At 40.4% G+C, this 71,871-nt stretch overlaps 4 protein-coding genes and 1 non-coding gene across 13 annotated transcripts; 3 read left to right on the top strand and 2 right to left on the bottom strand.

Moving 5' to 3' along the window:
* The first annotated feature begins 23,196 nt into the window (after positions 1–23,196).
* Positions 23,197–29,498, top strand: CLPP6 (CLP protease proteolytic subunit 6). 2 transcript variants are annotated; one of them, XM_078574285.1, is made up of 9 exons: positions 23,197–23,392; positions 23,482–23,522; positions 23,686–23,755; positions 28,428–28,632; positions 28,695–28,760; positions 28,849–28,989; positions 29,065–29,118; positions 29,199–29,291; positions 29,363–29,498. In XM_078574285.1, exons 1-9 carry the CDS (start codon positions 23,334–23,336, stop codon positions 29,408–29,410), a joined length of 777 nt encoding a protein of 258 aa, XP_078430411.1. In that variant the 5' UTR covers positions 23,197–23,333; the 3' UTR covers positions 29,411–29,498. The 2 variants fall into 2 exon arrangements, with proteins under 2 accessions (XP_078430411.1, XP_078430410.1); XM_078574284.1 differs by having other exon boundaries at positions 23,662–23,755.
* A 551-nt stretch (positions 29,499–30,049) lies between these two features.
* On the bottom strand, positions 30,050–34,504 carry LEW1 (Undecaprenyl pyrophosphate synthetase family protein). 8 transcript variants are annotated; one of them, XM_078574294.1, is made up of 11 exons: positions 34,162–34,504; positions 33,991–34,083; positions 33,595–33,626; positions 33,317–33,477; positions 33,162–33,223; positions 32,914–33,073; positions 32,727–32,823; positions 32,478–32,560; positions 31,605–32,336; positions 30,801–31,160; positions 30,050–30,715 (listed from the first exon to the last, which is right to left on the bottom strand). In XM_078574294.1, the coding sequence occupies exons 2-9, from the start codon at positions 34,006–34,008 to the stop codon at positions 32,329–32,331; spliced, it is 621 nt and encodes a 206-aa protein (XP_078430420.1). In that variant the 5' UTR covers positions 34,009–34,083; positions 34,162–34,504; the 3' UTR covers positions 30,050–30,715; positions 30,801–31,160; positions 31,605–32,328. The 8 variants fall into 8 exon arrangements, with proteins under 8 accessions (XP_078430420.1, XP_078430418.1, XP_078430417.1 ...); XM_078574292.1 differs by having other exon boundaries at positions 30,050–30,496; positions 30,610–30,715; positions 33,317–33,626; positions 34,162–34,500; XM_078574291.1 differs by having other exon boundaries at positions 30,050–30,446; positions 30,610–30,715; positions 33,317–33,626; positions 34,162–34,500.
* On the top strand, positions 30,561–32,302 carry PBRP (plant-specific TFIIB-related protein). The gene is made up of 2 exons (XM_078574283.1): positions 30,561–31,166; positions 31,637–32,302. The coding sequence occupies exons 1-2, from the start codon at positions 30,561–30,563 to the stop codon at positions 32,189–32,191; spliced, it is 1,161 nt and encodes a 386-aa protein (XP_078430409.1). The 3' UTR covers positions 32,192–32,302.
* A 15,976-nt stretch (positions 34,505–50,480) lies between the features above and the next one.
* On the top strand, positions 50,481–51,718 carry LOC144702291 (polyol transporter, putative (DUF1195)). Its single transcript, XM_078574282.1, has 3 exons — positions 50,481–50,814; positions 50,891–51,106; positions 51,432–51,718. The coding sequence occupies exons 1-3, from the start codon at positions 50,593–50,595 to the stop codon at positions 51,495–51,497; spliced, it is 504 nt and encodes a 167-aa protein (XP_078430408.1). The 5' UTR covers positions 50,481–50,592; the 3' UTR covers positions 51,498–51,718.
* A 10,795-nt stretch (positions 51,719–62,513) lies between these two features.
* On the bottom strand, positions 62,514–62,616 carry LOC144702806 (U6 spliceosomal RNA). Its single transcript, XR_013581383.1, has one exon. It is a non-coding gene; the product is annotated as a U6 spliceosomal RNA (small nuclear RNA).
* Between the last annotated feature and the right edge of the window lie 9,255 nt (positions 62,617–71,871).

The following is a 71,871-nucleotide window of genomic DNA, read 5'->3' as shown; positions in this document are numbered from 1 at the left end:
CGGTGTAAGCCAATAGACGACCTGTAGCTGAATGCGGATAGGGGCAAGGGTCACCAAAATGCTCCAAGAGCGAAGGAAGCCACACGTGAGGGCTGAGATGTGGTCGCGAGGCGAGATGAGATGGTGGTGCGCTGTATCCAGAGCTTGACTCGACGCGTGATATCTGCGGCGCACAAGGGAGTCCTTGCATAATGAGAAGAATTTCGCCCTTTCTGTAGTAAGTAAGCTATGGTGATGTGTAGGATGGGGCTCCCTTTAGAGCATGTTGGTGAGAGAAACATCTTGCCAAAACACTCAAACAAGGTCAGTGGGATGAGAAGGAGTGGACGCCAAGGGTGTGTGATGTGACGCCGACAGTCTAGGGCTATCTCTCTATGGAAGAAAAGATGTTCCATACTCAGCCTGTGGTGATGCGGGGCAGCAATGACAATGCGAACTGAGGGAGTGACCTATACGGATCACTCGATCATCTATCGGAAGGCCACGATGTAAGAATCTCCGGAGGAAAAATGAGACACATGTGAGGATCGTCGGATGCCAGATGCGGCGACCCTAGTGCTGGTGGGAGGATTTCTCGCAGAAATGCTCCCAAGAAGATCTACAGGAGAAGGTTACATCGAGTGTGAGTGTCCAAATCACAAGACCGAGAGGGGTCCCTAAAGGGGTACTTTTGACTTGGGAGAGTGTCTCTGAAGGGAGGCCATGCTGCTCCCATAAGTGTCCTGTGTTGCCCATGAGCAATTGGGCCAGTGTGAGTCTCAGTCGATGAGGTACAAAGTGTGGATGGCGAGTTAAGGGTTCGTCAACATGCCAAGTGTCAAACCAGCGCTAATCGCACCTCGGCCAACCTGCCAACGTGTGACCTGCGCTATCTCAAGCCAGTGTTTTTGCCACGTCCGCCATCGCCCATGGCCTCGGATATCCATCTCTCGACGGGTCCACTCGCCATACTTGGCAGAAATAAAACTTCCCAATAGGGAGTTTGTGGTGTGCATACACCATACGAGTTTATTTGGAGCATGTCTTGGATGTACGGGAGGCGTCTGATCCCTAGACTCCCCTTGATCGTTGGCTGACAAGCTTTCACCCAAGAGACCCAATGATGGCGACACTCTTCCTAAAGGTGACCAGACACTAGGAAACGTGCGCATAGTCGTTCCACTGAGTGGAGGGCTGTGAGAGATACTGAGTGGACCGCAAGGGTATGCAGTGGGATACTCTTGAGGACATGTCGAATAAGTTGGATATGTCATCCAGGAGATAGAAAACGAAGTTTCCATCCCTCTAGTTTCTTTCTCAATTTAACCAGTAGTGCATCAAAGTAATGAAGCCTAGCGGGTCCTAGAAAGATAGGGCATCCAAGATAGTCGAAAGGAAGGCATCCTCGTGAGTAGCGGGTATAGTGCTAGAGTATCTGAGAGCACTTTATAGTGGTGGAAGGACCAATTATAAAGCTATTCTTCGAGGCATTGACGAGCTGGCCCAAAGCTTGCTCGTATGTTGTGAGGACACTCATAAATTCCTTAATGGATTTTTTAGATCCATTGAAAAAAGGATGGCATCATCTGCAAATAGAGAGTGCGAGAGGATCGGGCAGCCCCTTTTCATAAAATACAGTTAGATGAGGCCGTGGTCGATTGATAAGCCTAAAAATGCACGTAAAGATGTCGCTGATTTTGGATTTAAACTTATACAATAAAATTTATAATTTCCCTTAATCACTAAATATAGAATACAGAGCAAGTAGGTGGTCGAACCACAGGGAGGCAACAAATGAGAATTTTTATCCAATTTCAATGAATTAACTCAAAGATGATTTAATTTTGCAATTAATAAATCTTAATTATCCTTAATAATATTCTTTAATTAATCAAAATTATGTAAAATTTAATTTTGATTTTTAATGTTTCGCTCAGAAAATTCAAGATATGAATATTTTAATTTTAATCTCAGATTAATTCAGATTATTAATTTCCCAATTATTAAAAAACTTTTAAAACAATTTTTATGAATTAAAATTGGAAATTAAATAATCAAGAAAGGGATTTTTAATTTGGACTTCAAGATAGATGAATTTTTGATTCAAATTTTATTTTTAGGTTTTTTATATATTAAATTAAACCTAAATAATAAAAATTGAAATCTAGAGAGAGAAATTAAACAAATTAACCTTGAGAGAGAAAGTGAAGAATTTGGGGAGTAGATGAAATCTGACCCTAAATAAAAAATCTAATGATGCATAAATGTTCTAAATTGATTTAGAATTAAGTATAAAAAATCAGATCTTGAATCAGAATCAAAATGAAGTGCTAATTTCATTCAAAACAAACTTCTAGGGCATGTACATTTCGCCCATGCCTTGGCGTTTTAAAATCGTTCAAGAAGATGGTTGAAATACAAATCAGAGACTTACAAATTTGAGTTCAGAAGCAAGATCTGTCGACTTCAAGAATCCCTCCTGTGTCCTTCCTGGCCAATTGCTTGGGGAGAGCCTCCAAAAGTGATTTTCGCCCATTTCCAGATCTCCATTTAAAGATCCAACTGTCTGGATTGTAGAGGGAGAAAAGACGAACCTACCCTCAAAATTTCAGCCCAATCGGACGTCTAGATCTCAAGATATCAAGGTTTTAGTGAGGATTAATCTATGCTGTTAGATTTATATCTCTCTCCTCCAAGAAGTTTTGAAGTGGCATTTTTCTATTGGTCGTCATATTTTTTCTCATTTTCCGCCATCTCAGATCGCGCTCTGACACGTCGTTGTGCGCGTCCGCCGCGCGCAATGATTGGAGAATATTCTCCCATTTAAGTGGTTAAAAGGACGCCACGTCACCCTTTCTAAAAAAAAAGAATAAAGATATATATTTTTTTCGTCAGCCGCAATGTTTGACTTATTCTTCTCTCTCTCTCTTCTTTTTTTTTCACGTGTGTCGGTGGCCCCAATTTTTGACTTTCCCTATAATAAAAAAGGGGTGGTGAGCATACCATTTTAATTTTTTTATTGTTTACGGCGTCGATTTTTAAAAGGAATGTCGGTTAGCGCGTGCATGGCGCGCGCTAACGACTATAAAAATTTCGTCGCCTTGCGTGCCACATAGATTATTATGATCTATGATTGGTTCGTTATGGCATCGCGATTTGCGATGCCATAATGAACCAATAACGCTCATTCTCTCTCTCTCTCTCTATTCTTATTTAATTAAATACATCCATTTATCCGCCTGAATTTTGGGCGAATGACGTGGATGCCCCTTGGAAAATATTTAAATATATTATAATTGCCAAATAAATTAAATATGTGTTATTTAAATATGTAAAAATCATTTCTTGGCTATATAATGATTAAAAAATTATATAAAATATGGAAAAATTCTAGAAAAATTAGGAAAACCCTTACCAACCTTTGGCCAAGTATTTAAAGCCCTGCAAAAAATATTTCTTCACTGAATTGAGGTTAAATTCCATGTAAAAATGGTAAAAATCATAAATAATAGTAAAATCAAAATGTAAGTGTTTTATCTTCATTTTAATATGATAACATGCAAATATATTCATTAAAACACATAAATATAATGTAAAATTCATAAATTAATCATGTTAATTTGTAGGTTATCATCGATCGCACGTGTGAGAGATCGGCTGAAGACCTCCTCCATCAATATAAAAAGGGTGGGTGAGATAGGATCACCTTGCCGTAGACCTCTTGTGGCCGTGAAGAAGCCAATGGAATTTCCATCCATCAGGAGAGAGAAATGATTCTCTCTAATGCAGGCATCAACAAGATCGATGAATGCATCGGTGAAGCCAAAGTGACATAACACTTGGGTAAGGAAATTCCATTCGACTCGATCAAAGGCCTTCTCCATATCCAGTTTGATGATGACATTTGAGCCCGAAATATGAGCATTTAATGACTGTGCTAGCTTGTGAGCTAGCATGATATTATCATGGATCTGTCGACCCTTGTCAAAATCACAATGTTCAGTCAAGATAAGTCTATCAAGAAAGTTCCTTAGTCTATTTGTAATGATATTGGATGAAACTTTGTAGCATACATTATAAAGAATGATGGGGTGAAAGTCTCTGAAGGAAGTCGGAGTGTCCACTTTTGGAATGAGCGCTAGAGAAGTGGATTTCCAACTTCGAGGGAAGACTTTGCGCGTAAAAACCTCCTTGGTAGCAAGCACCAAGTCAGTGCCTACGATATCCCATCATGCAGTGTAGAATTATGTTGAAAATCCATCCGGTGCTAGGGCCTTGTTCCTACCCAAGGAAAAGACTACATCCTTGATCTTTGCTCGAGTAGGTAGGGTTGTGAGAAGTGCGCTTCCTTGGTCGGTCACCAAGTGAGGGATAGAGGTGAGAAGGTCCTCACTCACGATAGTTGGTTGTGAGTATAGGAGCGAGTGATAAAACTCTACTCCTGCGGTCGCTAGTTGGGTGGGGTCCGGACTATACGTCTCTAATAGGGTCGTATAATTAGGATGGGCTTTGTGATGGATCAAGGCGTGAAAGAAACGTGTGTTTCTATCACCTTCTTACAGCCATTGGACCCATAATTTGTGGAGGTAGAAAATCTCCTTACGCCGCATAACATCCTCAAGCTGCTCTCTAAGTCGACGCTGGCGCTCTCCCATGTCGTCCGTCCAACCATCTTACAGTTGTCGCTCGACACCAGCTAGTTCCTTCTTGAGTACTTTGACCGGTGCATGTACGTCTCCGAAGACATGTCGATTCCACCATTTCAGGTGGAACTTGAGGTTCCTTAGCCTAAAACTGAAGTTCTCCATAGGTGGCGTAGAGATCGTTCCATGACAATGGCTGTGTACAAAACGATGAAAGTCGTTATGCTCTAACCACATGGTTTGGAATCAAAATGGAGGACGGCGGACTTGATTACTCGAGTCAGGGAGAAGGAGGATCAGTGTGTGATCCGAGTAATATCTCGGTAGGATCTCAATCATGATGGTGCAATGCATCATCGCAGTGATATTAGTAAAACAACGGTTGAGTCGTTCATATATACGCGGATCTGCCTGGCACTCATTACACCAGGTCCATTTCTCACAGATGGTAAGAGGCTCCACGAGTGATGCATGATGGATAAAGTCATTAATGCTTCCATAGATCGTGGCCGAGGTGGGTGGCCTCCCTGGTGTTCTCTGACTACCTGTATGTAGTTGAAATCCCCAGCTATAAACCAAGGGAGGTCAACAAACCATGAATGTGCATGGATATGTAAGGTAAGCTCCTTCGAGAGGGCCTCTCGCACTAGGTGTCTATGTGATGCGTAGACTATTGTAAGCGTGTAGGGTTTCGGGGAGTGTGATACATCAAAAGTTGCGTAGTGGGTCCCTTTTGCCAGTAGTTCCAACGAATAATCTCGCTTCTAAAAAAGCCAAAGCTTATTCGAGGAATGACAGTAAACATGATCCATTCTGAGTTTCCTCACAATGGAATGGGAGCGATCCGATGTAGTCCTTGGCTCAATAAACCCAACTATCCCCAAGTTGTGCTTATTGATTAGGGAGAGGAGATGTGACTGGGTTAGAGCGTTGCCGATCCCTCTATAATTCCAAACAAGACTTGGAATCATAAAACTATCGGCTCGCGTAACGCACCCTCAATCAGGTGTTTTAGATGCGACGTGTATGAGGAGCATCCGAGTGATGTCCTAAAGGAGATGGGGTGTCGGTCTCTGACTCCTTGGAGATGGAGGCATCATTGTCCTCCTCTCCTGTAGAAGTGTGGCTGCTAGTGTCCCCACAAGTGTCCTCAGAACCAGGGAGTGAGGCTTGACGGTTACTCAAGCCGTCCTCCCACTCAAAAGGGATATGTGATGAGTGGAGGTCAGGCATGGAGGTGAGTATATCGGGGGGGGGGGGGAGGATTGTGGCTAGGGGGGGGCGGGAAGCTGGGGATGGGGATGGGTGGAGAGCAAGGCAAGGGGGGAGAGGAAGGTAGAGGGAGGAGTGGGTCCGAGTGGGAAGCACTAGAGGGGGGAGGGGAGGGAAGTGAAGCCGGTGGAGGGGAACGGGGCTCTAGGGTGGGGGACGTAAGGGAAGGTGAGGTAGGATGGGAAGATGTAGATGGAGGGGAGAGAGGTGGTGGGACGATGAAGTCGGAGGCCGGTGGACTGAGGAGGAACGAGATGATGTAGAACAGGGGGACCATAAGGGACGGGGGGTTGGTGAGGGACGGGTAGGTGTATGCCTGGAAGTGCTTGGGATACCTGGGCGACTTTGCCGAACCTCCACACAGTCTTCATTAGGGCTTTCGAGGGCAAAGGTATTGGTTGTGGGTGCTACATCCTTACCCTTACCTGACCAAGTGTTGTTGGGAGGGACATCCGGAGGACGGGGTAGGGTTTGTGGGCGCTTGTCAGCCCCCTTCTTCACCCATTGTGAAGCTGAAGCTGTAGGCTTGGTCGAGACAAGCTTGGCCGTCATAGAGTCCCTAGGTAGGAGAGAGGTGGTAGTAGGCGCACCCTGCGATGCGGGGACGGGGCGTGTACTTAGAGTCTGACTCTAGGTGGGGCGACACCGTTGGGTAGTAGACTTCTGCCTCTATTATGTAGTTGTTATAAGAAAAAGGTGGGAGGTGTTCCTGTGAGGGGGTCAAGGTAGCATGCGATGCCCTTTGGCGACATGTATGAAGAGTGTGACTAGAAGGGCACAATGTGTAGAGAACTGCAGAAGGTTCTCGTACACAATAGGCTATCGAATCAGCTCATCCCCATTGCGAATGAGGATCATGCACTGGATGGGCTCTAAAAGGTCTATCTCTACACAGACCCTCGCATATCTGGGGCAGTTGAACATATGTACATCTTTGTCAAGACGTATAAATGTTCCAACAGCAGTGGCTAGGGACTCTAGAGCAGTGGGCGTGAAGAGGTGTGGCCGGAGCCTTGGGAAACCTATCCATACTAGTACAGAGTGGGCGCAATGTTCCCATGAGCTGCTAGTCTGTTCGACTATCCATCAATAAGTGTGCATCGTGGAACCACTAATTGTCCACGTGGTACGGCTCCAAGCCTTCCTAAAGTCAGCTTCTAATTGAAAGCGAATAAAGACACTCTGATGGTTACGTGCTCCAATAACCACCGGTACGATGAAGTTCCTTGGCGCTAAGTATACCCTCATGATGTCGTCAATAAGTGGGTACTTCATTGCGAATCACCCTATCAAGGTATATGCAAATGGTGCAGCCATTCGCAAGACCTCCTCCTTGGAGAAGGCAACGACTCTCACTTCCTCCAAGTCAATGTAACCCTGCTTTGGGGTCGTGTCATTATAAAGTGGGGGAAGTGTAATCCTGGGGAGAGGTTGAGCGGTAGTCATGTGCATAGGTCCTGCCACTTCTGCCGCCTAGGTCGCCGGTGGTGGTCGTCAGATAGCTGCCTCTCAAGTGCCTGTTCGAGCTCCTTCGGTGCTCTCTGCTCCTCCATGCGAATGGTACCTAAGCCGAACGATGCGGTTCAGTCTAAAGTGGGAGGCACAACTCCGATGGGAGATGTCAAGTCAACTCTGGTGGGAGATGCGAAGTCCGATTGCCCATTAGTTGTCAAGACATGTGGAATAGTGGGGGGGCCACCCTGGGCGACCCGATCTACAATATCTGGCACGGCAGGGATGTCCCGAGCGGTGATGACGAGATCGGTCAAGTCTGCTCGTGCAGAGTCACCGACAATAACCACGGTGGCTCGAGCGACTGGCGTGCAAAGGACAGAATCATCCACGTCGACTCAATCACAGGCGGTCGATGCTTCCCGGTCGATTCGAGCAAGGTCCCGGTTCCACTTGACCAATCCAACCAATTCTATTTGGTTGGATTCAACCGAGGCGACCGGGTCAACTTGGTCTGAGTCGACCGAGTCAACCAAGGCATCTAAGTCGGAGTGGATCAAGTCACCTAGGTTGACTCAGTATGGGTCGGCCGAGTCGACCGGGACGACTCTATAAGTTTTGACCGAGTCAACCCATTTGACTGGGGCGGACCTAGTTGATAAGTTAGATACTTCCCTATGATGATAGCAATGATAGAATATAACATAGTTGGTTTTTAGTATCAGCAAATGCTTTTTAAAATGGTGTGATTCTTATTTCACCTTGGAAATAGGCTTACCGGATATTCAAAATTTCCTTAGCCTAGTCTAAACTTGAGTATTGTTGTACATACTAGGCATATTTCTGAGGCTCTCCAAGAAAGGGAGAAAATTTCTTGTTTATTATTTGACATATGGCTAGAGGATTTGTGATATGGATATATGATGAAATTAATTATTTATGTTTTTTTTAGATACCATAGAAAATACAATGGAATCATCTATAAAGGAGTCTTAACTAGTGGACATCCTTTTATGAGAAATATGGAAATTTCTTCCTTTGATATTGGCTATGATTCTCTTTCTAAGCAGCTCCTCAACAAGGATTAACACACCTAATGATTAAGGATCTCCATGTGTAAGCCCTCTAGAGGCTTTGAAAAATTAAAGGTTTTTTTGATGTCATACATCGTCGATGGCATCGTCTGACGAGTAATTCTCTAACGGCGAATGCAACTACGTGATGCCATGAAGCCCTAGATAAGTGTACATGCCTGTCTGATTTGCTGGGATTCGCCGAGTTCTGAGCTTTGGGGGGGGGGGAACCGATGATGATGACGGTGACCTTCTGACCCTCTTTGGAGAAATGATGGTGACTACAGCGCCGAACGAAATAATTCTGTAGGGGCTCGCACGTAACATACGCGCTCGACCCGTACTTGAGAATTCACTCAAATCGTAGTTTTCTCGATAATTTTCTCTCACCTAAACTAACCCGAGCGCGGTAGAGTGCAATAAAAAATATACTGAAGAAAGTAATATAACTAACGAGCAAAGGGGGAACGATGTACCTTGTTGGTGGTGGCGTTCACGTCAGAAGCTTTGTCAATGCACAGGCTTAGACGAGTTGGCGAGGTAGTAGCGGGCCGAGGAAGGTAGTCGAGGGGGAGGAGAGAGGATGAAGGATGGTGACAAATGACAAAAGTGTAAAGATAATACTTGACAGTGCATCCGAATCAGTGAACCGGTGCAGTTGGAGTTGGTCGTCAGGTGATTGATACTACTGTAGTCATCATGTAGGGCCAATCTATGACGGCGACAACGGCGATGGGCAATGGGTGCAAGCGGTGCAGATGGTCGTCAGTCAGTAGATCGGCCTAGCGGCACCAGCATGGCAGAGTCGATCAACGCGTTGGTCATGTAGTGCCGAAGCACCAATGATGCTACAAACTCGAGCAAGGCAGCATCCGGATGTAGTGAAGCTTAATCGATCGTGTGGAACAGTCGACCGACACCCTGGTCAACGGATGGGTGTAAGAAGTCAGCACCGAATGCGGAACCCTGGATCAGCAAACCCTATCGAGATGTGGGCCTAGGCTTCGACGCACAGGAAGAGTACCACCGATCAGATTTCCTTAGGGTGTGGACCGTGCGGGATTGTGCTAGTCTGGGGATCCACTGCACCTGTCCAACCGGTCGATCAGGATGATGACTGTCATCAAAGATAAGATATCATTGTTGTACTGACGGAGCCCGATAAAGCACCGTCCCGTTTGAGTGGCGAGGCTCATTGACCAGGGGGGGCAGAAGAATCCCTTGTCGCGTTCGAAATGATGCGGTGTCCAGTGCGCAAGTGCGGGTATATTCGACGGATGACAAAGCACCGTGGTTCAACGTCGACCACAAGCGACAGATTTTTCTTGGCTCATGGTGACTGTCGGAGGGCTTCCCAACAATGCGCAAATCCACAGGGATCGTCGGGTAATCCGTTCAACAACAGACTAGCCACACGGATTTGTTGACCATGGGCGGATGTGTCCGCCCTGGACGTCATGCAGATGGTAGAACATATCCATGGATGATGACAGAGATGTTTCCAGGGCGACGGTGGCAACATGACCTTCAACAGCAATGACCGAATGGTGCTCTCTTCTTCCTCTTCTTCCCCCTCCTCTCTTCTTCCTCTCCTTCTAAAATGAGATCTGAAAAAACCAGGAATTACGACCACGAAAGAAACACAAATGTCAAAGGAATAACATGGACCAAAGGAATAACATGACGATTATAGTGAGCATAGACGGACGTGCTCTACCCAGGGTATTTAAACCCTGGTGTCTTCTCTTGCGCCTTGGCGCGTCAGTCGAGTGGATGAGAGTCAGTGGGGGTCGACGATGACGATGCTGATGACTTTGAAGATGTATATGATGGAGCTGGTAGGCGCGTTACATCATTTTTCCACATAACAATATGGATGAAATGATTGTCATTGATGCATTATATTTTATTTAGGTTCTACCACAATTGATGTTTTGAGACAAGGCTCTAATAATGGAATGGATATGAATAAAATAATTCTTTAAAGTAAAACCAATTTGATGATTAAATCACCTCATACAAAGTCAAATCCATTATCCCTTGGTCCCATGGATGAGTCATCTTAAGACACACAAATGTCCAGCCTGAAGATGTGTCCACATGTATTTTGTCACATTAGAACTCCACACATTCTTCTTCATCAGCACCACTCCAGGGACCCTAGCATAGGACGGTGCGCAAGAAGAAACATTGAATAAGGGGATTCCCAAGTGAATACCTGCATGGGTGTTTCTAACACAGGTTTTTGTTTATTTTTTAGTTAATAATATTTTTTCATAAAAATCCTTATACTTTTATTATATCTTCTGATGTATGATAAAGATTTGAACCTCTCTAGGTCAGTGTAACAGTCTAGTTAACTTTTCCATAAGCCTAAAAGCTGTATACCAGATAATACAATTAATTAACTATATTCAGCATACAACTTAATAAGTCACATGTTGATTTGACCAAATCTATAGGTTTAGCCACTAACACATGAGGTGCCAAGTGACTATGTGTTCCTGAAGATATGTTGGGTTTACTAAATCCTTTCATGTAACCTCTATATAATAATTAGATACACAAGTATACTCCCTCATCCCTATGGCACTCTGGAGGGTGTGGTTTATTATCAAACCCTAATTTGTCATCCTATTCAGGAATTGTGCACCATAAAATCATAAAAAAACTCATTTTCTGACATTTTCACCACCTTGGAAAAGGGTTCCAATTATTTTTATTTTTGAGTACATCTAATTTTATATTAAAGGCAAATGGTCTCGTCTTGACCACACAATAACATTTATGGACTTGATACTATATCCGAGCTAATGCTATCTGGAATTAGATTAGAGATACATGTCATAATAAAAACATACATTTTCATTGTTAAGATGACATCTGTGTCTCAGGTCCAATGATCACTTACACAACCATGACATGAATCAATTCATATATATCAATACATTTAATTCTTTCCCTAAGGATCACTATCTCTTGTTGATATACCCACACAAATGGTCTTGGAATAGAAAATCCTCATTATATGAGAAATAGCAGATAGTATTATTTTATCCAAATATTTTGATATCCTTATTTAGTTTCCTCAGAATGTGAATATGTGGGATATTTTCTAAATATAAGCAATACCTTAGTATGCTCTTATCATAATTCACAAATCAGTGCACATAACTATGGACTTTGTCATATAGATTACTTGAGAAGCATAATCAATAGAATTTATATTAATGAAATCTGAATGAAATGTTGAATGTGTGATTGACTTGGATTCCATATGAATACACCATAAGAGAGCCTATTTTACCCTCTTCCCTAGTTTCCCACACTGAGACTAGCCTTTATCCACTGCCTCATCATCCTCCTAAAAAAGCTCCAACACTACATCCATATAAAACTTACATCCTATAAAAAATTAATAGAACAAGGATAAAATGAGGAAAATCTAAGATAAAAAATATTGTATAGATGATAATTTTTAAAAGTATAAATTTAGATTATTTAATTTATAGTGCTTTTTATTTAATTATGATTTTAGGCTAGATCAATCCTAACTATTGGTGCCTTTGTATTACACTTGTTTTAACCATTTGAATATTTTTTGCTTAGACAATGGGCATCTTTTGGAGATTATTTAAGTAGTTCATAAGTGATCACTTTAAGGTCCTGGGCATTGCTATTTATGCATTATCATTGTGGAGTCATAAATCTGGTTCTACCTTGATAGATACCAAAAGCTTATATTGGAAAGTAGGTATTGTTTATTCTGAAGCGAGATAAAACTTTCTTTGGTGATGGATTTTTTCATCACATATGCATGCTGAAAGAAGGATGATATGAAGCTATTCGTACTTTCTTCAGAAGTAACCATTCACAGAAAAAAATTGAAGTTCATTTTCAAAGTCTTTGTTTGGGAACTAAATGAGCTCAACTTCCTAGTGACACCATTTTTGTCTTAGTACAATTTTGGTGGAATGTAAATGCTTATTTGGAGGTCCCTTGGTAGGGATTAAATCCAAAAAAACTCAGCTAAGCATAGGATGCTTCTTGCAGTACCAAGAGACTCCATACTACACGATGAAGACAATGTATCTTTCAGTGTAGCGCTGATCCATAAGGCTTATTTCATAACTAATGCATCATGAAAAATTAGTTTTTGGTATGTTGAAACCTTAATAACCATCACAAAGGCCATATGCGGTTGGTAGGGGGAGCATTTAAAGGAAACCCATGGATTCTAGTTGCTGAACTGTTAGGTGAGCCAAAATTAATAAGGTTTTTGAGTTCTGAAAAAGGTGCCACCTAATATGGTACTTTCGGGAACCAAGAATTAGCGACCATAATATAGCTTTGGCTATCATGAAGCATCCCTAGTCTTTTTATTAAGTGGTCATCTTTTATACATGACTGGTCTGAGAAGTGTGACAAAAAAGTGATGCCATATGTGGCTCTCAAGAGATTTTCAGGATTCCAAAGTAAGACTCAAGATAACATAATATGAGTACAACTTTGGTTCATATTTTTAGTCTACAGAATATATGATGGCATTAGTGTCTTCATTTTCATTAATGACAGTGAAATAAAGTGTCTTGAAGGAATCTAACTCTATGCAAATGCATGCATATGATATATTCTTAAGTATAATAACATATTTTTCCATGCATTTGTCAATCCTCATAGGATTCTAAATTAGGTTTAATATAACTTTGATTAAAATGATATAGAGGAAGTCTAGGGAAGCTGACCCAAACTAGTACGGAAAAGGTTTGCATGTCTTGGTCATCCATGCATAAGTGTAGAATGTATCCATGACTTCATATTATCATTACAATGGTTATTTAATCTAAAGATATCCAAAATCCATTTTCATCAAAAATGAAATGTTAAAATTCTCCCAATTGACAACACCAACTTGGAAATCTCCATTGAATTTCCAACTTTCAAATACACACCTAGGGTTTCCTTGATGGGTTTCTTATTAGTTTTGAGCCTCCAATAAGGGCATGGTCGTATTGGAATACTCAATTCATTGATCCCCTTATCTCAAAATGAAACTCTAATGCATGCCTTCCACATTTGTGAAGTGTCATAATGGGGATTATATATTAAATTTATGGGCGAGGAAGTCAGGAACTGGGAGTGTTGCATCTAGATCAGAAGGTTTGTAGAAACTTATTCTCTCAATAAGCAAGAATCAGCTAGATTTTGTAGGAATTGCATGTAAATCTGCAAGGGCTATGTTTTTGGTGGAACCTACTTTGAATGTTTTTGGGAACCTCAATATGATTGTGGCACCTCCCATGCCTCCATGTTGTTAGAACAATCACCGCCCATTTAAGTTCATTGGAATAAAATATTACGTTCATTATAATTCCAGTGTGATGATTATAATGAAGTCCATGAATATGTGCAATAACCTAGTGAATTATGATGAGATCATAATATAGTGATCACTAGTATTTAAACATGTATTTTAAATATTCATCTTCGATGGATAGTCGAGACAGACATCTAATTATCCGGATAGAATAGCACTAGATGATCCTACTAATACGATAGGTATAGCTGATCTAGTGGCTATTAGTGTGGCAACACTAAGGACAGATAATGGGTGCTTTTTGGAGAAATAGTTCATTAAATTGATCTGTGTGGATCCATGAATGATATTATACCTAAATGTCAATCAGGTTGATTCATGTCACAGTTGTATAAGTGATCCATTTACCTAAGACACCAAGGACATCTCGTGAATATACGACTGCATTTTGACTACGACTTACGAGCCTCTAATCATGGGATTCAAACAAGTCATAGCTCGGATGTAGTAAGAATCTCATGGAGGTGATTGAGTAGTCAAGACGGGATCATCCGCCCTCGTATAAAAGGAGATTTACTCAAGGAAGATGATGCATCAAATCTCTGGCCATGGTAGTGAGGATACTAAAGAAGGCGTTCTCTAATGATCCCCATCACACATCAGTACTAATCGAATGATGGATTTGTGTTTGACAATCAACCATACCCTAAGTCGTTCGAGAGTCTCGCATGAATGATGGATTGTACATATACGGTAATCATGAGAGAGTTCAAACACTACTCGGTATCTTCTAGAGCATGAGGTATAGCTTGGCACCCTAAGGGCTGGAAACTTAACCTATCGATTAGGTTAAATCGTTCCTCAGTTAATTAATCTATATGTTGATATAGTTAATTAATAAGGTTGTCCAATAATTGTTATTGGGCCACTAAAGTTATTAACTAGAATGATACATGGGCCTAGAGGCTTACACACATAAAATCATAAGGCCATTGGTGGATATATTTTATGTTGTAGAGTTTTTTGAGAAAGCTCAAGTAAAATATAAATAGGGAAGGGGAACTCATTTAAAGCACCCATGCCAGCCAGATTTGAGAGCCCCCCTTTCCCCACTCTACTTTCTTCTCCACTCAACCAAAGAGAGTGTCTTCATGGTGAGAAGATCTTCAAGATTTTCATGGAGAGTTGAAGAAGAAGAGACGGATATCCAAGTGCCAAGTGATTGCGTGGATATTTCTAGAGGTTGGACACATGAATGAATTTAGAACGATCTCAGAGCGACAAAGTCAAGGGTGGAACAAGTTCCCCTAAAGTACATTTGATGTATTGTTTAACAATCGGTTTTGAATCAATTCATACACTTTTGCATCATGGAAACTGTGTTTTCCATGGTTGAACCAAGGTATAAAACCCAATACTTTCTTGGTTTGAGGATTTAGATTTTATGATCATGTGACCCTGATTGTCTTTTCACCCCATCAAATGGTCTTGATTTGGGTCTATTTTAAATATCTTTTACCTTTAAGGATCTGAAATAATTTTTCTGATTTGGGATTGGCTCTAAAGGTGGATTTATGGCCCATTTTACACTAAACATTTCTTTTTACCAGAGGAAGTGTCCTTTTTATGTGCCATTTTTGAAAAAAAATATCATAACCCAAACATGTTGGGAGTTTCTTATACACACAGTTTTACTGATTTATCTGCAAACATAATAACCAGAATCGAACAATGAAAAGCTTGAGGAATTACCTTCATTCTATCCCACATGGAGTGGTCCATGGGGGAATATTTCCTGAATTTCATATATGTTCTATATTTTATAAATAGTGGTATGAATATGTTATGGGAACTATGGAAAGGATGGATTAATTTTATTTTCATGTATCTCATTAAGCAATGCTGGAAACATATGATTCTGATGTTCAAAGATGGTGTCAATTTAGCTTTTTAAGAAATAAACATAAAGTATACCACTCCATTCCCCATTTTTGAAAGACTAATACAATGGAGGACACAAATCAAATAAGTTTAACATTGATGGAAATATATGTGGCCAACAAGCCAATCACACATTCCATATCCAGTTCCATAGTCATCAATCGAACACACTTATTATAGTGCACGTGTGATGCTTATAATGAAGTCCATGAATACATACATGATCGGGCTTAGTGAGTTATGATGAAATCGTAATACCTAGATCACTAGTTTTTAAGCATGTGTTATAAATATTCATATTGGAGAGATACTCGAGAAGGACATTGAAGTATCCGGATAGAATAATGCTATCTAGCCTTACTCATATAATGAGTATGGGCGGTTTCATAGAAATTGATATGGAGACACTAACGATAGATAGTGGGTGATCTAGTGAAAAGAGTTCTCTAAATTGATCCACACGAATCCCTTTATGGTATTATACCAAACTGTCAATCAGGTAGAGTCATGTCATGGTTGTGTAAGTTGTCCTGATATCGGACGTCATCGGGGACGTCGTTCGGTCAACACCGAGTATGATGGCTTGGTACCGATAAGGGCTGATGGTATCGAACATCAATGGTGTCGTCGTCTGACGGGTAACCCTGACAGGTCAATGTAACTACAATGCAAATGTGAATGTCCTATGTGTCGTACGTGCAGGCTCCAACTCGAGAGAGGCGCCGAGCTCCAAGCTTGGACGAGCTCCAAGCAACGGATTCTACTCGTAGGGCTCGCACATAACGCACAGTCTCGAATATTCCGGTAGACACTCAAAATTGTTCGTAGTTTTCTCTCAAACCTCTCTCACCTACCTAGCCCGAGTGCGGTGGAGTCAAGACAAAGTTATACTGCAAAGGTTAAATAAATGAGCGACGGGAGGGGACAACATACCTCGTCGTCAATATGGCTTGTCCTATAGGGAGTCGTCGACGGTTGTGTCGGTCAGAGCGGGTGTGATGGAGAGGCGTCTGAGAGCAACGGTGGCTTGATGAGCAATGGGTGATGCCGGAGCTATTGGTAAAGGTCGAAGGAGAGGAGACGAGGAGCTACCCACGATGGTGACGGAGTTCAAGCAACTCTGTCGGCCCTGTCTTGGCGAACATAGAATAGTTGATCTGAGCAGGTTGTCAATAGGTATGAACAGTAACGATCATTCACCCATGGTTTGGAAGTCCTAGTAGTGCAGATTAACCGATGGCGAGTCTAGCCGTCTGGTACCAGCAGCTCTCAATTCACAACCCCAAGTCAACGAATTCACAATCAGGTTGGTTACCGATCACTAGAGTCCGACCAGGCCTAAATCCCCAATCGACCGATCTCCCAACCATAAGAGATTCCCAACGAACTGATTAATTGGCCGAAGGAAAATCACAGATTGGAAGAAACCACGATCAGGTAAGACTCCTTGTTGATTTGATTGCCGTCAGAGTCCACGGTAGAAGAAATTTCATGATCACGCGGGGATTCTGACCAGGTGAATTTCCAAACCGGCTGGTCCTGACCAGATAAATTACCGACCAAGTTGAGCTCCGGCCAAGAAAGATAGTCCACAGTTGATGGGTTCCCGTTCAGAAAATTTCACGCTGTTGAATTCCCGCTCAGAAAAATGACGGCCGGTCAAATTCCAGACGATGGCGATACTAGGCCACTATTCGAATTCCTGGAAGCACAAACCTGGAATTTCACTCCTTGGGAATCCTCAGGCCAAGGGCAGAGATCCAGTTGGGATCTCAATTTGCCAGAAGACGCAAATCGGGGCGATGAGTTTGCCCGTTGACCGGCAGAGGCTGGAAGGGTAGCCAAATTTGCGGTGGTTGGACGAGGTTTCTTTCCCAGTAGAGGGATCCGAGGTAAAAGACTGGTGAGGGGAAGAAGGGGTAGGGGAAGGTTGGTATAACCCCTATCTCCCTTACCTCCGTCAGCAGATCTCCTTCCTGACGCCTTCAGCAATCTCCTCTCTTTTCCCTTTGTTGATTTTCTCTTGATGGAGGGGGTGAGACCAAGAAATTAACAAAACGATTCTTCTTACTTCATGGTCTGCCTCTTAGGGTGCCCCCCCTCTTCCCTTATAAAGGGGGAAGGAGATGTGCCTTTAAGTGGGTCAATAAGGATGAAAGGGTCCATTAGGGGGCCTTTATATAATGAGCCAACTCATTACAAAATAAAGGGGAAAAGTGAAATAACAAAGGAAAAGGGGAAAAGGCTAGAGGCCCCCTGCCTCCCGTGACGATGAAAACGCGGGGACGAGACGCGTCGCGGTGCGACGAAAAATAGGATGACGAATATGGAAAACATGAGACACGACTAGGAAAACGACGAAAATCAAAATGGGATAATCGAGCACCTCTTCACCCGGCTTTCGATGACGGTGGCCGGCGGCACGGAGGATGTCGTTGGTGATCCTTGATGGCGTGCGCCATCATGTCCTTAGACATGAGACACCAAAGACGTCATGTGGATGTACAACTTTAATTTGGTTGTGAACTACAACTCTCTTATAAGGGGATTCTAAAAGTCTCAGTTTGGGTGCATTAAGAAGTTCACGAAGATGATTGAGTGGTCAAGGAGGGATTGACCACCCTCAGGTATAGTAGATATATCAAGGGAGATTATGATTAGCCAAAGTTGTGAAATATCAAAGAAGAGTTCTTCAATAATTTTGTAGCGCATCATTACTAGGTTGACCTTTTAGGGTTTGACAATTGACCATACCTTCAGTCATTCGAGGAGCATCAACTGCATGAGGGACTATGCTTACATGGTAACCGATGATGAACAAGTTCCATGAGTGAGTAGATACACACTCCTTTGTATCTTTTTGAGTGCGAGGTGTAGCTTGGGAACCCACATGTTGGAGACTCAACCTATCGATAGAATTAAATCAATAAGACTTTAATTAATCCATAGTGATATAGTTAATTAATTTGGAAGGCTAATAAAGGTTATTGGCCATTGGAATCATTGACTAGATTGATAAATGTGACGAGAGTGTCACACACAAATATTATTTTGGATGTCAAATCTTATACTTAAAGTTTGGGGGATTTATGAAAAATACCTAATATAAATAAGGAAAGGCCTTGAACTAAATTCGCCTAGGACAAAATTTTTCACTCTTCTTAGCTCCTCTCCACTCTTGATGTGATTGAAATGGCAGTACGATGATGAAGGAAGTTGAACGGAGCTTGTCAAGACAAAGGAGGAGATTCTACGTGTAATAGACTAGGTGGATATGTCTAGAGGTTGCATACATGAGCAGCTTGACTCGTCTTGCTTGAGGATCTAAGAAATCATGGATGCAATGCATGCGCAAGTGATTCGTTTCAATATTTTGTTGATGCCAATACAATTCCATTTAAGTCTCACACAGCAAATCATTTTGAGATCTTCATCTAGATCAAGGCATCCAGAACCCAACATCTATCTAATTTAAACAAATCTCTTGGGCTTCTCCGACACCCTTCTCAAAACTTAACATGGATGGATGTGCTAAGGGAAACCCATGCCTAGTAGGATAGACTATCCCTCATACGCCATGAGAAGTTTTATCTTTGTTTTTTTCCAAAATCTTATGTAATAAAAATTAACACTAAGTAATAGATACACACCATTTCCCAAGTTTAGATTCATATAAATAACAAAATGACGATGGCATTTTTCTTAAATATGCTTTTTCGACTGAGTTAAAAAGGTTGAACACCGAATGGATGGTAATATCCAACTATTAACCATTCATGACATAAAATATAAATGCCAAGATATTTTGACTCATTGCATGCTCTTCCATGTGAGGCCCAGAAAAGTTTTAGTATGGAAAACTGGGACTCTCTACAATGAGATGGCATTGAGAAGTCTTTTTAGATCCCCCAAATGATGGAGAAGTTAATGGATCACCAGAATTGATGCACACTCATATGATCATCAGGATTATTTAGTCCCATGCAATTTTATCATATCAGGGTGCTGTATCTCTTCGTGCAGAAAGTGACTCATACTCTCTCTGTCTATGTATATATTTTTAAAAATGTTTCACATTGATATGAATGTGGTATTACAGTGTATAAAATACCTTTTGGGAAAACCTTGGAAATGGGAGTGTAGAATGAGATGGGCCTTTTACATGAAATGTGTTCATTTTATTCAGTGTCCCCTGAGTCCCAATAGTAGTCATAATGGTGAATGTCTACCCTGAGCCACATGTATTATGAGGAAAGTAGATTTAAAATTACCGTTACAAATTCTAAGAACCGCAAATTCATGTAAAACAATGAACCGCAAATTGTAAGAATTACAATCAATTGTTTAGGTTTATCAATCAATTGTTTCTAAGAACTGCAAATTCTAGAGACAATGAACCATTATCATCATGAGTAGCCAATGGTTAAATAAATTCCTCTAGAAGTTTTTGGAATACATAAGTGGTGGTTTTTAGAAATTGAAATATGGGTCATTGACTTATGATGTCTTTATTATTATATATGAATATTCAGCATAAATGAACATCCATAATTGAGTGATTAAACCATGGTCATAATGGTATTACTTAAAGCTAAACATTGATAAACCGTGGAAACATTTGAGGACAACATCATTATTTTTAGTGAATAAATTAATCTTTTTTCATGGAATGTGTTGAGTTAGTGCCTACTTTACTTTGGATTTCAAATATATTTGACATTTGGCAAAAGGGTGAATAGGCAAACCTGAGAACTTGGATCTGAAACTTTTCACATGAATTTTGGATCAATGAAATTAATTTAGAAAGTTTATTTTCCAGTCAACGATCATATATTAACTACATGTAATATACTTACTATAATTTATAATCTTAAATTTTTCAGATTGTATATCGCTTCACAAAATTTCTCTTTCTCTTTTCTTCTGTAACTCTCTCTCTCCTTTCTTCTGTACCTCTCTCTCTCTTCTTTCTTCTGTACCCCTCTTTCCCTCTCTCTCTATCTCTCTCCCTCTCTCTCTATCTATCTCTCTCTCTCTCTCTCTTCTCTTATATACCTCTATCAATATATCTCTTCTATAAATCTCTCCTCTTTTATGCCTCTGTCTAAATCTCTCTCCTCTATGTTTCTCTCTCTCTCTTCTATACTCTCTCTTTTCTTCGATACTTCTCTCTGGATCTCTCTTCTTGTATACTTCTCTCCCAATCTCTCTCTTCTATGCCTCTCTCTCAATCTCTCTCTTCTATGCCTCTCTCACAATCTCTCTTTTATGCCTCTCTCTCAATCTCTCTCTTTTATCCCTCTCTCACAATCTCTCTCCTATGCCTCTCTCAATATCTCTCTTCTATTCCTAGCTCTCAATCTCTCTCCTTCTATAAATTTTCTATATATATCTCTCTCTTCTTATATTTGTCTTGATAACATGCAAATAGGAGTTAAATAAGTGTTAATTTCATCATATTTTTGGGCTTTTAATGATAAAAACATTAATTTTAACACATGTTATCATGATTTTAGGTTAAAAGAATAATTTCCTTGAATCTCAAGTTAAATAATATGTTTGATAAATAATTAGATCAATATATACATTTTAAAGGTTTTTAAGAACGAATTTTAAAAGAAATTAAATGTTTAATTGACAATTTCTATAAATAAAAAGAATTAACCAATAAAAAGGCATTTTAGAAATTAACAAAACTCTTTTATCACATTAATAAACATTTTCTGTGATTTATTCCAGTTTTTCTTCAATCAAAAATGTTTTTTTATTTAAACTGGCCCTTATTGGGCCAGTTTTGGCGCTCACCGGGGCGTTACATCGCGTAGGGCGTACAAGACAACCGCGGACGAGTCAGCGCGCGGATTGGTGCCTTCGGTGCACAACATGGACATATGCAGCACCGTGTGTGTCGTGCACCATACGCAGCCACACACTGACCAATCGCGTGCGGCTTAACTCGCTGCGTACAACACAGTGAGCTAAGCACATGCACATCGCCGGGCGGGTTTTCTACTGTGCAAAGTGCACGCATGTAGTGCGGTGCGCACGGAGGAAAACCCGTACACAGCACTAGAACGACGAATGACGCTGCATTGTGTGCCATGCGTACAATGCGAAAAAAAAGAAAACTAATAACGGAATCAGAAGAAGCTGTCCTTCCGATTTTGCGGCGATAAAAGGGGGAAACGAAGAATTGGAGATCTGTTCTTGATTTGAAGCTCAAGGAAAGACAGCCCAGATCCCTTGAAGTCTCAAGAATCCACCAGGAGTGATTCGGAACTCAATTTTGGCAGCAATTTTGCAGATCCTTCGCCGCAATTCTTCCCTAAATTCAAGCAAAAATCAGGGGAAAATTGGGTGTTCGTTGCGCGGAATCAGCCCGTACTGATTCTCTGATAATCTTTGGTACCTCTATGCCTATTTTTCATGCATTTTACAATTGAATTATTGTTCAATTTTCTCAATTTCGTAATTCCGTTCACGTTCGCTGTTTTTGCCAAATCTCCATTTTAATCACCTTAATTCATAAAATTTACCTTGTTTTTAATTCACTTAGCATCCCTTTGTTCTCAATTAACAATTTTGAATTATATTCATCCCTTAAATCATCCAATTTAATCTCGTGTTTCTTAAATTAGCAAATCGTGAATCGTATTCACGATTTGCTAATTTAGGACATCTTTACAATTTTGAATCAATTAGGATAAAATAAAAATATAATAAAAATCTTCTTAACATTCTAAATCCGTGAGAAATAAATCAAATAAAAATGCAAAACAATAGAAAATATTACCTTAGGGTTTCTATTCCATAAGAAATTTGGTTCAATCCTTAAGAAAAGATTGGTAATAAATCAATTAGGATTTACTATCTTTTCTCTACCATTTCTAATTAACTAAAAAACTCAAAAAAAACATTATTCAAGCTGAATTAAGTATTTGTGTTAAATAAATGAGCAAAAGTATGATTAACGAGAACCTATTGATCTAGATTTTAATGAAGCTTGCATCATAAAAATCTAAGATCAATCGAATACTTAAACAGTCTAGTAAGGGATTAGTTAGTAATTCTTATTAAGAATTTCTAACTAATCATAAAATCTGTTAAAATCTGAGTAAAAAAAATTATATCTGTTAAAACCTAGAGTGCTAATCCCTAATCCGATGAAAATTGAATTTCCTTATCGCCTCCGTAGGGTTCGAACCCTGACTTAAACACTAAGGGACAAATAAATTTATTGATTAAGTTCAGAAAACCCTTAAATAACGATATATAAACAGGCATTTTTTAACTTATCACATCTCTCCCAATCTCTCTCCTCTCTCTCTCTCTCTCTTCTATATATAATTAATTATATATATGTATCTTGTTCCTCTCTCTCTCATATATATAATTATATATATATATATCTCTTGTTCCTCTCTCTCTCTCTCTCTTCTATATATAATTAATTATATATCTCTTGTTCCTCTCTCTCTTCTATATATAATTAATTATATGTATATACAAGATTTCCTCTCTCTTAAGGGGGATATCATCGCTTCGGTGCTGAACTGCTGATTGCAGAAGGCCCCCGGTGTGTTCTTCCCGTCCACCCGGCCATCTCTTCCACTTCTCTCGCCATCGCTTCGGTTCTTGCCGGCGATTCTCAGCGCCATGTCTTCCATGGCTGTATCCGCCCATTTGGGTCTCCCTTCCTCTTCGGCTTCTATTCGGTATGGCAGCGGGTGCTCTTGGGCTTATCTCAAGTTTCTATTTTTCTCTCTTCATCTGCTTACATTTCTGAATTCCACTCTCTCGGCAGTTCAACGAAGCTGATTGGAACCTTTTCTCCGAGTCCCCGAGGTACCCTTTACGCCGTCTCCGTTTTTTTTTTGAGGTTTTCCTGCAGATATCGATGTTCGCTGACAAATAGATTGCAATGTTTCTTCACGTCAGTAATTTAATCTTTAAAAGCTTGGATTCCTTTAATTTGCATCTATAGCTGGTTTTTTTCTCCAAAAATTAGGTTTGCCGCGGGAATCCTTCGGTGTATCTCTAAGGACCGAGGTACGTCGTCAACACCAAAATGATTCAGTGTAAGGCCCTTTTCTTAGTCTCTGGATTAATATTCACGTCAAGAAATATGTCTATTGGAATACTTTACTGGCCTACTGCTTCTTAGATCGATTTCTTTAATATTTTGGCTTAGTTAGTGATTGTTCTTCAATAAATAGTGTTATAACTGTTCCATCATAATTTTCCCCGATAAACGAGGTATAATGTTGAAGGAAATCTCGCCTCCTCGTCGGATTTCCTTTTTCATTGTTTCCTTCAATCGATGGAATTCTTCTTACTTAATCTGATTTTTTTAGATTAATCAGATGCAATTATGTGAATGTCGCAGAGGAGAGTCACTCTTTAAGGAGAAGATGAAAACTATTTGGTCGAAGGCTGTGCTTAATAGCTCAAGGATGTAATTAATGAACGCCATAAGACCTTTTTATTTCAAAAAAATATTTTCATCTAATTTTTTATTCTATTGCCTTTTATGTTGAAGCCTTTATTAGTTTTGTTTTATATGTCCTAATTCGGCCAACATGATGGGATTGGTCTTAGGGGTTTAAGCAGGAGGCCATTTTTGAATGATGTAGCTTTCTTTTCATTACTGTGATTTCTGATTCACCTTAGTCCTCCCTCTCACTGCCAGCCACCCGCCCTGTTAGGGTTTGGCACAACCCTGACAACAAAATACAAAAAAGTTAAAGAAATCGTATTCCTCTCAACCAGTTATATACTGGCTTATACAAACCAGGCTTAGGCCCGTCTAACTTAAGTCATTTATTTCACACTTGGGAAATACGTGACTCAGAAAACATAGTGTGCCACTTTTAGCCCGTGGCCCAATTATGGTGGACATTTCAAAAATAAATAGAATTAACTTAAAAAAAGTTCCATAAGGATATCATCCTCGTACACAGTGAGTACTGTCAGACCACCCAAGGGACTAGGTTTACTAAAGAGAGTATGATCTCCGTTCCTCTGCTTTACCAGATTTTTTCATTGCATTGTTGAGTAGACCAATCCACACTCTTGATGAGTGTGTAAGACCATACAAGGCTCCTTTTAGACAACATACAACATCTGGTTGGTCTGCAAGTTGACACCCTGGAGGAACTGACATTTACACATCCTCTTCAAGATCTTCATGCAGAAATTCATTCTTCACAACGAGCTGGAGAATGTACCAGCCACATTTGGCAAGTAACAGAATCATAACTGCGTTAAATTTGGCCTCTGGTTTAACTTTTTCAAAATAATCAATGCCATGAGCCTTGCTTTATAACTTTCTAGTGCCCCATCTGGGTATATACGCCCATTGGCACCCCACCAATTCTTCTCCAGGGCAAGCGCCTCTTCATCCATGCCTTTCTTCCACTCCTCTCTGCCAAATACTTTTTCAATGCTCCTTGAAATAGCCATCTCACTCAAGGTACTTAAGAAACTCTTGAACTGAAGACTCAGTCTCCCATATGATACATAATTACTGATTGGATACTGCCTCTGACTTCTGTCACTTCTCACCCTTTTACGTAGGGCAATAAGCCAGTGTAGATCTTCCTCGGGCTGAGCCGAATAGGAATTCTCTACGCCTTCATGTTGAGTCATATGATTATCACCATCACTGGTAGAGATTCCAATACCAGTGTTAGACTGATTCTTATGTACTTAGGGACCAGAAGATGGATCCCCCACTGGTAGGTGCATTTGCATGGGCTTCAACATGTCCAACCGTGGTTCAGGTTGTATAAATATAGCTCATTTGCAGGGTGTTAAGTTCGACCTGGTTGATCTTAAGATGACTTCGGCTCGTTTTCAGTCCCATTTTCCAAAGAAATTGTTGTCTGGAGGCCCTAAGGTTTGATCGTAGCCAAGAATCATCTCCTTCAGTTTGTTCTCTTAGACTCCCCATGGGTTCCTCAAAAACATCTCCTGTTCCTCAAAAGTCTCATTTACAGTTGTGTAAAATTTCCATGTAGCAGGGTGGAAACACCTGCAGCCTTCCTGTGTGCCCAAGTAGCCCATGAACGCGTGCCTAAGTGCTATGGGATCAAGCTTATCAGACTCCACATGCAGATAGGCCACAAATCCAAAAACCCTGGATGTCAACCTGGGAGACATGAGTCTAAGTGGTTAATTGGACTTTGAAAACCCAATGTCTTTGTGGGAGTTTGATTGATGAGGTGCGCTGCTGTATGTACTGCCTCTCCCTGGTATGTCTTCAACATCTTGGATTGAAATATAAATGCCCTGTTTGTTGCTAGAATGCAGCTGATTCTCCGGAGTATTGACACATGAAGACTCCTTGGTATTTTCAGCCCAGAATTGCTTGATCTTCATTACAAAATGACCACTGATTATATCACAAAACTGTGATATAGTCTGAGACACCTCTGCCTTCTATTTCAATAAATATAACCATGTTACTCGTGTAAAATCATCCACAAAAATCACAAACAACCTGCATCCTGAGAGACTCATAACAGGACATGGTCCCCACAACTCATTGTGTATGTGATCAAATGAATTTAAACACCCTTCATTCAAATATGTAAAAGACAAATGTCTTTGCTTAGCTAACTGACAGGCTTTACGCTATAACTTTTTGATATTTGGTTCACCAAAAAAAGACAGAAATGTCCTTAGTTGTTCAAATAGAGGCTGATCTATGTGCCTATGGACCAACAAAATCATGTCTCCAGTCGTTCCACCCATCTTCACAGACAAGAGGCACTTCGTGGACCAATTATCCAGAAGCAGCAGGCTGCCCTCCCTTCTAAAGGAAGTACTCCTCCCAAATTGTCATATAAAAAGCAATCATGATTGTCAAGTGCAAATCGTCACCCCGTATTGCAGACTAACTTTTTTGGGGATAAGAGATGTATCCCCAAGTGCGTCACATGGAGTACTCCTTGCAATCTCCCAATGTTCTTTAATTTTGCCTCACCTAGTCCTGCAACGGATAGTAGTCCACCAGCTGTAATTACCTCGTGCAGCTCACTAATAGGTGAGTATTTGAAGAAACAATTTCTTTCGGGACATATGATCGGTTGTACCAGAGTACACAATCCACCGAATCTGTTAAAACTCACAAGAATTTGTGGCCTCACTTGACTTCGCCAGTGATGTAGAAATCAGCAGGCCCCGGGTTTGGTTGACTTGCTCCTTCGATTTAACCAATTCGTCTGATTTTCCTAGAACCTTCTCATCTTCCATTTTCCCCTCGTTACTAGATTATTCACCTGGGTTTGCTTCCTGGGAGATAGCTAATAATGCTTTCTTCAGTTGATTCTGGTTTTTGGTGGCCAAACTCCTGCAGGCCTCCCTAGTGTATCTTCTCCCTTTCAAATAAGGATACTGAAGAGCCTCTCTCAGGTCCTGAGACTTGAGTTCCCTCCAATTAAGATCTGTTTGACCAATATTCGCCTTGAGCTGGCTGGGTCTCACATCTCTGTTAGAAATACACGGGAATTGTTCATAGGTACTCCTGGCATCAGCCTGAGGCGGTCCTCTTCCATTTGGTAGATACACCACAGTTGTTTTGCACTATACTTGGGAATCTTATTCCAGAACTCCTTGACAGTATCCACTTATAAGAAGTCTGATATGAACGAATGTGGTTCTTATCATAAACAATGATGAGAAAGGGAGGTCTGGCTCTTGGACGTTGCCGAGGGGAGGATGACAAAAGGGAGATCTGTGTAGTGGAAGTCACCAAAGGAGATGATAATCAATGGGATGGAGGACGTCTGCGGAGTCCTCGCTTCAGAATAACTCTTCAGTTAGAGTCTAAAATCCTGCCCTCCAAGGAGGGCGACATCTGTAAAGGGGCATATGAGAAGGGAATAAAAGATAAGAATGCCCTTGGTGGGCTTAGGATACTAGAGAGGTCGTATCAAAATCCCTCATCATGTCAGGGATCATAGCGCCAAATATCCACCGCGGGATTAGAGCCTCATTTGCTTTCCAAGTCTTATACCCGGGGATCTCATTTGGGATCTGGTTCTTCGATCAAGTGATCTTGCAGTCTTTAACTCGACCATTTTGCTCCATTCAAACAGTCTAACCACAGTCTAAACCCTGGCTCAGCTGAGTTTCAGGGGGCAGTCTAGCTGTAGTGCAGAACATCGCCCGGCTGCAGTCCAGCCAGTGGGCCAGTGCAAGTCCAAGTCACAGACCAGGTGTCGCCCAGCCCTTAAGGTCCTGCTGAGATTCCGCTAGGGGTCCAACCGTGGATCAACCCTGACTGAGCCCATCAGGTCCAATAATAAAATATATAAGACATACCTAAATGCGAACTCAGCTAAGGTTCAAGCTTCTGCTGACATAGAGTAATGATGTCGTCCCATTGAGAGTGGGACATAGTTAAACACGTTTATTGGATAAATAAAGTTATAAATATCCATAGAATATACGTTATTAAGAATCTCTTGATCATTTCCCTCTCTTTTCTCGATCCTTTTACTCTTGTTCATTTTGTTTGATTGATTGTTGATTCCTCTAAATTTCCTTCAGGTATCGTATCAGTTGGCTCATTTATAAGTTGGCCTTCTCGTCTTACCCTTTCTACCTTAAATATCTCTTAATTGGAAGACATACACCTGTGAAATAATTGAAAGATAAAGTAGGGGATTATGTATTTATACTCCTGAAATCGTTCAGTCTGTGCATTGAAGTTCCGATTCTTGGCGTGTGAAATATGATGTGTAGGTATAGTAACGTTATCGAAGCAAAAAAAGGGAACCCTCCTGTTATGCCATCCATCATGACACCCGGAGGACCGTTGGATCTTTCATCTGTTCTATTTCGCAACCGCATCATCTTCATAGGGCAACCAATCAACTCTCAAGTGGCCCAGCGCGTCATTTCACAGCTTGTAACGTTGGCAGCTATTGATGAGGATGCTGACATTATGGTATGATCTCCTAAATATGTCTCTTAAAGTGCCCAAAATAAAGAATGCATGATAATTTTCAGATGTATCTGAATTGCCCTGGAGGGAGCACCTACTCTATCTTGGGAATTTACGACTGTATGTCATGGGTAAGGATATCTTTTCATTTTTTTTATAAAACAGGGTGAAATTATTTTTGTTCAGAATCAGAATATTTGAATTGCTTCGGCGTTGCAGATAAAACCCAAGGTGGGCACTGTATGTTTCGGGATGGCGGCCAGCCAGGGAGCTATTCTTCTTGCTGGAGGGGAGAAAGGAATGCGCTATGCGATGCCGAACGCCCGCATTATGATTCACCAGCCACAAAGCGGCTGCGGGGTTCTTCCCATACGTTAATTATTTCTCTATTCCTTTTTTTATAAAAATTGGAGCTAAAATTCCTCTTTTTTTCAGGGTCATGTGGAGGACGTCAGGCGACAAGTCAACGAGGCCGTGCAATCTCGCCATGTAATCAATCCTCTTATGCCGTCTTCTTTAAAGAGTATAAATAATTGCGAATAAGTAAACCAACTTGGACATGTTTGCAGAAAATTGACAGGATGTATGCCGCTTTCACCGGTCAGCCATTGGAGATAGTTCAGCAGTATACTGAGAGGGATAGGTTCTTCTCTGCTGCCGAGGTACCTTAATGCCAGCCCAGGTAATAATGCATATACACAGCTTCAATCTCAACTGTTCATCCCACTTGCAGGCGCTGGAGTTTGGGCTGATCGACGGCGTACTAGAGACTGAGTACTGATCAAGTCAGGAAGAAGTAAGTGGAAGAATGTATTTCTCCTATTGGTGTAACTGGTAATTTTTCTCAGATATTAAAATTCTTCAAATGATTCATGTCTCAATTTTGCTTAGGCCTAAAACTCCCCAATCTGTCATTGTGTTATCTGTTTCTTCCATTTGGCATTTCCTTCTCACCTCCCAACTCGCTACTGCTGCCGCCGTTGCACTCTTGTTCTTCTGGCCTGCTGCCTCCTACCTTTCTACTCTTTATGCTGTTCCGTCCATCTCATTCAAACCCATTTCATCCTGTTCCTTTCTGCCCTTACATTTCCCTTTTACCCTGTTTTCCTTTCAAGCCTTGTCAATAACAGTAATTATGTTATAGAAGCGATAAATCTGTAAGACACATAATAAGCTCAGCAGATTACACTTTTTTTATCATTAATAGTCTAATTTAGTTCCAACAAATTCAGGCCGTAATAAGCAGTGGGTGGTTAGGATTTATGCCCAAGGGTGTTAGAGTTTAAAATAATAAATTTAACATATTCCACCTTTTAGTTACTAGTCTCATTTAGTTGCAATAACTGCCCCACTAAACTCCCGAAGGAGTGTACAACTCGTCCACAAGTAAAAAATAAACGAGGAGACGAAGATAATGATGATGCCAATGTAAAAGGACAACATATTTCCCCAGTAATTTCACCAGTTTTTTTTTAATTGATTTCACAATCCCCCAAGAATTGCGAACGGGGTCGCCCCCATTCTGAAGAAAATAAACGAGGAGACGTTGATCAATGATGCCAATGTAAAAGGACAACATTTTTCCCCAATAATTTCCCCAGTCTTTTAAAAAAAAAAAAACATGATTCCACAATCCCCCAAGAATTCCGAACTGGGTGGCCCCCATTCTCAAGAAAATAAACGAGTAAGACGACGATGATCACGATGATGCCAATGTAAAAGGACAACATATTTCCCTTGTTTATTTTTTAAAAAACATGATTCTAACCTGCTCCAGGGTTCGATGAAGATAATGATGATTATGCAACCTCTCTAACCTGCTCCAGGGTTCGATGAAGATAATGATGATTATGCAACCTCTCTAAACCTGCTCTAGGGTTTTATAAAAAAGACGAAACTAGAGAGAGAACGAAAGGGAATAGAGAGAGAGAATGCAGTGCCCTTTCTGCAAGGGAACGCAGGGGCGGTCGAGGAACACACCTTGGGGGCGGTGGGTGACCGAGTGCGGCTCGTGCGGCAGGATCGTCGAGGAGCGCCACGTCCACGACCACCCGCTCTTCCTCCTCCGCGCCCACGACAAGCCTCTCTGCATCGTCACCCCCGACCACGTCAATTCCCCCAAACCACCCCCAAATCAAGAACAAGAACAAGCCAACGAAGAAGAAGAAGACCCGTTCGAGCCGGCCGGGTTCATCACCGCCTTCTCGACCTGGTCGCTCGAGCCGGCCCCGCTCTTCGCACGGACCGCGACCGCCTTCTCCGGCCACCTGGCCGAGCTCGAGCGAGCCCTCTTCTCCTCCACCGCCCCCCACGACTCCTCCGGCCCGCTGGTCTCCCTCGACCTCCTCCGCGCCTACCTCCAGATCACCGACGTGTCCTCCATCCTCACCGTCGATCGCGACATCGTCGACCACGCCTTCCAGCTCTTCCGCGACTGCTCCTCCTCCGCCTGCCTCCGCAACCGCAACATCGAAGCCCTCGCCACCGCCGCCCTCGTCCAAGCCATCCGCGAAGCCCAGGAGCCTAGAACCCTGCAGGTAAACCAAAAACCTTCAAAATCTTCAATTTTTCAACAAACCCGTCAAATAAAATTGAACAAAAAATCTTAAAAACCCAGTTGCAGTTCCTCCACAATCTTCAATTTTTTTAACAAACCCATCAAAGAACTTTGAAAAAAAATGTAAAACACCCAGTTGCATTTCCTCCAAAATCTTCAATTTTTCAACAAACCCATCAAAGAAAATTTTTAAAAACCTGAAACCCAGTTGCCTTTCCTCCAAAATCTTCAATTTTTCAACAAACCCATCAAATAAAATTGAAAAAAAATTCTAAAAAACCCAATTGCATTTCCTCCAAAATCTTCAATTTTTCAACAAACCCATCAAAGAAAATTAAAAAAAACCTGAAACCCAGTTGCATTTCCTCCAAAATCTTCATTCTTTCGACAAACCCATCAAAGAAAATAAAAAAAAAACCTGAAACCCAGTTGCATTTTCTCCACATCCAGGAGATCTCCGCCGCGGCTAACCTCCCCCAGAAGGAAATCGGAAAGTACATCAAAGTCTTGGGCGAGTCTCTGCATTTAAGCCAGCCCATTAACAGCAACTCCATCGCCGTTCATATGCCGAGATTCTGCAGCCTTCTCCAGCTGAACAAGTCTGCACAGGAACTCGCCGCCCACATCGGCGAAGTGGTGATCAACAAGTGCTTCTGCACTCGCCGGAATCCGATCAGCATCTCGGCCGCGGCCATCTATTTGGCTTGTCAGCTCGAGGACAAGAGAAAAACCCAGGCGGAGATTTGCAAGGTGACGGGGCTTACAGAGGTGACCTTGCGCAAGGTTTACAAGGAGCTGCTGGAGAACTGGGACGACTTGCTGCCTCCTAATTACACACCCGCCGTGCCGCCTGAGAAGGCCTTCCCCATGACCGCCATCAGCTCTGGGCGATTCCTCGTTAGAGGAGACCCCCATGAACAAGAACGAGATAGGCCGAAGCCCAGAGGGAAGGAACCGGAAAGCTGCCGCCTTTTCCCCTCCAATTCTAGATCTTTCCATCTCTAGAAGCGATTTTGTCATTTCCAAAGGTTTAGGAGTTCTGGGTTTGGGTGTATAGTAATGTCATGATAGTTTAAGTAGGTTGGAAATGTTATGATCCCTTGAGGCTTCTGCGTCTCCGCCGGATCTCTAGTGCTCAGTTCTCACGAACCTTTGGAAAATCAGAGCAAGCGTGTGTTAAAATTAAAGAACGAGTGAAGACATCTTGAGAAATATTTTCGACGGGGGACGCCATTAAAAGATTTGTTTTGTGGTCGAGAGAGAGAAATAGTGAAAGAGGAAAAACGGGTACCGTAGTTCTGGTCTTTTTTGGATAGATCGTGGATTGCTTTGATGAGTGCCCCAGGCTTCAACGACTTCAATGCTCCCATGTGTCTGCGTTTTGGAGATATTTGAGCAACACTGAAGAAACTCAAAACAATTGCAACTCCAATGGAGCAGAGTAAATTCATTTTTTGAAGAGTAAATTCAGTTTGAATTAGGGAGCATCTTTAAGCATTCTGGGAGTTATTTTTTTGCAAAGCGGAGGAATGCCACTTACACAATCTCAGTGTATCGCATTCTCCATGCCGGAAAGCCTAAATGGCACCTTACTGGGGCAAACACCAGAAGAAGCTCCGGTTCCGGTCCATCACCGCCTTTGAGAAATAAGACAATATCAGTTCTTACAAAATTAAGTAAGATGATGGAAAAAGAAAACGACAAAAAGAAATGGAATACTGACTCACCCACTCGTCTCAAAGCATCAGATATATCAGATTCTGAGAGGGTCAGCGCTTCAGTTTCTCTCAATAGATCGTCGTCTTCTAGGTATTTCGAGCAGATGAAGCTCGCCGCCTTCGCCAAAGCTTCTTTCCCATCGGCGTAAGACAAAACTTCCAGAGACATCTTATTATGATGAGGAGAATGCAACCGAGATGAGTATTCTATGCACAAGTGAAAGAAGTTCAAACAATTGGTTTAAATTAAGACCAACCCAGGAAAGCGACGCTGAATCGAGCCCCTTCTTCAGGCTGGATTCGGATCTCTTCAAAACGCCTAAAAATGACAGATTGAAACACATCAGAAGTTGAATCAGTCGTCTAATTCACAATAAAGATCAGACTTTATGATTTTTCTGAAAAGGCTTACCGTCCATGTCATATAGGATGACATTCCTAATACCCATGTTTGCGAACAACTCCAAAAGATTTCTAATTCGGAAGGTATCTACAGCTTCTTCGCTGTCTACAACAATGGCCAGATATTTGATTTTATGCAATGGGAGGGCCCTGTACTTGTTCATAAGACCCCTTGAGATGAAAAAACAACGCAGAAGTTGAACCAAATGCACCCCTAAGTGCTGTATGGTGACGAGAAACTGAAGAAAAAGCCAGAAAAGGCCCAGCATCATTCTCCAAACATCAAACCTGTGGAGCCTGTGCAATTGAACCTTCGCCATCTGTTGATAGAATAAAATCGCATTATTACGGCCAAGTGGAGGCCAAATTAAGAAACGCTCGAGAGCACTGCGGCAAAGAGAACACGAATTAAGACGCGGAACTAGTTCTTTGCGCGAATTATGGAGTTTTCTTTCACCAGATCGTTTGAAATACGTATCTCGTGCAATCTCTTTTCAAAATCAATGCGTTAACGGCAGAAAGCCTCGGACAAAGAAGAGTTCGCGGCATGAATCAAAAAATGAACACTGAAATGTGATTGAGGAAGATTTCTATAACAGCCGCGCCGTAATTCACACAGAAGCAACCGAGAAAAATGAAAAAAAAAGAAAAAATACTCAAAGGCAGGGATTGAAAAGCACTCACGGAGACCAGTTCTCGCATGCTGCCGGACAAACGATTTAAAAATTCAAATCAATAACTGGAATAGCATCTCCCGATCAATCCGGCGCTACTTTTCTGCAGTAAACAAGAGCATTGACGAAATTAATGAAGAATCATAACGAAAAGCGGCGAAGAAGCAGATCATGAACACACTCTTGCATGCAAACTCAGTCCCTGACCACATTTTCCGCTCCTCCGGCAGCGATCTCCAGACCTGAGACGGGCCTCGCTCTGTTCATGGCGACGAATCTCCCATCGCAAGCAGCCAAACCAAATTAACCTCATTAGCCGCTAGGTTCTGGATTGTTCCAGGCCCAATTATTTAATGGGCCGCATAACCCATTATTACATCCTGTCTCTTTCCGTCCCGTCCCGTCAACGTCAGAGAACAGGAGAGGAGACAGGACAGAACTTGTGTGTCACAGACTCACAGTCATAGCCCTCTCTCTCTCTCTCTCTCTCTCTCTCTCTCTCTCTCTCTCTCTCTCTCCCTCCCTCTCTCTCTCTCCCTCCCTCTCTCTCTCTCTCTCTCTCTCTCTCTCTCTCTCTCTCTCTCTCTCTCTCTCTCTCCCCCCATCTCCTGTGTGCCACAGTCAGAGCTGCTCTTCCTGTTGCCAGCCACTGTTGCCAGAGTTTCCAGAGTTATCATCGTCATTATAGCCATCGTTCTTGCCGAAGCCACCAAAGTTGAGGCCGTGAAGAATCAGAAATATTTTCTGAAGTTCTTTATATAATTATTGTTGTAAATATTCACATAATTGTTTATCTGACAGTATATGTGAATCATGCGATGCTTGTATGTAATTATTTTTAAAGTGTACACTGTAATTATTTTATGAGTTAATACAATCAATTATACCTTTGATGACTTTGTGCGGGGGTGTCATGTGAGGGGAGGGACCAATGATGGTGTGGAGGGAGGGACAGGAAGTTAGGAATTTTGGGCCTCTCTGAACTTGATTATTCAGCAGAATATCAAATCAAAGAATGATCTGAAAACCAAAAACATCACCCTTCTGTGGACCAAATATCTGATTTCTTGGTTCCTCAATTGAGTCTCTTCAATGCGCAAAGATATTAAGACTCTAAAAGTATCCGTGTGATCTTCACAACGCTTGATCTTCTTACCTTATGACGAACTCTACAACTAGAAATATAATTGCCTCTCCATCAGGTCTCCATTATAAGCAATCCTAAAGGAAGATGAGAGAAGAAAGAGCAGGGCCACTCAATCTAACTTGAATGGGTATCAAATGAGAGTGGCCCCTTCTATTTATACTATGTGAGAATTTTTTCAAAAAAGTCTTTAGGAAAATTTCATAAAAGTCCCCAAACTTAATACATAACAACCAGTATCCAAAAACCTTTTGCATATGATCCTTTAGGACTATGTATTAGTCTAGCTAAAAATTTTAATGACCCAATAACCTTTATTGAAATATTTTTTTTCGGATCACAAATAAATTAATTAATCAAAGATTAATTCAGCCCAATTAAGTGATTAAGTTATCAACTCGTCGAGTGACAAATTACATCTTGTACCCTTGGAAAATACAAAGTAGTATTCCAACTCTCTCATGGAACCTTCACCTTCATTGATTACCGTGTATGTATTATCCCTCATCCACATAAGACTTCTGAATTACTTAGGGATGATTAACTGTGAAGCCCTCTTTATTCATTCTAGTTAGTGTTAAAGCATGGAAAGATCATTGGTGAATACCTTCTCTTATAATTCCACTACTCTGGCTAGGGATTTTACTACATCTTCCTTGTGTCAATCTTCTCTAATACCGAGGGCAGATGATCCCATCTTGATCACACATAATCACCTTCATGGACTTTTTATTGCATCCAAGCTAAGGCAATTTGGAATCCCTGATCAGAGATGCATAGATGTAGTCAAAACACGACTTTATATCCACAAGGCGTGTTTGTTATATCAAGTTTAAGAATTAATTACACAAGTATGATATAAATCAATTTTATTGAAAATATGTCCTCAATGTCTCCACTCTAATGGTTATGAGATTGGCTATACTCATCATATGAGTGGGACTAGAAGCTTATATTATTTCTAGACATTTTGATGTCCTTTTGCAATATCCTTTCAAGTGAATGTTTAGAACACATATTTAAATAGTAACCATCACAATATTATGATCTCATCATAATTCACTAAGTCATTGTGTCTATTCAAGAACTTCAATTATAAGCATCACAAGTGCATTATAACGAATATGAATTTCATCAATGAATATATAATGAGATATATAATGTGAGATTGGTTTTCATGCCACTTATATTTCACACAGAGACGGGTTTAAAGATGGGATGGCACAGAGGACTGATGATGTTGTTGTGGGTTGAGGGTTGGTAACACCTATTGGAATTCGATATCTGTGTAGCATGGGAATGAGTCATTTTTTATTCAATAATCTATTGGTTGATATTTCAACTCCGATGATACCTGTGATTTTCAATATTTTTACTTCTCTTTCAGGTATATTAGACGGTATGGGTTGGATTTCATTAATGATGACATGTACATTGAGTTGTGTTAAGCATCATTGTCAAATTATATTTAAGCAACCCTCTCATTTCATCATTTGTATGTCTTATATATGATGTGGGGAAGGGGAAAATATAAAAGCATTTGATAGAGATTAGAGGGGAAAATGGTCTCTCTTACTTTTTCTTGAAAAAATTAACATTTTAATGAATAGATTGATGAGGTCTAAGAAGGGTCGAAGAACTACTTCTCACAACATCTACAATTTGACGGTGGTATGATCCATGATGATTTCAAGAGAAGTGGTTGTGAATAAAACTCCATCCCTGACATGTACTGCCTGAGAAGATTGACGAGATAGATTCTCAAGGGAATTAAGGAAATTATATCCCAGTCCACATGTCTCACGTACTCACCATGGATCATTGACATTAATGTGGGATTCCACATCATGTGGAAGTATGCAATTGAAAGTGATAAGGACTGCCCCACAAAAATTTTGTGGGGTCATAAAGGGGACGCAGATTTGATATAAAATGTTCCCAAGAAGTACTTGATAGTTAATGCACACGAAGCCTATTTGGCATCATTGTTAATATGGAGATAGTTGGTGATTACAATATGAGACTGATTACAATATGAAACATCATGGAGAAGTTCATTATCAAGAATTTGTGCACAATTGTCCTCTATGTTCTAGAGGTTTTTTGGGCTGAAATTGGACAACCCAATTTCTCCTCTCCATTTTCCCATCATTGTCTTAGAAAGTCTATCAATTTTCATGTGGTATGTTTCTTTCATTGCACGCAATACCTCTCTGTAATGGGCTGATAATGCTGTTACTCGTGAAAGAGCTATGGATGGTGAAAGAGAATTTTCTCAATGAATAGACATGTTGCATGAGCTGCCTATGATTTGGACATCATTTTCCAAGCTACCTTGAGGTCACTACATGTCGTAGTGAGAGTATCTTCCCATTGGGTTGCAAAGAGCTCTGCATTATGTAATGGAGATGATGAACATACCAACGCGACATCCATTGCTTGGATGGCATTATAAGATTGAGATGATGCATGCCAATGTAGTGGTTCAATATTTTGGACTTATATTGGGGGGATGTTTTCGCCCAATTGAGGGCCTTGGTCACATATTTCGGAGCATTGACTCAATGATAGGCAATCAAATAATCATAAATAGATCCCCATTGTGATGTTCAACATGGTGGAAAAATACACACAACCTGTCGAATTATGCACTATAGAAGTGAGAGGCCATTAATTTGATGGTATCTCAAATCTAGGCGATGAAAAATGAAAAGAAGTCCTTTAAACATGATGATGATAACAAATAACCATAGGAACACCATAGTTTCATTCTTAACCTTTTCAACAAGGAGTCATCCTAATATCCTATCATCAAAGCAATTCATAGTCATGTGTGATGACTACCCCTTTCCAATATGTAGATGTAGCAAAAAGTGTCCATGAAGAATAATATTGGCTAGCCAACTTCATGAATGAGGTCCCCTTAGGGAGAGGGGACAATAAGTCCCCTCTCCAACTAAAAGAATTGGAAACTTACCTCCAAGCTTCAAAGAGTAAGGACAGCGGGTCAGAACTGGGATGGTGGGACACATTAGCATGCAGACTTGCCCTACACTTTTTTCACTTGCAGAGTTTCTTTCTATACGTGGAACAAGCATCTAGTCAAGGGCTTATTCTCTAACAAGCATGAGGTCGCCTCATTCAAAAGAGAGCACCAACTTAAATAAATCATTGAGCTTCTTGTCACTGTGAACGATGTTGAGAATGCACTACTTCATGATGATGTTGGTTACAAGGGGGTATCTGAAAACAATGAGTAGTGTGAGGTAATTATTATCATATCTTATTTTTACCCTGCCCTGTGCAGCTTATTTTTTTGATGGAACAATTTGTGACTTACACTTTCACAAAGAAGGGAGCCTTATAAGGGGGGTTATGAATCCAAATTGATGTGCGAAATCCTACATACTTCAAGGCTATTTTGAGATCATTTTTTTATAATATCATCATTCTAAGATAAAATTATGATTTTAAATAATTTATAGGCCCAAAAGTTATCATTTAAATATATTTTTACTTTATGAATTTTAATGGATTTAACTATTATCTCAAGTTGGTTGATTTACATGTTACAATGAAAATTTTGAATATGTAACTAAAACCGGAGAAGAAGAAAAAAAATTGGGTCAAGCGCCTATGACTGAGCCAGATAGGTGATGAAATCAATTTTAGGTGTTTTAAATAGACTTATGTTGTGATTTGACTGCAATGTAATGCATTTATATGCCTCACTTAGTAAGGTGTGTAAGCAAGGTTCAATCATTAGGGAGCCTAGGTAGTGAGGCTGTGTGATTTCTAAGTGATGAGAGAGAAATATTTATGAATATAGGAAGGTGATTTTAGGTGAGAGATGAGAAATAGTGGAAAGATGAGAGGATGTCAGAGAATATGGAGATAGAAATATTGTATAATTGGGCATAAGAGGTTGTATTTTTAGTATTTTTTTAAGGGATTTTGGTTATTGAAATGAGGAATCAAAAAGAAACATTGGGATAAGAGATATGAGAGTGATCCTTGGATGTTTTTGTAACGAGATGATTAAATCAAACTAAACTAAGAAGCAAAAAAAATCTAATGTAAGAATGGAAGAATAAACAATCCCGAAAAGGGTCTGAATCTTCACACAAGCCTTGTTGTTACATGCCTATTTTTGGGGCGAGGGTGATGCTAGACTCACTACAAGTGCATTCACCAATGCCAATATGATCTTATGTGTGTGACCCTCTAGGCTCATGTATCATTCTAGTTAATTACTGTAGTGGTCCAATAACAATAATTGACCAACCTTGTTAATTAACTATATCAACATAAGATTAATTAACTAAGGAGAGATTTAACCCAAAAGATAGGTTAGGTTTCTAACCTATGTGGTGCCAAGCTGCACCTCTTGCTCTAGAAGATACCGAGTAGTGTTTGAAAACCTCATTGAAACTTTACCATCATCGGTTACCGTAAATATGTAATCCATCATCCTTGTGAGACTCTCAATTGACTTAGGATATGATTGGTTGTCAAATCCTAATCTGTCATTGATAAGTCCAAATTTAACGGGTTTTATGTCGTTGTTTTGATTCAGACTTAGCCAACAATATTTATGAAAATTTCCACTTAAATACTCTATAATTAATATAGGGCAAGTAAGGGGTCGATCCACGGAGAGGCAGAAATTTAATTTCAGAATTCTTTCTCAAGCTTGGGATGAAGAAAACGATTTTAAACGTGAAAAATACTATATATTTTTTTTAGATTAAGAGTTGTTTCTAGATTTGTTGGTAATTTTCAGAATTCCCTATGTTTTTAATAAAGCCAAAGTACAAGGAGAAACACAAAATTCAAATTTCTAAACTAATTTTTTTATTTTATCTTAGCAAATTAATCAGAAATAAATATTTTTAGAATTTTCTGGGATTAATTCACATATAAAACACAACTATTAGCATTAAAAATGAGAAATAGAGATTTTTTTTTGAAATGTTTTAGGTGTTAAAATGACTTTAAATAGCTTATATTAATTTTCTAGATTTTTTTCAAATTTTTTCGGATTTTTTAACGTAGAAAACAATTTTTTCCGATTTTGTAATTAATTTTAAATATGAGAAATGTGAAATTTACCTACTCCGGCGATCGCCGGAGCGGCGGCGGCGGAGCGGCGGTGGCGGCGGCGGCGGAGCGGCAAAATGGGCCGGCGGGCCTGGATTGGCCCGTAGAGGGCTGGCCTCCTTAGTGGGTCAGCCCACTAAGGTTAGCCCAATTTGGCTAAGTCAAGACTTAGCCAAATTGGGCTTAAGCTTATTGCCAGGACTTAGCCGAATTTGGCTAAGTCCTGCACAGGACAACCCTGTGCCCTGCGGTCTTGTGCGCTGGCTGCGCGCGGACCGGCGGGCAGAGGGCGGTCTCTGCTGCACAGGCACTGCACGGCGCCGCACGGCGCCGCACGATGGCGGCTAGAGGACAAAAAATAAGTGCTTTGAGAGGATAAGAAATGATATTTCAATGCAATTTTTTTGGGATTCGAAGTAGGGAATGCAGGAGGATCTAGAGAGATAAAGGGAGAAATTTTATAGTGAGATACAAATGTTTCTAGAGAGATAAAAGGTCGAAATAAGAGGATAGAGAGAGAAAATGAAGAGATAGTGTAGAGAGAGTTTGAGAGGGAATTTGAAGGTGTAGATGAAGGAGTTTTTTTTTGAAATTTTTTGGTGATGAACTGTGGATATGGATGGACGTCTAGATAGATAAATAACAGATTCTAGAGAGATAAAGGGCCGAAATGAGGAGATAGAGAGAGAAAATTAAGAGAGAGTGTAGAAGGAGTTTGAGATAGAATTTGGATGAGCAAATGAAGAAGATTTTTTATGAAATTTTTAGGGGAGTAAATATGGATATAGATGAAGGTCTAGTGAGAGAAAAAACCTATTTTAGAGAGATAAAGTGGAGAAAATTAGTGTTTAGAGTGAGAAAGTGATGGATTTTAAGGGTAAATGGATGGGAAATGATGGAGAAGGTAGAAATCTAAGATACTAAAGCCTCAATGCAAGTTTATTGAGCCCTCAATGCTTCCTCTCAAGTATGGATCCTTATATTTTTCCAGGATCAGGCATTTTTCAATGCAAACAAGAGACGAGATTAAGAGAAAACTTCAATAAACTTACATTAAGCAGGTTGAACAAGCTGGATTCTGAAAAATGCCTTGTCCTGCTGGCCAGCCACTTGCTAGAGCACGTCCAGAATCAGGGAAAATGAGGGAGAAAAAGTCTATTTATACATTGTGAGAATTACTAAAATACCCCTTTGGGCATTATCTATTCTCTTTTCTTGCCATTTTGCCTTTTTTTCTCCATGGGTTGAGAGCTTTGCCTTGTAATTTCCAGTTTGTTTCTTTTGTTATGTGTTTGCAGGCCCAATATGTAGGTCAGGTCGTGGTCCAAGCCCCTCTGGTCTCTCCTTTAAAATCCCACAATTTTGTTTCATCATTTGCAGCCCATTTTGATAATCACTAAGCTCCCAAAATCCTTCAATTTTTCTCATAATGATATCTTCTAATTCCTGTAAATTTCTGCACATTTGGAACTATAAAATACTCATCAGAAATAAAACTGATTGACTTCATAGAAGTCAATGAAGTTAGTGAAAAATAATCATAATGTGCAAAAGTTGGAATTATTAGCTAATGCATAAATATTTGGTTAATTCAAACAATAACATGATAAATTATAAATTAATAATACTAAAAACATCTAAAATGTATGCAAATATAGGTTCATTTATCATGTTATCAGTCATTCGATTAGTACTAATGCATACGAAGGATCATTGGAGAACGCCTTCTGCAATATCCTCACTACCTTGGCCACGAATTTGCTACAGCATCTTTCTTGAGTCAATCTCCACTTATGCCAAGGTGGATGATATCATCTTGACCACTCAGTCACCTCTGTGAGTTTCTTACTACATTCGAGTTATGACTTATTTGAATCCCATGATTAGACGCTCGCAAGTCGTATTTAAAATGTAGTTGTCCATCCATGAGATGTCCTTGGTGTCTCAAGTCAATGGATTACTTATACAATCATGGTGTGAATCAACCTGATTGACATTTAGGTATAATACCATTCAGGGATTCATATAGATCAATTACATGAACTCTTTCTCCAAAGAGCTTCCACTATATGTTCTTAGTGTCGCCACACTAATATCCACATGATCAGTTATACTTGTCATATAAGTATGATAAATTACTGCTACTCTACATGGATAATTCGATGCCCATCTTGACTATCCATCAGATAAGAATATTTAGAACACATGCATAAGGACTAGTGATCACTATATTATGATTGCATCATAATTCACTATGTCATTGTGCATATTCATGGACCTCATTATAAACATCACACTGGAATAATAATGAACATAATATTTTATTTAATGAACTTAAATAAAATATGGTGGTGTAATTTGGCTTGACATCCACATAATATCCATCACAAAATACAAAAAATATTTATTAAATAAATACAATTTTGAACTGTAATATACTAATATAATCTACATCCTAAACATATAGTAATATAAATATTTATCCCTTAATTATTCCTATTAGTCCTTGTTATTTTATTTTATTCCATCCTTCTCTACCTAATTTCTTATAGGCCCCTAAAAGAAATGAAAGATCTATTCTCTCCATATCTCCCTATATAGATATAGGATAAGATCTTAAAGTCTTATCCTATATCTATAATCCAGCTCATTAACCTTTGAATAATTTAATAATCTTTTTCTTACCATCATTTCACTTATTATCCCTGTTTCTCTCCATTATCCTTCCTCTTACATCTCCCTAAAATAACATACCTTATTCACTAACTCTCTGAATCTTAATGACGCTTTACTTACTAGATTTATCTATCATATCTTACATGTAAAAAAAATATCGCTTAAAATAAATAATAATATGTTCGAGTAGAAATAGCATCTTATAATACAATTAACTCTTATCTCTTTTATCAGTAAAAGATGTTAGTTCTTATAATACAATTGACTCTTATCTTTTAAATACTTTAAGTCTTACTACTTATTTCTACTCTCCACTTATCGTCTAGCCTTTCACTATCTTTACCATTATTATTTTATCCATTCTCTTATTCATCTATGTAACTATTTTGTGTTATTATCAATAGCATCCATTATTCTTCCATGTCCTAACTGAAGTATTAGATCTCCTCTAAAGGTCAGTCCCTATGGGGACGACCTTATTCCTAATATCCAGATTCGAATGAGTTTATATAATTAAAATTTCATTTTATTTAGGAAAATTAAATTTCTAATGATATAAAAATTAATACCCTAATTTGCCTTCGTGAAAGGGTTTGTTCATTTCATGGTGTCTTGGTTTGAACAATGTAGCTTGATTTTCATTTGGTAAAGTCCATAATATTTGGTTAGTTTTCATGCATTTCAAAATGCATCATTTAATAGATTAATGGCTCTGATATTATTTTTCTAGAGAGTGAAATAGTTTAACTTTAAGGCTAATGTTAAAAAATGAAAGGATATCTCATATTGTTTTATAGTTTGAGAAATAAATATTGTAAAAATCTGGTCAAACAAAACCTAACCATCCCTTATGGACTTATTCATAACCATACAAATATGATTTATATCATCCACAATCACTAGTCAATAAATAAATTTAATATTATCATTACTGGAGTTTTTATCATCTTTTCTTCCAAAATTTGTTTAGGTCATATCCTCATGGTGTAAAGCCTTCTTTGCACTTAGACTCACTATTAAGTATCACTGTTGCATAATTTAATTATGAAAAAGAAATTTATATATTTTTTGCATCATCCAATACAGATATTTCATTAGTTATCCTTTTTCAAAATATTTTTGAATATCATAAAAATAAAAAACTAAGTAAAATATTAATGTGTATGACTTTTTACTTTGGCCATTTATTCTGAAACAGAAGTCAATTGATTTTCCTCTTTACTCATCCCTCAAAAAACCGGTCACCACTATCCTCCTACGTCCTGTTATCTGTCCAGACCCCTCGTCATCCATCACATCATCATCCCGCTTGTCCGGACTCCTAAACCCGTCTTCCGTCAAATCTTTATCCCCCTTCACGCCTCCCTTGACGTGATGGATGACGGTTGCTACATACAGCCAAATGAAATAGTTTTGGACAATAAATTATTATTCACAGCCAGGGCGAACGGCGAAGGGTGAACAGCGCTCTCGCGACCGGCCAGCGATCTCACGATCAGCCATCGCCTTCGCAACCGGCCGGCAATCCCTCGACCGACCGGTGCCTTCGCGTTCGGTGATCGCATGACCTACCGGCGTCTTACCAATAGACCATCTCCTATCTTGGCTTGATGGCGAGTTCCTGATTGCGAGTTCTTGATCGTGACCAAAGGTGGATTGTGAGTTCCTGACCACGGCCTCGGGACCAAACGAGAAGGTCGGCGACCTCACGATTTTCCGAAGACCATTTTGGTAGAGTCGTGAGACGTATGCAATCTAGCGAAGACTTTGCAACCTACCGACCACCTACCATGATCTTCGCGACCTACCAGCGAACTCGCGACCAGGCAGTAGCTTTGCACCATGATGTCTACTGGCAACCTCGAGACTTAGCGGTTGATGGCGGTTTTGCGACTGAGCAGCGGATGACCTTGAGGCCTAGCAATCAATGACTGACTCCACCACGTCCAGGAGATCAGAAAACCCCAGGAGTTCCTGTCCAACGACCCAGCGTTTCTTGATGATGCGATGCGGCAAGAGTGACATTGCACGAGTGAGTTTGGGGGATGGAGAGCTCACGAGAGGGAGAGGTTGTGGGGAAGATTATGACGATGGGAAAAATATGGCGCTAGATCATGTTCGAGATTAATGCGGCATTTATGACCGCACGATCAAGTGCGAGGGCGAAACCATGGACAAGGAGGCTTGATCACGTCCGAGGACGAGAGATGTTGGGCGATGAGGAAGGAGAAGGACTGGTAATGTTCCGTGCGACCTCACGATCTCTCGAGACAGACATGAGACTTTACCGCAAGGTTGGGAGAGGAAGTTGGCCAAATGGAAGGGAGTTTTTGTGATCAAGGGAGAACTTGCACTATGTGCGTCCACAATATCAAGAAGCCGAAAAAAGGGGCAGGAGCCAAGGTTGCAACAAAAGCTTCGGGGTGTACCCCCCTCACAATCCTCCTAGAGGACGCGAGAGAGAAGTTGTACTTTGCGCACATACACAAGAGGGAATCCGAAGGCGAGCTCAAGCCACCACCGGAGGGTAAATTGGACAACATCGCAATGGGTGGGATCCGCAAAAGAGATACCATCATGGAAAAGAGACATCCGAAGTTTAGCGCCACAAGCAGATCCTGTGGAGGGCCGCATGCAAAATGAAAATCCCGCACAAGAGCACCCCACCAACAATATCGAGGGGGGAAATGCCGAAAAGATGACGACAAGCCTTTCCGGTTGTATTCAACTGCCGTAAAAGTTGGGGAAGCGCACACACTGCAAGCGGAGGAGATTGACGGATGGGTGGTGGTGGGACCAAGGAGACGGAGAAACCGCTCCCCCCCTCCTCCCCCTCCCCCGCGTAGAGAGAAAAAGCAGAAGGTACAGAAGCATGTTACAAATGTTTGAGAAACAGACACTGAGCGAGGGTGTGCCAGGGAAGCGTGGTATGCCTCAAATGTAAAGGGGTAGGACATCGGAAAGCTGAATGCACGAGGAGAGATAGAGAAGATGATAAGACTCAAATTTCTGCCGTCATGAGGGGCAAGACAACCCCCCAACCAGCGACTCAAGCCTGTTGGTCGCCTAACAATATGAGCAGACAGTAGGGGGCCCGCATGGGCAGCCTAATTGGGGAAATCACGAAGGGAGCTCCTTCGCTATTAGAGGTACGTCGGGGGCTGCTGGAAAAATTTACAACCTTGGATAAACCTGAAGTATGGCTCCTCGAGTGCAGGCAGTTCTTCCTGAGGGGGATCTCCATGGCAGCCTACATAGAGGCAATAGGCTGGGAACAGGTGGTCGGAGATGGGAGGCTTAAATGGCATTTGGTACTGCCAGGGGACGGATCGGCCAGGAGACCTACTCACATATCCGTCATTAAAGCCCGAGGCATCCTTATGGGGCATCGGATAGGGCAGGCACTAGAGGCGCTAGTCCGTCCTTTGGGCACCCTAAGACGTATCATATCTGATGGTTTGGAGTCCGGTGACCCCAATAGCGTGCTTCTAGAGGTGGAAGGGAGACACACATCATCCCCACCACCTATTCTAAACCTATGGGGCTCGGATGGCATTTTTGAAATCAGAATCGCCACTATAACACCCCCACTGCCACCATCGATGGGGGGAATACTGGGTAGTGAGAGGATAAAGCATTCAAAGGTGTTCCACCTAGAGGGAGAGACGTCTGGCACGAAGGACATCATAGTCAATTTGGGCCGTCTCCAATCAGCTGCAATCATGAAGATGGAAGACAACCAAACGGATGAAAATTGACGGGTTGATATTGACACAACGCGCGACCAAATTTCTGCTCAAGGGCAGCGGAGGCTTGAGTCTAAGGTCGCGGTGGAGACATCACAAATCAAGGCAAGGATGGGTGACGAGACCGAATGCGCGGACACGACGACCCACACAGAAGAGGTAGTGGAAGGGTTACCCCCTCAGGGCAAGGCTAAATCGAGAGGGCTACATTGATACAACCGATAGAGACGTGAGGCCAAGCAAAAAGGGAGAGAAAGGCCCCAATACTCTTGTCTACAAGCAAAAGAAGCTCGGCATACACCAGGATAAGCTAATCGTCACGTGAGCCAAAGCAGGTAAAAGTGGACGAGTGCTTATGGCGGTGGAATTTATGACCGAGTACAATGTTAAAAATGAAAGAGGAGGGAAAGGAGACTACGAGGCCGAGGGAAGGTCAAGGAGCCCATGGGGTCATCTAGTTGCGGGGTCACGGAGTCTGCCGGAGCTGAAAAAGTTGCAGAAGAGGGTTCGATTATGACAACTCAGGCTCAAATGATCGGGCAAACGGTGGGACTAAAGCTGACTCCGGGTGACAGAGGGAGGGGAAAAAATATTAGTATGGATTGTATATCATGGAACGTTTGAGGCCTCCGGGATGAAGGGCGTTGTCGTATAGTGGGAGGCTACTTAAGCGAATGGGGGGCCACAGTGGTATGCTTACAAGAAACCAAGCTTGAACATTGCGAGGCTAAGGAAGGGAATGAAGTGGGCAGTGGTTTCGTGGAGGGGCTCCTAGCAGTCAATGCGGTTGGACAGTCCGGTGGAGTACTTATAGCATGGGATGAGGCCTTGTTCATAAAAGTGGCAACATGGACAGGGCAGTTTGCTGCAGCCACCAAATTGAAGCGTTTGAGCAATAATTTTGAATTAGTCTTAGCCTCGATATATGGTCCAGCTAATATTCAGAGAAGAAGAGGCCTATGGAGAGAGCTGGCTGAACTAACCAACACTTTCAGCAGGTGCCCTCTGATACTAGGGGGAGACTTCAATGTGACACTAGAGACAAGGGATAGACCAAATGAAGCTGGAGGGCGGGATTCTGAGTTACAAGTTTATGGGCTTTTATTGCAGAGACATCACTGCAAGAAATGGGGCCCACCGACTGCACTTATATGTGGAGAAGCACAACGGGACGCAACAAAATGTCGCGTCTAGACCAATTTCTTTTCAGTAGAGCTAGCAGAACACGTCCCTTTAGCGAAAGTGAGATCACTTCCCCACCCCATGTCCAACCATACACCGATAGCATGGGACTGCAACGAGACGACCAGGAGATCCACTTATTTCAAGCTGGACAAGTCATGGCTACAAGAGGTGGGCTTCAAAGAAGGGGTGAAAGACAAGTGGTCATCACAACCCCGACTACGATCTGAAGCGGAGACATTAGCCACCAAGCTGTAGGCACTCCGACGTCACTTGGTGGAATTTTGGAAACGAGTGCACGGGCAGCGAAAGACAACTACGAACGATGCCCTAAGCATAATGAAATGTCTGGACCTAGAGGACAAGAGATTCCTGGAAGAAGAGGAAGCACATGTTTCTCTGTCCAACTCCATTTACCTAATCATCGCCAAGGTCTTGGACAATAGATTGAGGGGGGTGATTGGGGAGCTTGTAGGACCCTCCCAATCAGCATTTATCCAAGGGTGGAAACTAGTTGACAGTTGTGTTGCAGCAGGCGAGATTTTAGCGGCTTGAAAAAGACAAAAAACTAAAGGCTTCATGTGGAAGGTTGATTTCGCCAAGGCATATGACACATTGGACTAGGGCTTCCTCTGGGCAAACATGAAAAGGAGGGGTTTTCCAAGTAAATGGATCTCGTGGATGAAGAGATGCGTTACAACACACTCTTTTTCAGTGTTAGTGAACGGGAGGTCGGAGGGTGGATTTATACGACCACAAAGGGGAGTTAGACGAGGATGCCCACTCGCACCCTTTCTGTTCGTATTATCGGTAGATGCATTTGCCACATGTACTAACATTCCTTGCTTGCATAGCCTCTTGAGGGGCTACCAAATGCAGAGTCACCCTGAGGGAATACCTCTACTGCAGTACGCGGACGATACCATTTTCTTTATCGAAGGCTCGATGGAAGAGGCAAAAAATTTGTCCACGCGTCTCGATTTATTTGCAGACTTCTTAGGCTTACGTACAAACGGGGCCAAATCAGCATTTCTGAGTCTGAATCTTCCCCAAGAGGGGATGGCACAATGCGCCAGAGCACTGGGTACACCAATGGGCAGCCTCCCTATGAGATATTTGGGACTACCATTGACCCGAGGGCGGGTGACTAAGGTGGACTGGCAGCCAGTGATTGAGAATGTCAAGCGACGGCTGGAAGGATGGCAAGCTAAGGTGCTATCCCGAGGTGGCCGACTGGTGCTACTAAGATTAGTACTGTCAGCTATTCCTATCTTTCATCTTTCTGTGTACAAGATGCATGTCGGGATCAGTTAGAGACTGGAAAACCAGATGAGACGCTTTTTCTGGAAGGGATTGGGAAATGATCAAAGCCGAGGACTTGCTCTGGTCGCTTGGGACACCATTTGCAAACCCCTCAAGCTGGGAGGCTTGGGTGTGCTGCACATCCAAAGCATGAATACGGCCCTTTTAGCGAAATGGGTAACAAGGATCATGCATGCAACCAAGCAAGGATCAAGTTGTTCAGATCTTGAGAGATAACTATGTGAGGGCCTAAATTGGGATGAGAAAATGGCTACATTTAGGGGGGCATCATTGTTTTGCCAAGCCTCAGGAAAATCTTCCCCAAAGTTTGAGATTTCTACTAAGCCCGCCAAGGAGATGGCTCGAGGTTTCGCTTCTGGACAGACCACTGGTCAACATGTGGACCCCTGAAAGAAAAATTCCCGAGGCTATGTGCGCTAGCGCAACGCCCCAAGATTACAGTGGGGGAGTGTTGGGATGATACATGGAATCCGAGATTCGTGGGTGCCCTATCAGACAGAAGAGCAGCGAACCTCTTGGAGATGCAATAAGCTTTAAATCAGTTTCGTCCCAGTCAGGATAAAAAAGATGGTTGGGACTGGACCAATGCCCCTTTTAAAGTGCAGAAAGCCTACGAGGGGATTCATCAGGGAAACACAAAAAACTCAAAGACTTCCCCGGCATTCAGGATGATATGGCGCCTAAAGGTCCCATTGAAAGTAAAGATCTTAGGGTGGCTTCTACTTCGAAAGAGACTAGCAACATGAAGTTTTAAAAGAAAAATGTTCCTTGACGCAGCAACGGAATGTGTATTATGCACAGGAGGATAAGAGGACTGCAACCTTCTATTTTTTGGATGCCCTTTTGCTCGTATGATATGGGCTACACGAGCTCAGGTGGTGGTGATCACGACCTCAGAAGAGGCCTTTTGGGAGTCAATGGAGAAACTTGGTGCCAGTCGAAATGAAGAAGGGGGCAAAGCAATGATATTGCTTTGGGGAATTGGGTGCCACCGGAACGAAGTGATATTTTGAGGTGGAACAGCCTCTACGCACGGGCTAATCCATGAGGTGGAGGGTCTCATGGAGGCATGGTCCCCCAGAGTCGGGATTGGAGGGGGACGAAGTTAATCACTTTTGTAGTTGAGCCTTAGGGCTGGAGTCATGTATACATTGGGTGGTCACCGATCTTTTCGGGTCTCCGCCTTTTATAATTCCAAAAAAAATTATTATTTATCAAATATTTTACTACGCATTTATGGGCCCCACCAGGACGCTTCGCAGGTCCCATTTTCGTTCCGTCCCGTCATCCGTCATCCGCTCCAAACCTTTTAAAGGGGGAGGAGAGTTCTTGTCGGCGGCCGATCCCCATTCTGGAGTAGAATTCTCTCGCTCCATCGCCGAGATCTCGCGGGCGGCGATCGCTGAGCTCGAGCTCAGGAAGTTTCGATCGATCCGATGATATGAAGGAAGCCTACCAGCTGCCGCTGCCGATCGACGGCGACGTCGCCGATCTGGGCTTCTTCGGAAGAGGCAAGTACAAGTTCTGGCTGCTGTTCGCCATCGTTCTCCTCGCCTTCTGGTCCTTGTTCACCGGCACTGTCACCCTCCATTGGTCCGCCGGCGACTTGAACAGCCTCGCCGGCGACGTCCCCTTACCGATGTACGACGATATTGACGTCTTGGTACGTTCGTTCTCTGTTGTGCGTTCTCCCCATGCTTTGATTTACAGAACTAGTCGCGGGTTTTCGATTGTTGTAGGAGATGGAGGAGAGAGAGAAGGTGGTGAGGCATATGTGGGAGGTGTACACGCAGAGCCAGCGGAACCAGCTTCCGCGGTTCTGGCAGGCGGCGTTCGAGGCGGCTTATGAGGATCTTGCCAGCGAGGATTCTGCTGTGAGGGAAGCAGCCATTTCCGAGATCGCTAAGATGTCCGTCCAAATCTTAGATCTGGAGACCCCTCAACAAATTCCAAAGGTGTGATTTTTCGACGATCTGCTCGTGATTTATCCGATAGATCCCAAATCTCTTCGCTTTTTGACTCCTTTCTAGCGAAATTCGTCGGTTTTTTTATTGAATTCTTTTGGGTAACTCTTTGTTTGCATAACCGATATTCGGGCATGCCTTCTCTTCTCGATTAATAAGCGTAGACAAAATGTCTGTTAGTGTTTCATTGCTGTCATTATCCGATGGAACTGATTCTGCTTTTCTGGTTTACTATATCCCTTTGATTTTAGGTGCGAACCGTTTTCGTTTAGGATTAAGAATTTAAGGTCTTTCGATGACATGTATTTCTCCTCAGGGTAGTGTTGAAATGAATAAGCTGGACGCTGGGAGGACAAAGAAAAAGTCATCACCCGAGGAGTAGATACAGCGCCGCTGAGAATCCTGTTTATGATTTTCGGCGAATTATACCAAAATGTAGGGAGCATTTTTAATTGACAAAAAAATGTTGTGGTGACAACGAGGTGAGATCACAGGTGCGAAGGCTGTTGTGTATTGTGCTTCCAAGAAGCTTGTGCCCTTAAAATTCTCAGTTCATTGATGTATTATTTTTCATCCATTATTTATTTCATGGTGGTTAATCCCCTTAGTCTGTCTACTATAGATGGGGGATCTGAAATATCTTTTTTTTGAGCTTTTGGGTTGCCGAATTTCTTGAGATGTGTGTAGATTCGTGTCAAATATGCATCAATTTGTTTTAATTGTCTTCTTATGTAGATTTTTAGGGATAAGTTGTTTATTTTCTGTCCATATTTTGGTTCCATTTATAAATCAGCTATCTTACCCGTCTGATGTAAACGAGCTTACTGAAGTGGTGTTAATGCTGCATCCTGAAGCTAATGTAGATGGCTTCATCACTTTTATTTAATTGTTTTAAACTCATAAATGAACCGGTCTTAATTATAAAGTTGCTGGTCTTAAAGACAACTTTCCAAATGCCTTAATTGTGCGATCTGTTTTTTTACCTATGGAATCATTTATCTTTTCTGATATACCTTTCCCATCATTTAATTGACTGCTGACTTTCTCTCTGGAATCCGACCATTATGCGCCGAGTATATTTGTGCAGTCGAACATGCCGAAATTTAATGAGTCGTGTTATTTTTTTAGCTATTTTTGGCAGAGTGTTTGAACGTGGGTGACGAAATTTGAAGGGAAATATCTTGATTTGATGAACTAAAAGGTTCACCAGTTTGGTTGCCAACCAGTTTTTGAGAGGATTTTGAAAGGCAACGCTTAATCTGACAGAGAATCGGGAAGACTCAAAGAACTATTTCAAGCCACGAACTTTTAGTAGGCTAAACTCTTACATTCAACTGCTTTCGATGTGGGTTTAATAAAGAGTATCTTTGGTTGTTTCAGACTATTCTATGCAAGCAAGCTGTATCATGTCCGGAAGGAAAAATCAAACTCAAAACTTAGCCACATGAAAGAGGATAACCAAGAGAGGTCACCGTAAATCTTTAGCTATTGGAGGGTGCTTGGAACGTCACCCTTGAGCCTGTAATATTAACTTGGTTATGAAAGAATCCCCATACATGGGGTTGACTAATACAAGAGCCTGTGCTTTTCAGGATATACAGCGGGATATATCAGACAATACCTCTGACACTGATAAGACCCAGCCGATGAATTTAATAACAACGATCAAGATATCTCAAGGAGTGGATCCAACTCAGGAAAAACAATGGTACCGCTCAAGAATCCCCTTGAATCAATCCACAAGAATAGAAGTAGAAGAGGTGAAAGAATGTTTGGAATGGAAGTAGAGAATGGGAGAAACAGAAACAAGAAAAAGAAGATATGGATCGAGGCCAGATCGGCCCTTCTCCTCTGACCAGGAGGATCTCCCGCCATCCCCTCGCCCTAGTGATGATTTGAATTTTTCAATGTCCCCTTCTCTTGGCTTTCTTCCTTTTATAGCTTTCCGTCCCTCGTTTTTATTCAAATCTTCAGATGTGCCTCTAGTAACCTGTACGTGCGACACCCCTTCTTTTGCTTTTTCTTTGGTAAGTCTTCACGAGGTTCTTATCAATTCTCCCCTCCCCTAAGGACAAATTGTCCTCAATTTGTAAAGACGGATGTTGTCTTTGTAGCGCTTCTGCATCTTCCCATGTCGCTTCGTAATGTGGTAGATCTTGCCAATTGACTAGGACCTGTAATCTATTCGCAGAGAATCGGGGAGATATGATTGCTTTTGGGTAGACCTGCCATATTAGCAGGGGATGGCAAAACATCAATATTAGGTCCAATAGCTTTGCAAAGGTTGGATATGTGAAAAACTGGATGAATTAAAGTAGAAGACGGCAAATCCAGCTTATAAGCAACATGAACTAGTTCCTGTATGATTTTATAAGGACCGAAATATTTAGGAGCAAGTTTCTGAGTGCTTCTTATTGCCAATGATTTCATCATGTAGGGTTGATTCTTCAAGTGCACATAATCATCTTCTTGAAACTCAACATCGATACTATTTTTGTTAGCTATCTTGGTCATCTTCACTTGTGCTTTTTCAAGATGATTTTTAAGTTGGGTAAGCATAGTGTCTCTAATCTGCAACAATTGATCCAGAGTCTCAATAGGAGTAGCGGGAGATCCATAGCGCATTATGGTTGGAGGTTCTCTTCCATATACTGCCTGGAATGTTGTCATTTTGATTGACGTGTGGTAAGAACTGTTGTAGCTGAACTCAGGCCATGGTAGCCAAGTGACCCACTTTTTAGGACATTGAGAGGAAAAGCATCGAAGATAGCACTCAAAGCTGCAGTTAGTGACTTCTGTTTGACCATCAAATTTTAGATGGTATGATGAGCTAAACTTAAGGGCGATTCCCTGAAGCTTATGTAGTGCTTTCCAAAAGTGACTATTGAATGTTGATCCTCTATCAGAAACTATTGATTTGGGTATGTTGTGCAATCCTACGATGTTTTTCACGAATATTTCAGCAATGACCTGAGCTGTAAAAGTGTGATTAATTGCAGAAAAATGTGCATACTTACTCAGTTGGTCGACTACCACAATTGAGTCATAAGTAGACGATTAAGATAATCCTTTAATAAAATCCATTGTGAGATCTTCACAAATTTGATCAGAAAATGGTAATGGTTTGAGCAGACCTGAAGGATGGAGCGTTGAAGACTTATACTGTTGATAGATCTGACACTGGTTTACAAAATTCTTGATAGTTTTTTGTACCTTGCCAATAGATCTGTGAGGTGATACGTTTGTACGTTTTTTGAAACCCACTGTCCCCGACTTTGAAGTCAAGAAATTCATGTAGTATAGTATTGATAAAGGTGAGCCCATGGGAATCCCTAATCAATTCTTTTAGAATAGTAAATTGTGTTGATATGAATAATGATGATGGCCTTGTCCTTTCTTGATGTCCTCAATGACACCAGAGGTAGCCTGATTTTGTAGGAATTTATGTTCAAGAGCTTGACAATCCAGCCAGTGTGTGGACGATAAAGTATTGCAAAGAAATGTCATCAGTAACCATGGATATGGACAATGAATCTGCAACAATATTGTTTTTCCCAGCCTTATATTTGATCTCAAATTGAAATCCCAATAACTTGGATATCCATTTGAGATATGGCGGTGCAATGTCTCTTTGTTCATTCAAGTATTTGAGGCTAAATTGATCAGTGTGAATGAAGAATTTCTGAAAAATCAAATAATGCTTCCATTTCATGACTGCTATTACCAAGGCCATCAGTTCCCTTTCGTATGCTGACTTAGGCCTAGATGATGAGGGAATTGATTTGCTATAATAAGCTATGGGGATGGGACATTTGTATTAATACCGCACCAATTCCATAATTAGAAGCATCAGTTTCAATAATTAATGGCTGAGGAAAATTAAGAAGCCTTAAGACTGGTGTAGATATCATGAATTGTTTCATATTCTCAAATGCATTGGCTGCTTCAGAATTCTGTTTAAAAGAATTTTTCTTTGATAAAGAAGTTAATGGTTGAGAATTCATTGCATATCCACCTACAAAACGCCTATCATAATTGGTTGATCCCAGAAATCCCCTTAGTTGTTTCGTAGTAGTAGGAGTTGGCCAATTGGGTATTGTCTGGAATTTATCTTGATCAGTTGATACTCCTTCACGTGAGATCCAATGTCCCAGGAAATAATTCGATCTACTTCGAACTTGCACTTCTAAGGATTCATGTGAAATTGATGCACACGAAGTAGTTTGAATACAATCTCAAGATGAAAAAATGTTCTTCTTAGGAACTGCTATATACTAATATATCATTGAAAAATACCAGGACAAATTTTTCGAAGGTAGGGACCAAAAATGGAGTTCATAATGGCTTGAAGGTAGCAGGTGCATTGGTCAACCTGAAAGGCATTACTAGAAATTCAAAGTGCCAATGATGTGTCTTGAAAGCTGTCTTATGAATGTCCCCTTTATGCATCCTGATTTGGTAGTATCCCCTTTATCCAGCATTATTTGGTAGATCCATGCAATTCCTCCAAAAATTCATCCATTATGGGAATTGGGTATCTATTTGGGATGGTTGAATGATTTAGAGCTCGGTAGTCTATGCACATCCTCCAGTTTCCGTCCTTTTTCACCAATAATGCTGGACTAGTAAAAAGGATTAATGGAGGAACGAATGATCTGATTGGTCAACAGCTCCTAAACAGCATTTTCCAAGTCATTTTTATGGGCGAAAGAATATATAAAATATTCTTTGAGATTAATGGGTTTGACATCAGGGAGTAGATGTATTCGATGGTCTTGGGATATTTTGGGTGGCAATTTGAGGCACGTTTGAAAAACAGCAGAATATCTTTGTTGTAAATTTTCTATTAAAGGTAATAGTGTATGATTGAATACCATGACGTTGGTTGGATCACATGCTTTGTAGATGTCGCAAAATTGATGCTTTCTGTTGACAAAATCTTGGGTGCAAGTGTTGTCTTGGTAGTGGTTCGGTAAGAAGTCAGGATAAGATTTAATGATATGGAGCTGCCCCTTCCAAATTATTTTTAGCGTAAGCAGATTGTAATTGCTGAGTAACCATTCCAGCGTTTTTAACCAACAAATCCCAACCCCATGTCCATATCACCCATTAATAGAGGTAAGAAATCCTGATTAAACTCCATTCCTTGTAAATAAACTGGGACATTTAAACATATCTTGGAAGATGACTGCAGCGTACCATTTGTTAAAAGGATATCAAATTTTCCCCATTTTGTCATGGGTAAGTTTAAAGCTGATATTACCTGAGGGTGCATAACATTATGGGTAGTGCCCCCATCGATCAGAACCTTCACCCTGATACCCAATATACTTCCCCATAGCTTCAACATACCAATTTTTGAGGTCTTGTTCGTCAAATTTAGGGAGAATTGTGCGTTAAAGACTGACCCGTGAGTAATAGGCGCTTCATCGGTTTGCATCATGTCAATCTCTTCTTCCCTTGGAATTTCTTCTTCATCTTTTTCCAATACAATTACCAGATTTAGATCCCTTTGACACTGGTGTCCAGAAGCAAATTTTCCATTCCAGTGGTAACACAGACCTTTATCCCTTCTTTGTTGAAATTCGGCTTCTGTGAGCCTAAGATTGTGTCTGTTAACTGACCGCTCATGAGGAGGTATGTGATTGGAAGATGTGTGTTGTGGTCCAGAGCTACTTGACCGAGAATAAAAGTTTCTTGGTTGATTCAAGGTTGTCCCTTGCTGTCGTAGTTGAAGATGTTGATTCTATCTGTAGATGAACTCGAGAACCTTATCCCGTTTGTGATAAGGTCTCCAGACCTATTTCAGCTTTAATTGAAAGCTCCATGACTTCCTTTAATTGCACTTCAATGCAAATTTCCGGCTCAAGACCTCGTAGATAAGCATTTTCCTTAACAGCAGTTGACAAATCAGGAATCTGCGTAATCAACCGTTCGAACTGAGAAGGGTATTCGGTAACTGATCCAGTCTGTTGTATTTCGAATAGAGATTTATACTTAGCATTTGCAGATAACCCATATCGTCTATAAAACTGATCTTGAAATCAATCCAGTCTTGAAGACCAAATTCATCTTCAGCATCAAAAAACCAATCTAAAGAAGTCTCATCCAAATGCAAAGAGATTAAATGCATCTTATCTTTATCCGGCATTGGATTTAGGCGAAAAATCAGTTCACACTCTTGATCCAACCTTCTGGATTTGTACCTTGGAATATGATTAGATCGCCTTTCTTGAAGAGTCTCGGTGATCTGAGTCTCGATGGTACTGAGCTGGTACTGCATCATTTTTACGATGTGGGAGATGAGGATCTTCTTCTAGTGGCGGGGTCGTCGGAGCTGTATTTAGAAGAGTCCCCAAACGTAAATTGATTGCTGCTACTTGCTCCATGAGATGCTCCAGCATGTTCCTCATTCTAACCGGATAAAGAATCTGATCCGTCCTATGAATTTTATCTCCCATGATCTGTATCCAAAATTCCGGTAGTTCCAATCTGTATCTGCGGATTCGGTTGCTTTGATACTAGTGATAAGACCCAAGCAATGAATTTAATAACAATGATAAAGATTTCTCAAGGAATGGATCAAGCTCATGAAAAAAAATGGTAGCGCTCAAGAATCCCCTTGAATCAATCCACGTCCTATGAATTTTATCTCCCATGATCTGTATCCAAAATTCTGGTAGTTCCAATCTGTGTCTGCGGATTCGGTTGCTTTGATACTAGTGATAAGACCCAACCAATGAATTTAATAACAATGATACGGATTTCTCAAGGAATGGATCAAGCTCATGAAAAAAAATGGTAGCGCTCAAGAATCCCCTTGAATCAATCCACGTCCTATGAATTTTATCTCCCATGATCTGTATCCAAAATTCCGGTAGTTCCGATCTCTACCCGCGGATTCGGCTGATTTGATACTAGTGATAAGACCCAACCGATGAATTTAATAACAATGGTAAGGATTTCTCAAGGAATGGATCAAGCTCATGAAAAAAAATGGTAGCGCTCAAGAATCCCCTTGAATCAATCCACGTCCTATGATTTTATCTCCCATGATCTGTATCCCAAATTCCGGTAGTTTCGATCTCTACCCGCGGATTCAGCTGCTTTGATACTAGTGATAAGACCCAAGCAATGAATTTAGTAACAATGATAAGGATTTCTCAAGGAATGGATCAAGCTCATGAAAAAAAATGGTAGCGCTCAAGAATCCCCTTGAATCAATCCACGTCCTATGAATTTTATCTCCCATGATCTGTATCCAAAATTCTGGTAGTTCCAATCTGTGTCTGCGGATTCGGTTGCTTTGATACTAGTGATAAGACCCAACCAATGAATTTAATAACAATGATACGGATTTCTCAAGGAATGGATCAAGCTCATGAAAAAAAATGGTAGCGCTCAAGAATCCCCTTGAATCAATCCACGTCCTATGAATTTTATCTCCCATGATCTGTATCCAAAATTCCGGTAGTTCCGATCTCTACCCGCGGATTCGGCTGATTTGATACTAGTGATAAGACCCAACCGATGAATTTAATAACAATGGTAAGGATTTCTCAAGGAATGGATCAAGCTCATGAAAAAAAATGGACGCGCTCAACCTTCCCCTCGCACCACCCAACGCCCAATGATTTTATCTCCCATGATCTGTATCCCAAATTCCGGTAGTTTCGATCTCTACCATGGATTCAGCTGCTTTGATACTAGTGATAAGACCCAAGCAATGAATTTAGTAACAATGATAAGGATTTCTCAAGGAATGGATCAAGCTCATGAAAAAAAATGGTAGCGCTCAAGAATCCCCTTGAATCAATCCACGTCCTATGAATTTTATCTCCCATGATCTGTATCCAAAATTCTGGTAGTTCCAATCTGTGTCTGCGGATTCGGTTGCTTTGATACTAGTGATAAGACCCAACCAATGAATTTAATAACAATGATACGGATTTCTCAAGGAATGGATCAAGCTCATGAAAAAAAATGGTAGCGCTCAAGAATCCCCTTGAATCAATCCACGTCCTATGAATTTTATCTCCCATGATCTGTATCCAAAATTCCGGTAGTTCCGATCTCTACCCGCGGATTCGGTTGATTTGATACTAGTGATAAGACCCAACCGATGAATTTAATAACAATGGTAAGGATTTCTCAAGGAATGGATCAAGCTCATGAAAAAAAATGGTAGCGCTCAAGAATCCCCTTGAATCAATCCATGTCCTATGAATTTTATCTCCCATGATCTGTATCCAAAATTCCGGTAGTTCCGATCTCTACCCGCGGATTCGGCTGCTTTGATACTAGTGATAAGACCCAAGCAATGAATTTAGTAACAATGATAAGGATTTCTCAAGGAATGGATCAAGCTCATGAAAAAAAATGGTAGCGCTCAAGAATCCCCTTGAATCAATCCACGTCCTATGAATTAGAAGAGGTGAAAGAATTTTTCGAATGGACAGGAGCGAATGGGAGAAACAAGAAAAAGAAAAAGAAGATATGGATCGAGGCTGGATCGTCCCTTCTCCTCTGACCAGGAGGATCTCCCCCCAGCCCCTCGCCCTAGCGATAAATTGATATCTTCAATGCCCTTTTCTCATGGTTTTCTTCCTTATTTTATAGCTTTCTTTCCCACTTTTTAATTCAAATATTCACACATGCCTCTAGTAACCTGTACATGTGATACCCCTTCTCTTGCTTTTTCTTTGGTAAATCTTCACGAGGTTCTTTTCAGACACATTGAGAGAACATGCTTCCCACCCTATTAAGCCAATGAATGGACATAGAAAATATGTATCAAAGTGAGATGATTCTAGACTTATGAAAGCCCTAGATCCAATGGTTATTGGTTGTATGTCATTAAAGGTGTTGATGAAAATTCATTTAGTTGCTGTTTTGAGGAATCAATGAATTACCTGTTGCTTGGATATGAAGAATCTTAACAACATGTAGAATAGTATTGCTTTGGCATTTCTGGTTTATTTGAATAGTTCTTGATGTTGAAGGTACCAAAATACTACAAACACTCAGCCCAATATAAATGACCAAATGTTCACATCAAGATCAAACTTAAATTCATTTAGTGTATGTTCTGAATCTCAAGTTTTGACCCTCATGGGGAAATATCTATTTGGCATAGATTTGTGTAGATAATAAATGATGTGATGCCTTTGTGTGGATTGGTTAATTATAAAGAAACATACAATATTGAGTTGTATGGGATTTTTTGAGATGATCATGTATGATTCACACAGTGGAAGATAAAAATGAATCATGATCGACCATTAAAACAATAAAACCCGATGGTCGATTTAGCTTTGCTCATATTGGTTCTGCACTTTATCAGTTATTTGAGCCATATTTAGATGTTCAAGTATCCATACTGTAGACATATCCATCTGATCCTAAGCAGGCATAATCTCCTCTTTTCTCTTCTTGTTGAGCCTCGTTATTGATCTACATCATCATTTCACCGTTCTGAGTGCATCTCGTGGGAAGGTCTCCTTGGGAGAGAAGGAAAAAGTAAGATAATCAACTAAATACTGTTTGCATATTTGAATTGCATTTAGGGTTTTTTCATGTTAATACTGAATGGGAATTTCTCATAAAAGTACTTTAAAGATAAATATATCTCCGGCAGTCAAAAGATCATTTGTGTATGAACCTCTAGGACCATATCATTCTAGTTAATCACTCTAATACCCCACAAACATTTACTGACCAACTGTATTAATTAAATATATATATATATATTTTACTATTTCTCTAATTTAGAACTTCTATCATTTAATCCCTAAAAATCGCTGAAGATTATTTTCCACATTAGATATATTATAACTATTGAGGTTAGTTCTTCTCAGCTATAGTTATTTTCTGCTTAGGACATTACAGAGTAAATAGTAGAACCTATCTAAAAATAAAAAAAACTAAATCAACTGAAATATTTTTATATAGAGTAGTTAAGGGAATATAAATTTTATTGTTTAAATCCAAATAGTAACAATGACATCTAAACCTATATTTGGATTTATCACCCACATTTTTCTCTGAATTCCTCTCCCCCTAGCTCCTCTCGGCCTATATCTTCTCGACCCTCCACATCAGTCCGTACTCATCATCCATCCCCCCCGTCCTTTACCCACGTCCCCCTTTACTATTAGTCATTCCCTTCCTACACCTCCCCCACCATGTCCTACCTCTCCCTGACGCGCCCAGCCATCTTCCACTACACGTAACCCTTGTCACCCATCTCCCCGCCATTCCCACCAAGCGCCATCCCACTCACACCCACTCATAGATCCACTTCCCCACCCTCCCAACATACCCATTGTGCGCCTCCACTCATCCAACCATTCCACTCATATACCACTCACTATGGAAGAATGTTTGACATGTGGGGATACTAATGGACTTTTTTCCACGGGAGAGGGGGAGGATGACGCCTCCATATCTGAGGACTCAAATATAGACATGCCGCCACCCGATCATACCTAAGATACACCTCACCGTCGATGCATATATAACAACCGATCGCGGGTGTGCCATGCAAGTAGATAGTTTTATGATTCCAAGTCTCATTTGGAATTGTCGAGGGACAGGCAACCCTCTCACCTAGTCTCATCTCCTCTCAATCATCAATAATCACAAACTAGGAATAGTTGGGCTTATGGGGCCAATGACTACCTCGTACAATAGACACTCCATTATGAGGAAATGCAGAATGGACCATATCTAGTGTCACTCCTCGAATGAGATCTGGCTATTTTGAACACAAGACTATTCGTTGGAGCTACTTGACGAAGGAACCCAGTATGTCACCTTTGCCGTAGAGCTCTCCCCAGTGCCCTACACGTTCACGGTAGTCTATGCATCGTATAGATGCCTCGAGCGATAGGAATTATGGGAACCTTGTCCAGCATATCTAAACCCACCCGTGGCTTGTTTATCTCCCCTGGTATATAACAAGAGATTTTAACTACATACGAGTAGTTAGCGAACGCCAGGGAGGTCGGCTGCCTAGGCCACAATCCATGCAAGCGTTCAACAACTTTATACACCTGGCTTCACTAATGGAGCCCCCTACTATTGGTGAGCGTTGGACGTGGTGCAATGAGCACCAAGTAGATGCACGTATGTATGAATGACTTGATCGATGTTTCATCAATAGCACTACATTGACGCACTGCACCACTAATATCGAGATCTGAGCGCGTTTCTACTTAAACCACTCATTGATTCTACTTCTCTTGGACTCAAGTACTCGTGTTCATCACCCCCCATTCTGATTCAAAGCTATATGGCTAGAGCATGAAGCCTTTCATAACGTTGTGCGCAGCCACTAGCACAGAAGGATCTCTACATCGCCTATGGAGAAACTGACTATCCTCACCTGCATCTCCTTCTTCATATAGACCATTTCTCGATTTGTGCGTGTCATCCTTGCGTAGGGGCCACGGTAATCTTCTCTGTATCGTTCCAATTTTATCGGATGTCTCCGAAGGGACCCTTCTTCATGTAGAGACTTATGCATCGTGGCCTCTTGACTGATGGTGGGGTGACCTGTATAGGATACTCTCTCAGTTCAGGGTGTCATTGCTGTTCGGCTTCCTCCCAAGCTGAGACTATGGAACACCTTTTCTTCCATATTGAGATTGCCCTAGACTACTGGCGCCAAATTACACACCATTGGCATCCACTATTATGTACCCCTGCTACTTTGACACCGCTAGCATGTTTTGGCAAGATTTTTCTCTTGCTAGCACGCTTTAAGCGGAGCCCATTCCTTCACGTCACCAAAGCTTACTTACTATGGGAGATTTGGAAAGGGCAAAATTCTTCTCATTTTGCAAGGACCCATGTGAGCACTCGATATCATGTGCAACATCAATCAATGAATAAATCGTACCCACCATCTCATACAGCCCCTCACCCACAGTTCAACCCCCACATGCAACCTCCTTCACACTTGGGGCGCTGGTAACCCTCGCCCCCCATCACCATTTGGCTACAGGTTGTCCATTGGCATCCACCACCAATAGGCATCTTCACACTTAATGTGGATGGTACGACCAAAGGGTACTCGGGGCCAACCGAAGGGGTGGTATTATATGTGACCATATAGGGAGCATTCTCTTTGCTTTTTCGTATTTTTATGGCATTCAAACTAATACAATAGCTGAGGCTATGGCCATATGTGATGGTTTACTCCTTTGCGAGGAATGAAACCTTCACAATATCATCGTAGAATCAGACTCACAAGTGTTAGTTGGCATGCTTCATACAGGTTTATGCTCTCATTAGCGGTTGCACCACGTATGGCAGGACATCATGCGGTGCGCCCTTTTCTAACTAGTGTCCGTCACCAGGTGCGCGAGGGCAATCAGATAGCAGATGCCCTTGCCAACCACGTGGTATGCACACAAAATCCTTCCTCTCTTGGCAGGAACTCCCTCAGACAGCTTGTGGATGCTATCATATTGCATGGAGCACTAGAGGCGGGAGAGCTCGCCCTCTCGCATGATTGGCCTACCTACCGTGCACCACAAAGTTGACATCTGCGCACGGCAGGGGGACTGCGTACACTCCATGCATTACCGCGTTGCGGCCTCCAACACACTAACAACGTCGAGCAACCTCCTCTTGGCTACTTATAAGTACCACTCATGTATTTTTTCTTATTTGCACCAAGGGCGTGGGCGAGTAGGGTTCACGTGTAATTGGGACACGTACGCTCACTATGCCTATAAACGCTGTTGAACACTACATTTAATAAATAAAATCTCCCTGAGTGGCATCCAGGGCACGGTTGGATTGGGGTTTCCTGACAACCCTAGGGGTTGGTCATACTTGGCACCGTATTTTTAACTGAATATTCTGGAAAAACACTTATCTTTCTTTTGATGGTACTGCCGAATTCATTTAAAGATGAAGAAGAGTTGTATAAACAAAAGAAAAAAAACAAAAGAGATCCAATTTACCAAAAGTTGACGAGTTTAAAGGGGTACCTTAGTTCTAGGTCCCTCTTGCCTCATTTGTTAATTCCAGAAAAACTTCAATCTCACAATTTGTTCATCCTTCTTTCAGATGCTTACTTTTTCACACTCAACTTGAAGAACATACCAAAACAAAGATGAATAAATAACACAGATAAGAAATATGATAATGTATTCAAGAAACCTTTTTTTAAGCACAGAAATAAACTCCATTATGTACAAGAAGGGTAAACAGATGTTGCTGATGACATTGACACTATTCCATACTCTCTATATGCAGTTTGAACATTTGTTTCTTCCTCGCCATTTTTGGAGGTCATTGTCAGGTATATTAAACAAAATGGCTGGTGGGAGAGATTGATGATGCTCCATCTAGCCATTATATATTCTGTTAGATGAATGATTTATTGCAATTATATTGCAACTCTCACCCTCATCAACATCTGCCATCATTAGTGTCACCTTCAGATTAGTGATACACATAGTCCTTGTTGGCAGCTTGAATCCTAACAAAGGAAAACAATTATATTTACGAATCAAATGTCATATGTTTGATCATTTTAAACAAGATTGGATGAGCATGATTAAAATGTTGCCTTTAAGAGCCCAATATCAACTTCATCTTTATTGATCTTTAGTTACATCCCATCAAGCTATAAATTCTGAGTTTTGTCTTGGCCAAGCTCTTCGTCATCTGGTGTGCATATAATGTAATCCCATATAGGAATATTCTGGATTCAATTGGCCTATATAATGCTTGAAGTACAATTCAAGTTGACTTAATAAATAACAAACCTATCTGTCATGTGCACATGGGATCTGCAACATTTTTTGGCCTTGGTGTCTCTTATTACCCCTTAACCCTAAGCACTACCATGTGACCATGGTCACATGTGAGCATTGCACATAAATGCCTTTTTCAAGCGTGTTTTTGGCCATGTCTACCTTGAGTGGCTGCGCCTAATTGAGCAGCTACCCTGCTCAAGTGGCTGACCCTACTTGTTGTGGTTGCTTGAGTGTTGTGGCCATTGGTTACAATTCTGCATCTTGTAATATGCTCCCAGTTGAATGGAATAGTGAATTGCTAAAAATTACTGACACTTCATGAAAACGTTGTGTTAACCCGAGTTAGCTTTCATATGAGCCTAAAACATGCATAAAAACTCTAAATGAGCTCGAATGCATGCCTGAATTTTGATACATCAAAATACTCATTCTCCATTTTTTCTTTATTATTTTTTAGTTATTCAAAAACTATAAGATACATAAGTATATGTAAGCTAAATTTTTACATTACAATGGAACAACTCCAAGAGTTTAACACATATACATTTGGGTTTTAAAGGCTGTGTCAGAGTTAGGTGCTAGTTTTTTTGGAAGCTAGGGTGTTTTGTCCATGACATAGGAAAGGTTTATAAGAATCAGGGGTTGGGTTAAGGATTTCTATTTTTTTATTAAAAGTAAACTATAAAATGTAACCCAAGAATCTTGTAAGGTCTTTGTATGATATTTGATCCTAGAAACTAATACTTGATTTTTGTAATTTTGCCCACAATGTTTAAAAATAACAGGCTTGTCAAAAGAAAGTATATTTTTGAGGATATCTCATTCAGTGTTCATTCATATATCATATACATTTTAATTAATGTGTGATGCTTATGTGAAATCCATAATTACATGATATGACTTCGGGAAATATGATCAGATCATAATGTATAAATCACTAGTCCTTGTAAATTTGTTATAAATATTCCTAGGTAAAGGATACTTGATAAGTCAAAATTTATGTGTTTAACCTGGTCGATGTGTGATTCCAAGACTTTTGCAATTAAGTTTATAATATTCCCTTAATTCACAAAATATTAAAGTATAATGTGAGTAAAGGGGTTGAACCACAGAGAGGGGTATATGATCTAGCTTGATTTGAAAACAATTTAATGGATTAAGAAAGTCTTTTAGGTACGAGAGTTTGAAAAAAGATGTACTCAAGGTATATAATGAACATATATAAATAAATGAAGTGTATAAACTCTTACTGCCTCCTCTGAGGTATTAAGAACGTATAGCGGAGAATGAAAATGTAATTTAAGACATGGAATGATAATGGGATGAGAAGAGTACATCAGAAATGATGAAAGCCCTAATAAAAGGTCTAAGGGTTACCTCTTTCCTAGGTAATACTCCCAAGCCCTAATCTCACTTCGTGAGACTGTACATTTTGCCTAGGCTTGGCATTTTACAAAACAATGTGAAGATTGAATAGGGGGAAAAACTCACCTTTTGATGCAGAAAACCACCTTAGATTGGCACTTGAATGACTTTTTTTCACAAGACTGGCTCAGGCAAGGAGACCAAAATGAAGTACAAATTTTTCCCACCCCTCTGGACCAGTATTTACAGTCAATTTATGGCCACTAGATCATCATGTGTGTAGTGATTTACGCCCATTCGATCGTCTTCATCAGATGCAGAATTGTAATCACCTATCCGATCAACAACGATCTGATTGGGTGCATTTGCATCAATCAGATGTGATGTACTCAAGATCCATTGCACAAGATCTCGCCAGGTATCCACCATTTTTTATATGCAGAACAAGACAAAAATGGGGGGTAAGCTCAGCACTTACCTGATCGTGATCCAGAAGTTCTTGTGACACCGCTTCGCGCTCGGGATAAGTGGGTGAATCTAGTCCCATATGGACTAAATTTAAGCTATTTTGCCTATAAAACCAGAGAGTAAATTTGAAAACACGCTCGAGCGCCTCCTCTCTCTTCACGTGTGCATGCACGCATGCACACAGTCACACACATGCACGTGTGTGCATGCCACCTATGTGCCATATCACTCCTTGGCACGCCACATAAGTGTGCCTGCTTAGTAGGCGTGCCACATAAGCCTGGTGGATCATGGTCCATTCTTGCACTTTTTACCCTGAAAAACACTTAGAAAAATATTAAATATAATTCATAAAATTCCTTAAAATTTGAAATTAAAGCTCTTAATTTAAAACTCCTTTTTAGATGAACTTTTCACCAAACCTCGAAATATACTCAATTAAATGTAAGAATAAGTATTCAAGTGGAATTACTTATTTTTTGTCAAAATTACATAAAAGCTATGATAACATGCACAAAAATGTGATTTAGTTATGCTCTAAAATGCATGATTTAGCATGAATTAACATGCTTAATTTTCATGTTATCAATACTCAAGAAGTATCCTGATATAATATCACTATCTAGTCCCATTAATATGGTGAATATGGCTGATTTCGTAGTCATAAGTGTCGGGAAACTAAGGAGAGAGAGCGGGTGCTTTGTAGCGCAAGATTTTACTAAATTGATCTATATGAATCTCATAAGGGTATTATGCCAAACTATCAATTAGGCTGATTCACATCATGGATGTGCAGGTGTTCCTTATACATGAGACAACAAAGATACATTGTATATAAATGGTTGTACTTTAAGTGTACCATACCAGTTCTTATTCATGAAATTTTAAATCATCATGAATCAGGTGCATTAAGGAGTTCTCAAAGGTGATTGAGTGGTCAACATAGGACTCTTCACGATAGGTATAAGAGGAGAAATCTCTAGGAAGATGATGCAATAAAGTCATTAGGCATGTTAGTATGATAACACAAATTATTAATAGACTAATATAATGATATTTACATGTTTACTAGTATTAAATGGATTATATATTCATGTTATCAACCATCAAATAATAAAATCTTTTTTTTAGAATGATTATTTGAATATTTAAGTATTTCACAAAATTTTCAGACATTAGATTCTTTATGAAAATACTTTTTGACTCATAAAATGATTTATTCTGAAATTATCAACATTTTATAAATAAAGATATCATTTTCTAGTCAAAACATATATTTGTTTATCTTTCAAGGTTTTACTTCCCATGTCCCACATGTCCTTGTTCGATTTGTCAAACGACAACTAATGATTGGCATTAGCACATCATTAAATCTGAAGTAGTTGGGTATCACAATCAATGATGCCATAATGACATTTAATGCTAACTGATAAATCAAAGTTTGTGTTAAATTATTCATTTTAAGGCTCTAATTTATGCAACAATATTTATAAAACTTTCCTTACATAGAATTGGGTAAGTAAAGGCGGAAACCAAAAGGACCCGGTAATGAGAGAGTAAATTAAAATTCATATAAATTTGAAAATATTTTTGGGTGATTTTATATTTCTCTGGATTTTTTACTATTTTCTAAATTGAAAAAGAATTAAATAATGGACAACTAGATAAAAATATTTTAAACAAATGAAATATATATTTATGTTGTTTCTAATGAGTTATTAAAAAAAAAATTGATATTTTTTGTAAGGGAAGAAATAATCTTTAAAGACAACTAGAAGCTTAGTCTGCACTTCCCCCTGGAGAAATTGTGGCAGAAACAAGTAGTGGACGGAAAATGTTGGAACTCTTGCAACATAAGGAATTTTTTAGTGCCGTTTTATGCGTTGGAGAGCTTAAAGCCCAGGGTATCTTATGGAATGTTTTGTAATAATGGTGAGAAAATTCAAATCAAACATTGAGGAGATCACACAAACCTTGTTGTCACTTCCCCTAAAGGCCAAGGCGGTGTTGTTTCTCAAAGAATCTTGATCACCCTTGAACTCTCTCTCCCAAAATCTTGTATAAAAAGATTAAATCAAATAAATCTAATGCACTAGGCCTCTATCAACAAGTTGGGAGCATAATTTTAAGATGAGATACAAAGGGAGGGGATAAGATAATAAATAAAAGTGCCCTAACTCTCTCAGCCATTAGGTTTAATTCCAAGGGTTTGGAGGGCTAGGACTTTTTTGATTTTTTGCCTATAGACATTTTCCTCCCTTCAAAGATTTGAAGACCAACATTTCAAATTCGGATTGTGTGTCAGTTCCACTACTCTTGTCTTTAGTTGACACAGTCCTTAAGGAGGTTTGTATGGGCTTCTATTGTGGAGTCCTTCTGTGTTGGGCCTCTTCTTATTATCCATTAGATGGCTTTAGTTTCTAATATACTCCCATTTGAATAAAAAATTCATGTTTGTATTTACCTAAGTCCTGTTTTTCAAATAAAACTCCAACAAGAAGTGAGAAATCCACTTGACTCTAAGGAGTCAAGTGCGATTAGTCTCAAAAGTCAATAAAATATATATAAATAGAGATTAGGAAAATAAATTATAAAATTCACATTTTATACTTAAATGGTTAATAATGCAATTGCAAATATAAATAATATGTAGTAAAAAAGAAATATAAAAGCATGATTTTTTTGATTGAATTTGATGATATCATTTCCATATGTAGGAAGATGTTTTGATCTCATTGAAACATAGGGATCTAAGGTTATGCTCTTGTCTTAAATTGATCCATCTTCTACACATTCACTTAGGTAGATCATATCCATTTCATCATCACTATCCACCATCTGTTTTTATCTACCACTTACACTACATTTCAGCTACCACTTGCATCATTGTTCATCTACGCCATCATGATCTTATCACATGATTCCCTCTGTATGGACCTAAATAACCCTAAACCACTATCAGCCACCATCTCATTCCTCACTCATTCCCTAAATAACCTTACGCAAATATCATCCCCCATCTCATTCCTCACTCATTCCCCAAATAACCCTAAACATCTATCTTTCTACACATTCATTCCAACACATAATTCTGTCATCTCCCTCACATCTCATCTTCAAAACCAAATTTAAATCATAAATACTAATTTAAATACTTCCTCTTATCCTTACCCGTAATTCATCATCTCTTCCTATCATCAGTTCTTCACATCTTCCTCTAGTCCACTCCCTCATTTTCACTTGCTTCGTTCATGTCCCACTATCTACCACTCATGGTAATATCGTCTTGTTCTTATTTAGTAGTTATTATCCCCATCTCATATCACCATCTTCATCTTATCACCACCTCTTACATTATGCATATCCCTTGTTGCCCTCTTAAAGTCACCATATCAAGAGAGTTATTTCCTAATATCCATTCTCCGTGGAGACGACCTGTACTCTTCTACTATCTAGTACATTCAATTGAGCATTTTTTTATACATTTAAATGATTAAAAAAATCAAACAAAGATGTAACATTAACCCCTAATTTTGAGTTTATAATAGTGGAATATCTAAGAGTTCAACACAAACTCAGATGACCAACTAAGGTTTAACTGCCGACCATTTTAAGGTTGCATGAGAAAGTTTATATCCTTTGTACCTTATATGATACAAGTTGTAGCTTGGCACCCCACGAGCTGAACTAAATGTACCAATTGAGTTAAATCAATTCGTGATTAGGAAATTAATTTGGTTGGCCTATAAATATTATTGGGGGCCTTCTAGTTGTTAACTAGACTAATACATCGTGCTAGAGACTCACACACACATATTAGTTGGATGTTATAAATATATAGTTAAGTTTAAGTGTTTTGATGAAAAAAATCCACACCATATAAATAGGGGAGAAACTAGAAATAAACTCACCTAGGCCAGAATTCTTCAATTGCCCCACCCTTCTTCAATTGCTCGCCACCAATCCTGTGTGATCATTATGACAAAATGACAGTGGTGGAGTGATAATGGGGATTGTCAAGATAAAGGAAGTCATTTGATTTGCTGCATATTGTATAGCTACATCTTGTGGATGGCCACATGAACATCTCAACACATCTCACTCAAGGAATGGAGAAAACACATATTTGGTCCACCAATTTTGGAGATTTGTTTTGGTGATTTGATGACGAGTTTTAGATATTCGGAACGACTCTATTTTCTATCTTTGCTATGTTAATCATTTGATAATTTCCTCAATTAAGTCCCAAGAACCCATCATATTAGTCCTAAAAGATAATGATTAATTGAAAAATACCGATTTATCTCCCTTATAGTTTCTTAACAGACTTAGAAACACTATTAAATATTCTACCCTGAAAAAGACAGGAAAGAAAAAATCAAATTAGGCATGTGATTAATTTATGAAGATGTTGATAACAATTGACTCATGCCTTCATATGTGAATGTTGAGACTCAACTTGCTGAGGTGTTCATCTAGAGATTAAGATTTCCAAACTTCCGTTCTATTATGACCAACTTTGTATTCTTGATCTATATTCAATTTGAGGGGTCATGAGGATGTGTAGAGTTTATTCCTATGTGGTTAGGGCATTTATGGCGTTGCCTACCCTACATTCTTTTCTCAACCCTGAGATATGCACATTAGATATGCACATGTTTCCCTTTTGTAACACATCTCTTCTCATTCTGTCCCTTTTATCTTCTTTCTTAGAGGGATTCGACACATCTGGTTCTTGTCTTATCTGATTGTTATTCTCTTTTCGCTCGCATTGACTTGGCTCCACTCTTGCTCTAGAGCTCCAAGAAATCGTCTATGTTTTGGGTAAAAATTTGTTCGGAAAACGTCGAAACTTTCAGACAACATAGATGCAAGCTCTCTAGAACAATTTATTTCTAGAGACTACAAAGAATCATGATGGAACAACTTAGTTATTTTTCTTAACTTCAAAATCTCCAAAATCATTTTGAACACCATTACTTTTAGTACGGGAAGAGAACGGTTTGACATGTAGTGCCCAAATAACTTCATACTACCTACATATGTCCTATTTCTCTATGGCTTCGTTAGAGTAGGTAGCTATGGTTATTATTTTCCCTCACTAAGACGATCGACTTCTCTTAGAGTACTTCTTTTGATGTTCGTTTA

Source organism: Wolffia australiana, chromosome 4 (assembly GCF_029677425.1).
Source record: "Wolffia australiana isolate 7733 chromosome 4, ASM2967742v1".
Taxonomy (NCBI): domain Eukaryota; kingdom Viridiplantae; phylum Streptophyta; class Magnoliopsida; order Alismatales; family Araceae; genus Wolffia; species Wolffia australiana.
Note: the sequence above shows the minus strand (reverse complement) of the source record. Positions and strands in the feature narration are given on the sequence as shown.

What these genes read in the sequence shown, in the direction of transcription:
- CLPP6 (XM_078574284.1), top strand. Translation starts at nt 23,334, where the DNA reads ATGTCTTCCATGGCTGTATCCGCCCATTTGGGTCTCCCTTCCTCTTCG. An exon ending in CTTTTCTCCGAGTCCCCGAG is followed by an intron (nt 23,523 to 23,661) that starts GTACCCTTTACG and finishes TTGCATCTATAG; the next exon opens with CTGGTTTTTTTCTCCAAAAA. An exon ending in AGCCACAAAGCGGCTGCGGG is followed by an intron (nt 28,990 to 29,064) that starts GTTCTTCCCATA and finishes TCTTTTTTTCAG; the next exon opens with GGTCATGTGGAGGACGTCAG.
- PBRP (XM_078574283.1), top strand. Translation starts at nt 30,561, where the DNA reads ATGCAGTGCCCTTTCTGCAAGGGAACGCAGGGGCGGTCGAGGAACACA. An exon ending in AGGAGCCTAGAACCCTGCAG is followed by an intron (nt 31,167 to 31,636) that starts GTAAACCAAAAA and finishes CTCCACATCCAG; the next exon opens with GAGATCTCCGCCGCGGCTAA.
- LEW1 (XM_078574293.1), bottom strand. An exon ending in CATCCTATATGACATGGACG is followed by an intron (nt 33,224 to 33,316) that starts GTAAGCCTTTTC and finishes TGTCATTTTTAG; the next exon opens with GCGTTTTGAAGAGATCCGAA. An exon ending in TGATGCTTTGAGACGAGTGG is followed by an intron (nt 32,824 to 32,913) that starts GTGAGTCAGTAT and finishes TATTTCTCAAAG; the next exon opens with GCGGTGATGGACCGGAACCG.
- LOC144702291 (XM_078574282.1), top strand. Translation starts at nt 50,593, where the DNA reads ATGAAGGAAGCCTACCAGCTGCCGCTGCCGATCGACGGCGACGTCGCC. An exon ending in ACGACGATATTGACGTCTTG is followed by an intron (nt 50,815 to 50,890) that starts GTACGTTCGTTC and finishes CGATTGTTGTAG; the next exon opens with GAGATGGAGGAGAGAGAGAA. An exon ending in CCCCTCAACAAATTCCAAAG is followed by an intron (nt 51,107 to 51,431) that starts GTGTGATTTTTC and finishes ATTTCTCCTCAG; the next exon opens with GGTAGTGTTGAAATGAATAA.